Source organism: Netta rufina (assembly GCF_964035555.1).
Source record: "Netta rufina genome assembly, chromosome: 10".
Lineage (NCBI taxonomy): Eukaryota > Metazoa > Chordata > Aves > Anseriformes > Anatidae > Netta > Netta rufina.
Window position 1 is genome coordinate 10,519,850 of NC_140133.1, and position 69,267 is coordinate 10,589,116.

The 69,267-nt window shown below is 49.6% G+C and overlaps 3 protein-coding genes across 4 annotated transcripts in view; 1 reads left to right on the top strand and 2 right to left on the bottom strand.

Annotated features, from left to right (window-relative positions):
• The first annotated feature begins 1,369 nt into the window (after positions 1-1,369).
• TWF2 (twinfilin actin binding protein 2) lies at positions 1,370-28,412 on the top strand. 2 transcript variants are annotated; one of them, XM_084292821.1, is made up of 9 exons: positions 1,370-1,436; positions 11,451-11,528; positions 16,044-16,222; positions 18,089-18,184; positions 19,062-19,166; positions 24,927-25,052; positions 25,137-25,287; positions 25,421-25,542; positions 26,242-28,412. In XM_084292821.1, the coding sequence occupies exons 1-9, from the start codon at positions 1,412-1,414 to the stop codon at positions 26,407-26,409; spliced, it is 1,050 nt and encodes a 349-aa protein (XP_084148947.1). In that variant the 5' UTR covers positions 1,370-1,411; the 3' UTR covers positions 26,410-28,412. The 2 variants fall into 2 exon arrangements, with proteins under 2 accessions (XP_084148947.1, XP_084148946.1); XM_084292820.1 differs by lacking the exon at positions 1,370-1,436 and adding an exon at positions 7,710-7,803.
• Positions 28,413-33,452: 5,040 nt separating this feature from the next.
• ALAS1 (5'-aminolevulinate synthase 1) lies at positions 33,453-40,532 on the bottom strand. Its single transcript, XM_084292980.1, has 10 exons — positions 40,268-40,532; positions 39,463-39,669; positions 38,370-38,525; positions 38,067-38,289; positions 37,420-37,604; positions 36,617-36,796; positions 36,281-36,445; positions 34,927-35,195; positions 34,284-34,446; positions 33,453-33,738 (listed from the first exon to the last, which is right to left on the bottom strand). The coding sequence occupies exons 1-10, from the start codon at positions 40,464-40,466 to the stop codon at positions 33,578-33,580; spliced, it is 1,908 nt and encodes a 635-aa protein (XP_084149106.1). The 5' UTR covers positions 40,467-40,532; the 3' UTR covers positions 33,453-33,577.
• Positions 40,533-65,896: 25,364 nt separating this feature from the next.
• LOC311213122 (dynein axonemal heavy chain 12-like) overlaps positions 65,897-69,267 on the bottom strand; it is a gene marked incomplete at both ends in the record, with an annotated part of 7,572 nt that continues 4,201 nt past the window's right edge. Inside the window, 4 exons of the mRNA XM_084292948.1 lie at positions 65,897-66,090; positions 66,850-67,003; positions 68,202-68,745; positions 69,195-69,267. The exon at positions 69,195-69,267 is cut by the window's right edge and continues 99 nt beyond it. Of these exons, the coding sequence (XP_084149074.1) occupies positions 65,897-66,090; positions 66,850-67,003; positions 68,202-68,745; positions 69,195-69,267 (965 nt within the window). The remainder of the gene's footprint in view (positions 66,091-66,849; positions 67,004-68,201; positions 68,746-69,194) is intronic.

The window sequence follows — 69,267 nt, forward strand, 5'->3', positions numbered from 1 at the left end:
GGAAGCGCAGCCTGGCCCACGCCTGGGGGTTGCTCTGGCAAATACAGTCACCAGCGTGAGCTTGCCAAGCTGTGGCAGCAGCGCTTCGATCACGGATGTCACAGGCACGTGTAGGAGAAGGAAGCTGCTGGAAGCTGCAGCTGACTCAGTGCTGTTGGTGAAACCCACGCAGCCCGGCTGCGTGCTCCCTGGGCAGCTCTCGGCGAGCACAACACAAGCACCCGATCCTGCGTGCTCTGCGGGCAGGGAGGAGTTGGTGCCTGCAAGCACATCAAGAAGCCACCGTGGGCAAACCCCGTTTCTATTTCTGGCCTCGCTACAGGACCCGTGGTGGCAAACACCACCTGCGTGGCAGGGCACATGAGCAGCAATAGGGACGGCTTTGCAGGTTCTGCCACCGCTGGCTCGGGGCTCCTGCCGAGGGAGGCTGTGGCATTTCACAGAATCACAGAATCACTTCAGTTGGCATTTCACAGAATCATTTCGGTTGGAAAGGCCTCTTAAGATCATCTGGTCCAACATTTCGCTTAGCGCTGCCGAGCCCACCATTACACCATGTCACTGAGCTCCGCACCTGTGTGCTGCATTTCAGGGGCTGGGCACGCCGGCGTGTACTGAGCTGGGGCTCAGGAGGGGGGCTGCTGGGTTTGGGGGGGGCTACTGGTTTTGGGGGGTAGCTGCTGGCATGGGGAGAGAGCTGCTGGGTTTGGGAGGGAGCTGGCGGTTTTTGAGGGGAGCTGCTGATTTGGGGGGGCTACTGGTTTTGGGGGGAGCTGCTGGCTTGGGGAGGGAGCTGCTGGGTTTGGGGGGTAGCTGATGGGTTTGGGGTGGAGATGCTGGTTTTGGGGGGAGATGCTGGTTTGGGGGGATGAGCTGCTGGTTTGGGGGGCTTACTGTTTTTTGGGGGGGAGCTGCTGGCTTGGGGAGGGAGCTTCTGGGTCTAGGGGGGGCTGCTGGTTTTTGGGGGGAGCTGTTGTTTTTTGGGGGGGTGAGCTGCTGGTTTGGGAGGGACTACTGGGTTTGGGGGGGAGCTGCTGGCTTGGGGAGGGAGCTGCTGGGTTTGGAGGGGAGTTGCTGATTTGGGGGTGAGCTGCTGGTTTGTGGGGGAGAGATGCTGGTTTGGGGGGGCTACTGGTTGGGGGGGGGCTACTGGGTTTGGGGGGGGCTACTGGTTTTGCGGAGGAACCTGCTGGGTTGGGAGGCTCTCTCTTCCCACACCGACCCCCCTGCTGCCCCCAACCCCTCGCGGGGGCACCGCCCGGGTCCGTCCCCTCCCGTTGCGATGGGGGCGGTGCAGGCAGCGGCCCCGCCCGGCTCCGGCTCCGGCTCCGGCTCCGGAAGCGGGAGGCGCCGCCGCCGGAGCCGTTTCCTGCCCGGGACGCGGCGGAGCGGAGCGGGGCGGCTCGGAGCCATGGCTCACCAGACCGGCATCCACGGTAAGAGGGGCCGACGGCTCCCGGGGATCGGTCGCCGCTTCCCCGGCGGAGCCCTCTGCGAGCCCCCGACCCCCTCCGACCCCCCCAGACCCCTCGACCCCATCCCCCGGGGCCGCGCCGCATCGCATCGCACCCGCGGGGACCGCGCCCCAGAGCATCGCGGAGCCGTTTTGGGTGCCGGTGGCCGAGGCTCTGCTCCCCGCGGGATGCCGGTGCATCTTCGAGCATCTTTTGTCTGGCTGCCGCTTGGGGAAGGGGCTGCAACGCAGCAGGGCTCGGGCACGAAGCCGCCTTCCCGCTGGGGCGACGCCGTGGGCAGGGCGGGTTGGCTTCCCTGCAAAGCTGTGACCCCAAAAGGTGCTGCCCGTGGTTGGGGGGAGGGACTGGGATGGGACAGCCAAAAGCAGCCGGTGCAGGGAAGGGTGGTGGCACAGGGGGACAGCATCCCACCTCCCTGCCGTGCCCACCAGCACCCCCGTCCTCCCACCCCAGCGCGGGAGGAGCGGGTTCAAACAAAGGGAAAGAAAGCAGGGCAAAGGGGTGTCTCGGAAACTTTGACATCGGATGGAGAAGGGGCGATTTCTGGGAAAAAAAAAAAAAAAAACAAAACTGGGGAGGGGGCTCCAAGAGGCAGCACTGATGGTCCTTGGCTCTGGATGTGATGGTGCACGTCTTGGTGGCGTTTCCCCCCTGCTCTCCGCCCGCCGGCTCGCTTGGCAGCATTAATCAGGACCAGAGGTGCTGCATAATTGATGGGAGCGGATCAATATGCCAGCAGAGATGGGAGAGATGCCGGCCCGAGCTGTGCCAGGTCGGGTGTGAACTTAGCACCGCTGCTCCCGGCAGGAGGACGGGCGGAGGCGTGCGTGGGCATCACGGTGCCCTTCCTCGTGGCAAACGTCTGTCTGCAAGCGTGGTGAATTTACGGCTGCTGTCCCTTCGCAGCACCACCTCTGTCTCTCCTTGTGCACGTTCCCTTTGCCTGAGGACAGTCGAGAGCATCCTTCCCCTTGAGATGCTCTTGGAGCAGCCGCTGAGGAGCTCGGGATGGTGCTGAGGTGTTCCTCCTGCTTTGCCTGGGAGTGCTGGTGGCTGACAACGTTTGGGTTCGGACTCGTTGCCTCTAGTTTAAGGCCTGCCCATCACAGGGAGAACTGGCAGGGGGGAGGCAAGGTGGCCGCATCCCATTCCTGCAGCACGGTGCTTGGAAAACCCTGCCAGGATTATCGCTTTGGGTCACTGATGCTTGTAGTGCGTAAGGTGCACTGTCAGCAGCTTTCTGGTGGAAAGGGGAAGGGACTCGTGCTCCCTACCGGGAGCAGGTGGGTGCCCCCCGTACCGTGTTCCCTCCCTGGGGAGGAAATGGATGGACTTAAAACTTCCCTGCTCATTTGGGGTTTTGGAGAGGGCAGCTTGCATTGGGTGGTCTCACTCTTGCAGCATCTTTGATGTCTTCCTGGATGCGCAGGTCTCTGAGGCAATTTTGCTCATCCCTGATAACCGAACCGGCGTGCTGCTCTGGGATCAACATCAGCAGAAACGAGCAGCGGTGAGGCAGGCGGCCGTCCAGCGCTTTCTGCGGCGTTCCTCTTCGTTCTGCCTCTTTGTCCCTTTTCTTTGCCTTGGACAAAAGGGCCGATGGCTCTCCGAAGCCGCTCGCTGCCTGTGCTGTGCGCCCTGTCCTCCAGGCAGTTTCCTCTCTGCCTGAAGCTGCCGGGCGAGCACCTGCGACGCAGAGCTGGGTCAGAGGCAGTCGGCACATCGGGGAACCCCACAAATGGTCTGGGTGTCTTTTGGTCTTCCCTGCCCTGGCACAGCGGTCGAATTAACTCCTTCCCTTGGCAGCAAGCTGACTCACTCTCAGATGAGAACTAGCAATCCCACTGCTGCTTTCTTCTCCTCTGCTGAGCGTCTGAGCTCTGCTGTTTGCCAAGGAGGAGGGATTTTTCGGCTCTTCTCAGTTTCACAGGCCTCGTTATGAATTTTTTGGGGTATGCATCGCTGTTTTTTGTTTTCTTTTCCTCTCCCATTTACAGGAGGGCATCTGCCACCAAGGGGAACTAGGGTGGCACACCCCAGCCAGCCTGGGGGGCAGGTGGAGCTGTGGGGCACCCCCAGCAACAGGCAGAGGTGGTTGTTAGGTCTCCTTCTGTCCTCAGCTTGTGGCTGACGTCGGTGCCACCAGTCTGCCTCCAGTTGCTCTTGCTCTGTAGGAATAAAAGCTTTGTTTGCTGCATTCTGGGTGCCTCCAGCATCAGAGCATCCAGCGGGCACCTGAGGAAGACGTTGTGGATAATCTACCCAGCTCCATCTGTGAGCCCAGCTTTCAGTGGCAGCTCAAAAGCAAGAATTTGGTGTAAGTGGCACAGGGGAGGGCTGGGTCTGAATGCCTCAGAAACTCGAGTGACCTCCTTTTCCCTGCACAGCTGGCAACAAGAATCAGGCACGCCACGGGACGTGGGGCAGGAGGAGCATCACTGCTTTGCGTGTGCTGATTTTTTGGGAAAAAATACTTGGTCCTGGGGAGAGGGAGGCGATAGTGGCACTTGCTGGGATTGCTGGCACACAAGGGCGAAGAGCTGCAGGTTTGGGGGGCTCGCCAGGGCTCAGCCTCTTGCCTCTGCGTTAAAGGCTAAGTTTTGAGGTATCTGTGGCACCTCTCTCAAAGGTGCTGGTGAGAAAACTGGGCTGCCGTGGAGACTGCCCGGCTGGGGTGATGCCATAGAACAGAGCATCTCAGTTGGCAGGGACCTTCAGAGATTATCCCCTCCGACTGCCTGACCACTTCAGGGCTAACCAAAAGTTAAAGCATATAATTGAGGGTATTAGGAAGCTGGCAAGGATTGCTGTGGGTTTCTTGTGGCTGGAAACCCGCTTTTTAGCTACTATGAGGATTTACTGAGTAGTTTTGCTGTCTCTTCTGCCCAGAGTTGTGATAGATGGGGACAGCACTCCCTGTCCTGGCAGGACTGGCCGTTGTGCTGTAGTAAAGAGGTGCTGAACCAAGGCTTTGGCATGGATGGGAAGTTACCCACTGGTTTTTGGTTGCCTCTGGGTGCTCTTTCTTAACCTCCATCCAGAGAGAAAAAGTTACTTTGGGGTGATTTTTTTTTTTCATTTGAAAAGAGAAGAAATCAGTTTTGTAGTTTCTGTGCGAGACTGCAAATGCGTGTGTTCCGTCAAGCAAAAAACATTAAGTTTGGGTCCTGCTCTTCTTGGGGAGGGACAAGATGTGGGGCTGTAGGAGCATGGGGATGACCTGCCTATGCCTACATGTGGTGTCCACCACCTGCTTCTGTGTGTGTGTGTGTGGAGGGGGTTAATTGTGAAACTGGAGAGCAAATGGGGAGCATAGGCGTATCTCCTGTCCTGCTTTGCTTCCTCAATATGCTGAGCTCAGAGAGCTGGACCTTCCTTGGCTATGTCCCCTCCCGGCCTGCCTGAAGCTGTGAGCAGACCCTGCAACACTGCACCTGGCAGGGGATGGCGATGGCGTGGCTTCTGGGCTGTCCCCTGCCCATCCCCAGCAGGTCCCTCTGCCTGGCCATGTGGCCCTGGAGGGGGCTTGAAGGCTGCCCCATTGCTTGGGGGGACGGCAGGTGGCACGCGAGGCAGGTGACAATCAGCAATGCCCCAGCTCCTGGCCTTGCTGTGCTTTGCAGCAAAGGCCAGACAAATGCCCTAGGCATATGCTAAACGTGGAGCAAATGCCCCCATGGCTCAGAAGGCACAGAGGGAAGCTCTCACCCCTGCAAACGTTCCATCCAAGCTGTAATTTTGAGGATGTGTAAATAATTAAAGCCCCTGAAAGCTGTGGAGAAGAGGAAGTCCCTTGGAAAGTGTGTGTAAGGAGACTCTAAATGCAATGAGATCACTACCAGGCTCCTGATACCTGCTCCAGTGCTCCCAGTTGTGACTTTGCTCTTGGGAGAGGGGGAGAGAAGAGGAGCAGGGACCAGCAAGGTGATTCCGTGGGTGAGACAGCAGCGTCCTTTGCTCTTGGCAGCTGTGTCGCTGGCTGGTGGGTGTCTGCCAAATGGGTATTGCTGACCCCAGGGTGGGGAGGGGGAGGCCTGGCTCTGATCGGAAACTGGGAGATGCTGGAGTGGAGAGAAGATGGCTTCCCAGGGACACGCATGGAAAATAAGGTGCTGAGAGGCGAATGGCTTCACAGGACCGAGCAAGTGGCTGGAGGAAGTCCCCAGACAGGATTTGCAATATGGCCAGGACTCATCCGCACAAAATCCTTCTGTGGAGCAGAGCCCAGCATCACGGAAAATTGGAACAAGCTTTCGTTGTGTCCTCTCTTGCTCAGAATGGCTTGCCCTTTCATTCTATTTTCTTCTGATGTCTGTAGCTTTTTCTTTTCCCAGATAAAAGAGTACATGCAAGGATATATATATATATTTATGGCGAGAAATAAAATCCTCTTAGTGCTTCAGCCAGCCAGCCAAGCCTATCACTGTGAAAGCGCTCAGTAACAAGCAGGTTGAGCAAGCAGGTGGTGCACGATGGAGTTAGGCTGGAATGAACTGAACAGGAGCCCTTGTAGCAGCAGCAGCAGAGATCCTGTGCCTGTGGCAGTTGTGCACTTCCATGGGGTTGGCCTCCCCGCCACGTGGGGAACCACGGGTGCTGTGCCCCTGGCCGGAGGGGCTGCGGCGCTGAAAGGGAAGCGGCCGCTTGGAGTTGCTTCAACTTGAGGATTATGTCTGGAGGATGAAAGATTGATGGCCGGAGGCTCGGGTTTCCTGTCAGGAGGACTAAGGGGACTCAGCGTATTCAGAGAGGCATCTGTTTCAGGGAGCATGTATTATTGATCTGGGAGCACTGAGCCGTCGTGTAGACGGGGGGCGAGCGGGAGGGCTGAAGCACGCAGAGCTTTGGGGTGAGCACGGAGCTCTGTCACCTCCATCCCCAGTGGGTCAGGTCCCCCAGGGCTCCCCTGGGTGCTGTGCAGGCAGCAGCTCTTCTAACACCGTCACATCAACAGGGGGAGACCGGCTGGCATCACACAGCAGTGCCTGTCCCTCATGGTTCGGGCTGCTGGTGATCCCAAGGAGAGGGAGCAGAGCTGTGGCGTCATGCCTTGGGCCTTGTTACAGCCCAGCTCTTCTCAGACACACTATTTGGGACTGCAAACGTCGGAAAGGATCGACTTTGGGGTGTTGCCCAGCCTCTCAGCATTTTCAGCTGATGAAAGACGTCAGGCCCAGCACTAAAACCTCTGCGGGACAGCCCCGTACCAGAGACGAGCAGCCCCGTCAGGCTGTGGGAGGCGCGTTTGCTGAGCAGGCCCAACTGCGGGGCCGCCGTGCACGTCCAGCGTGTTGTGCTGACAGCTGAATGTCTCAGCACATCGTGAATGCAATGTGGGCAGCTCGTCTGCAGACAGATGGATGAGGGGAGGTGTTGCATTGCTTGGGCTGGCCAGAGGCAGTTTCTGGGCTCACCAAAACACGAGGTGCAGGGGGAGGCACGGGCACTTGCACCACGCTTAGCCTTCTGTGAGGCTCCTGGTCAAAGTGGGCTCTCCATGAGGAGCGTCCATGGCAGGGCTTTGTTGGAGAAACACCAGAAGGTTTCTTCAGATGCCGTTGAGCCTGCCCTGCCTCAAAGCAGCAGCATCCCCGGCCAGTTTCTGGAGGTGTTTCAGGCTGGGCAGGGATGGAGGCATCATGGCTTGGTCATCTTTGTTGTGAGACTTCCCAAGTGCTGAGGTGGGACCTCAGATCATGTGGCTGTTTGGGTTGAAAACCTGGTACAGTTTGCTTCTCACTATTTTTCTTCTCTCTGAGCTGACCGACCATGGTTCCTTCAGGCTTGCCCTGCACTCCGCGCTCCCACAGCTGCCATCTGTTGGGCGCTCACGGTGTGCCTGCGCCTTCCTCCTTGCACGATGCCGAGCCTGGATGCGTTGTTCCTGCTGAGCCCGAAGCCTTGTCAGCACCAACTAACACGGCTGTGCTTGAGAACCACGCTCTTGTCTGTGCCTTGGCGAATGACTTTGCCTGCAGTGACATGAAGCAATTAACCTGCATCTGGCTTGCAACCCAGCGTAACCCTCTCTTCTCCAGAGTGGCTGGACCCTCCGTCCATGCAGGCTGCTCTCCTACTGTGGTATTTTGCTTCCTATTGAGTTTCATCCTATTTCTTTTTTTCCAGCCTGTTTCTCCAATCTACTGCGAGTACGGGGAGTTCTCCTTGTCTTCCAGTGCACACTTGCACCTCCTCTAGCTTCCCAACTTTCATCTGCTGAAAACGCTATTACAGTTGCCAGAGCTGATCATGGAAGTGTGGACTGTAACCGGACCCACAGCAGATCCCCAGGAGTTCTTGCTTGATCCAGCCTCTAGTAACTTTCAGAGTGAGTTATTGGCACAGTTTTGTGCTGGTGCTCTAAGGGTTCACCAACACCACAGCTTTTGAAACTTCAAGACATGTAGCAAGCTGTGATCCTCGCCCCCTGCTTTTGCCTGGCCTGCAGGCTGGTGGCTCTGCTGGAAGAAGTTAGGTTGCTGTGATGCAAGTTGTCCTCAAGGGATCCCTGCTGGCTGCAGCCCAGCGTGTTGTTTGTTTCGGGACTGATGAGTTGTTCTGGGGTTTTCCAGGAACCCCTGCTAAGCGGGTGAGTTTGCTTGCCCCTTCCCCTCCCTCCCTTTCTAAGGCAGGAGGTGTGTGCAGCCTGTCCCCATCTCAGCTCCATTGCTCCTCCTTCCCTGAGGTAAAGCTCTGCAATCTGTGCAGCTCGCGAGCTCCAGCCAGCTGGAAAGCACCTGCCTCACCTGAGCGCTCTCTAAACCACCGTTCCCCATGGCCGTGCCCTCTTTGCCGTGGGTATCAGCCAGGCTCGCTGCCAGGCTCGCCCCAGCAGCCTCGTCACTGCGGGGATTGGTGCAGATCCTGGCTGATGTTGGGTGTGCTGGTGTGTGCCCAGCTTCTCCTTCCTCTCCTCCTCTCCCACCTTGTCTCGTTGTCAAATGCCAGTAGGGAAGCCTCAGGAGTAAAGCCAATTCTTGTGATTTACCCTGCCTGGCCTCTTCCCATCCTGAATGGGGAAGGTGTAGAGGTGTGAGCACAAACTGTGATTTCTCTGAGGAACTGCCCACAGTCAGGATCTTTTCTCGGCTTGCCTCCATACTCACCCACCTCCTGCCCCTCTGACCTCCTGTGGCTCCAGATGCCTTGCAGATGCTCTTGTTTGATTACATGCAGGGTTTTCAGCCCTTGAATTGCATCCTAGAGACTCACCTGCTGTCTGTGTCACCCCACACCTTGGGGCAAAGGTGCTGCTCACCACCATCTCCAGGGTAAGGCCTCTTCTGTTCACCCTGCTGTTCTTCCAAAGCAGGATGTGGACTTTCATATTCATATTTCGGGCACGCAAGCTGTCTCATCAAGTCTGCTATGCCAATTAAGTCATAATCATGCTGTAATGAAACAGTGGCCGAATTCATGCTGAAAGCCTTCACAGCTAGCTTGTTCCTCTCCCTCTTCCCTGGGTTTTGCTCTGTCTTGCAAGAGACAGAAGGGAATGTCAAAGGCACCCCAGTGATTTTTTTATTTAATGAAAACTACTTTTCTTTTCAGCAGAATTAAAGAACAGAAATCTTCTTTTTTTTTTTTTTTTGAAGGTTCTGATGCTGTCTTCTCTGGGAAGTGCTCCTCCTCTTGGCAGACCTTGCGGTGCTTCCCGTTGGGCCGCAGGGTCCTCTGGAAGCGTGCGTGCTTTTCTGTACCTGCTTAAATCCTCCTGTCTGTGCAGAAAGTGCCAGTGCCTGGCCTGTCAGTCCTATGGTTTTGGCCAGTCCCACCATTTCCAGGTGCAGGAGGGGTATACTTCCCTGTCTCCTGGCTTTCCTGAGCCCTGCACGCCCCTGGCCTCTAGAAAGGGTGGGTCTGTCTGCAGGGATTTGCAAGCCTGTTAGCACCGCAGGGCTTTTGTCTCTTCTCAGCAGCTGATGCTGTAGGAATATCAAAGGCCAACGTTGTTATTCCTTTTCTCCTCTTTTGGCAGTGCCAGAAGTGAAGCTTAATGCTTATTGGGACCTTTGGGCTCTTGTGCTAGGCTTCCTGGGTGTATAAACCTCTTTCTCCTCCTCTTCCGCCCTAGGAGAAACCTCTTGTATTTGCAACAACCACAGATGCTGCCGGAAGGAAACAGCCTGTCTCATCAGGGAAAGGGCTAAAAATAACCGAGCTGCCTTGGGTGGTACTGGTGGGAGCGGGCTGAGCAGCGAGCTGCTGCTGGGAGAAGAGAAAGGGCTGAGCAGGCGTGCTGCAAACCAGGGGAGCTGCTTCCCATGATGCTGACAGAGGGGGAAAGAAAGCGTGTTTTTTCTAAAATGGTCCTGCTCGGATGTAATCTCTGGGTTTCTGTGTGATCTCTGCTGTTTGCAGAACACCATTCTGGGAGCTGGTTCCATTCGTGCCTTTTTCTCTGTGCAGAAGGGAAGGGAGAACCTCAAGATTTGTCACGCAGGAGGGAGGGAAACCAGTCTGCACCAGCCACCCTGGTGGTGGCCCATACAAGCTGCGGGGCTCTGTGGGATATCCCCTTTTGGTGCTGCTGCTGGGTCCAAACATGGGTCCTGGTGCAGCCTAAGTGGGGTGTCTGCATGGGGAGAAGCATCTTGTACCTTTGCATTGCTGTTTTCTGCAGTATTTCTAGTAAGTGTTGGAGCTCTCTGCAGCTTTCAAGTCCCAGGATGGGATCTTCCAACCAGGTTGCCCTGAAATCAACACCCCGAGCGGGTTCCCGTTTCTTTAAAATGGGTGCACAGAGAGCAAGGCTGGGCAAAAAGATGTGCCCCAGCGTGAAAGGGTCTGGTATATGGGGTGCATGGGTGGGAGGAGCGAGCAGGGACCTGGCTGGAGAGAAATGCAGAGTCTGGGTTGCACGGGCGGGCCTGATGGGGGCTGAAATGAGTGAGTGGCTCCAGGGGTCCTCAGGACTGTTTGCACTTCCACTTGCTGCCCTTGTGAGCCTCCTGGTGCCCCTCCACATGACAGGCAGCCCCTGACTGCCTTAGCCTGGCTTCCAGGTGAGGTTCAAACCCTGTCAGTCCCAGCTCTCCAGGCAGGATCCCTGCAGACCTCCCACTCTCTGGGGCTGGGAGGTGCTCTGTTCCCTGGGGCTCTGCTCTCCGAGCTGCATCTCTTTGGCGCTGCCTTTGCCCGAGGGCCTGCAGGTAGAATATCCCTGGTGGGGTGGGGAGATGTGAACCCATGGTGCTTCCAGGTTGAGTAATGACACCTGCGGGCTGCCACTTAGATATCTGTCTGCTGCCAGAGCCTGATGGTCCCTTCTGATGGGACAACAAAGCTGTCTGTTCCCAGCAGTCAAGGGAGATAAGGAGGAATGTGGCTCCACACCGAGTTTTCCAGCATCCTCGTAACCAAAGCCCTGCAGGCTCTGGGGCAAAATTTGCAGGGTGCCATCGTCTGCCGCTGCAGGTTTGCAAGCGGGGAGCGCCCTGAGGTTCCTTACCTGCTGGAGGATTTCAAACTGGTGTCTCTGGTTTGGACCCATCCTGGTGCATGGCATCGGGGCTCAGCAGCATCCCCACTGTGCATCGTGAGCCCTGGCCATCAGAGCTCCGCCTGTTGTGACATCTTCCAGCCACCCTGTATGCAAACCTTGCAGCTCTGTAAAGTTAATAAACTTGTCACTTGAGCTCTGCCCGCCTGCACCAGCCAAGCCATCATCTAAATTTGGGTGATTATGTTCACCCAGGCCAAGTATCAAGTTATCTGGATCACATGTGCTCCCAGCTGCTATTTAACTCCGAAGCCTCTGGGCGACGCAGCACTTTACTTCCACTGATGAGGCCAGCTGTTTGGATTTTGTTGTATTACTTTTATTAAAACTCTTTTGGCACCAGTGATTTTTTTTTTCAATTTTTTTATTATTTTCAATTTCTCTCCTGCCAAGTTGCCTGTCCCCACAGCTCATCAACGAGCAGCGCCTGCTTTGTCTGTTAAATCTGACCACAATGTTTCTGGTTCTTTCAGCCACCACGGAGTTAAGGGACTTTTTTGCCAGAGCCCGAAATGGTTCAGTTCGGCTCATCAAGGTCGTCATTGAGGACGGTAAGCCCCATTTTTTAAGTGCTTTGATTCACACCGTATCAGCTCTGTAATTCGCCTCTCCTCCTTTCTTTCCTCTTTGTCACCGTGGTCAAACGTGCCAAAGAAGAGCTTGCATTTCTGGAAACACCGTACAAAATCCTGCCGGGGCTTCCTGGCACACAGCAGACCGCTGCGGGGTTGGGGTGAAATACAAGCATAAAATCCATGTGAGCTGGTGAGCGAGCTCTTGGCAGCGACAGCCTTAGAGCCTCTGCCAGAGCGGCTTTGCTGTGCTGCCGAAGCTTGGGAAAAACAGTGACTTTGCTTTCCGCTGACTTTGGACCAGCTCTTCTCAATGCTGGTGCCTTCCCTTGCTAAAGGGAGTCGCTGCTGGGTGCTGGGCAGCTTTTACTGAAGCGTGTGGTTTTGGGGAGCCCAGCGAGAGGCTGCTGTGCTGGCACAGACACAGGAGAAGGGGGTGGCAGCCTCCCAGTGGAGCAGCCCATGCCCCTTGCAGGGAGGGAGAGGGTCCAAGGACGTTCAGGAGCAATGCGCAGCCAGTCCCACGGCTGTCCCATCCTACTTGGATGTGGCATCCCATACCAGGCAGGCAGATGCCTTGCCCCAGGTGCAAGCAGAAGGGGGCAGGAGGCTGTGCTTGGCCCTGTTTGCAGGCTCCCTGCAGCTCTTTAGAACAGCTGTGGGGGCTCTTCAGTGCCCCCAGTTCCAGCATCTGCCCTGTTCTGCTGCCACTGTGCTGCCTGTAGCCCAGTTCGCAGGCTGTAGGCTGCCACCAGCCTGCTCGCCCGTGGCCCGTCAAAAGGTGACTTTGGCCTCAATATTGATCAAAATAAGCAAGTGGAACGATGCACTGATTTAGCGTCCCAGCAGGGAACCTCGGTGGTGTAGGTTTTCTGTAGCCTCCACCTGGTACAATTACATATGAATGACTTGTTTGGCAGGGAACCCACCGAGGTTAGTGAGCTGCTGTCACTGGTTACGGCTGGGCCATCAGGACCAAGGTGGCATCAGCCAGTCTGGAGTTCAGCAGCCGACTTCACGTCTACACCCTGCCTCCTTCTGGTGCCTCAGCACTGTGCTTGGGGGTGTCCCACCCCTGTGTCCAGCTCTTTGTGTCTGGCTGAATGGTAGGAGCTGGAGTAAAACAAGCAATACCCCCCAAACTGCAGGCGTGCGATCTGTGCTTCAGCCTGGAGCTGGATGGTACTCGGGGTGGCAGTTGTGAGGAGCCTGAGCAGCCCTCCGAGGGGCTGGGAGGTGCAGAGCCCCTCCTGGAAGAGTGATGTGGCCTGGGCTTGGAGCACGGGGGACACGGCAGCAGTGCCACCACAGAGTTCACCGGTGTTGGCTTCATCCTCAACAAGACCACTCCTTCCCTGTGTGCTGGGATGCTACATCTGCTTCACTGATGGGAGCCAGGAGCATCTTCAACAATTTTGCTCTCTTGCCACCATTTGCTTTTAAAAAACATCAACCAGGGTTCTGTTAAGATAAACGACAGAAGCCCAGCCTGCAGTTAGAGCGCGAGGCCTCGTGCTGTTGGCTTTGGGTTGTGGCTGACGACAGCAGCGAGGAAGACTTTTTACCATCAATGGAAACCACGTCCCACCAGCCCTGCTCTGGCTGAATGGGCTATATTTATCCGTGTGATGTGTCATTGTCAGCAGCTGCCTCGTACGCCAGCCTTGCCTGGCGGTGAGCAGGAGAGCTGCGAGTACCTCTGTGCCCGAGGGGCTCCGTCTGCTGCGGGAAGGTCAGCGGTGGTCCCACCAGCCTGGTTTGGGGAACCTGGGGACAAGTCACTTAGCCCCTCCATGCCACCGCCCTGCTGTGTGATGTCGGTGCAAGAGGAGCCTCTTGCTCTGCTCGTGGGCGCAGAGGAGCCTCTGCCCTGCAGGGCAGGGCTGTGGGGGATTTGGGGTGCTTTGGTGCATCAGGAGTGGGTGCGGAGAGACCTGAGTGAGGACCCGAAGGCCATGCAAGCTGGACGTGCCAAACACCCGCAGAGCAGTGACACTTCCTTAGCATCATCTCGGGCTGTCGCTGTGAGCTCAGCTCCTTGCCGAGGCTCAGCAATGTTTTCCTGGCCCGAGAGTGACTTGTGGTCCAAAACATCCTTAAATGGTGGGGGAAGTCTGCTCTAGTCACTCCCGGTTGTCCGTGGGTTTCGTGACATGCTTTGCTGGGTCCTGCCCCAGCAGGTTTCTGGTTCTTGGCACAAAAGTGGCGCTGTGCAGTAGTCTTGCGGACTCCTGTCTCCTGTGATGTCCCCGTGGGGACCAATACTTTGCACAGACATTTCAGAGCAAAGCTGCCTGCGTACAGCTGAGTGCTGGGCACCTCTTGAAGGTCAGCAACGCTCCCGGGATGCTGCAGAAAGAGGTGGCAACAGTCTCCATCACTGCCAGTGCTGGTTTGGTGAAGCGCTGCAGCTTTTAATTTCCCTTTTCTGACGCTTCCCAAGCTAATGGGAATGCCAGACGTGGGAGGCTGCTGCAGCGTTTGCCTTTGCTGCAGGGGCTTGGGAGGGAAATTTGCCCTGAAGGGATCAAGCTGAGCTGCAGAGGCTCAGTGGGAGGAAGCAGAATAAGGCACAGAGCAAATGAAGGAGGCTGAAAAGGGTGATGCTGCGGATGGCCCTGTGGGGAGGGTGCTGCCTGGGGATGGTGGGCACTTGGGATTTGATCCACAACTCTCCCCTTCTTCAGCAGTAGCAGAGGTGCTCTCTGCTCTCCATCACTCGCTGCTCGTGGCTGCTCAGAGCTCCTGCCCGCACCGGCTTTGAGGAGAGGTGATGCAATTCAGGAAGTCCTGCGGGCTCTGCAGAGAGAAGTCAGAAGTGCAAACACACTTCTCTTCTTTTTTTTTTTTTTCTTTTATTTTCTAAATAAGTTCCGTGTTTCCCAGAATCTGCCAGCTAAGACAATCCTTGCAGCTATCCAGCTCCAGTTTGCAGGACTGGATGTGGGTGCTGCTGCTGGCACTGCTATGGCATTTTTGGCATTTTCTGCCTGGGGAACACCTGGATGCTGCTGGCTCTTGAGGACCCTGCTGGATCTGGCTCAAACACAGCCCAATTCACCTGCAGTGAATTTATTGGGCCTGATTGCCTTGTGTATAGGATACTGGGACACCTAGCAGATGGGAATAGTTAGGAGCTGCCAGTAGGTTTGGCCAGGTGAAGTTTATTGTGGCCTCTGGGCACCTACGTCTTGGGGCTTTGCAAAAAGCCTCATCTTTTTGCATGTCTGCTTTGTGGTTTTGAAGGGTACATTGAGGTTGTTATGTTTTTTTGTCCTTGCTTTTTCCAAACAGGTGGTTTTGTTGAAGGTAATGTATTTTCAATACCCTTTTCTGTGCTGAAAAGTGCAGGCTGGCAGAGCTGCTAACTGTCTTGTGGCTTGAGGCCTCTTTTCTTTCCTGCAAATCGGGTGGGGGAACACTTGCTAAAAACAGCTCTTGGGTTTAGGGTGCCCTGCAACCCAGGAGCAGACCCCCAATGAGTGCAAAACCTCACTGCTGCACTTCAGGCACGCAGAAACTTGCTGTTCCTGCCTTATAGGAGTTCTTGTGAGTAGGCTTTGGAGACAGCAGACAGAAGCTAGCTCCCTGCAGGGAAAGCAGTCTTGGTGGAGGAGTTGGCTCCGAGGTGGTGGGGCCACATCTGCTGCGAGTGTGTTTTGAGTTGCACTTGTTGTTGTTGTTCCTGTCATTATACCCATGAGGGCCCTTGCCAGTAGCACCTGGCCCTCCTGCACAAATCATCGCAGCCGTACAGGGTGGTGTTTTGGAGGGAAGGGGGGAAACTGCTGCCTGGAGGGAAACACCCCTGGCTGATAGTGCTGCAGGGTGGGAGTAAGTTACCCCAGGCCTGGAGTGGCAAACCCTTTCTTTATTCTCTTATTTGATCCTCTCTGATGTTTTTTTTTGTTGTTGTTGTTTGTTTGTTTCTATGATGCCCCAGCACCGCACTGTCCAGCTTGCTGTCCTCTTGTTTGCTGCTTCCAGCCCCATCGATGCTTGCGTAGCAGGGAAAAAATACTCTCCGGACACTTGAGATGCTATCACGTGTGTGAAATATGTAGGTCACTTCCAGAGACTTGGGCTCTCCTGGCAGCACAGCCTGCTGCAGGGGGGCACAGTGGGGACCCCAAGCTCCTTTTCCCCCAGAGTAGGGGTTTTGACATATCTTAGGTTACAGGGCATCTGGTAAGAGCAACTTTGGCTCAGCTTTGGCTCATCTTCCCAGCTTGCTTGGCTTTTGCTATGGGCATTTTTATTTTTCTCAGCACTCAGAATCCCCCCTGACGTGGTTCCTTGTGAGGTCCTCACCAAGCCCAGCTGAAGACAGAGGAGGAATGTGCGTGCTTCAACTCCTTCATCTGGTTCTCCGCAGAACGGGGTCGTTCTCAGCGCTGGAGTCGCAGCCAGCCCTGGCCGAGCTATTCAGCATCCCTGGAGGTGAGCTAAGCCTGGCCTTTGCATAACGCTGTCTTTTCTTCCTTCTCCTTCCAGAGCAACTCGTTCTGGGAGCACACAAAGAGCTGTCCCGGCGCTGGGACATGGACTACGATGCCTTCGTGCTGCCCTTGCTGGATGAGCAGCAGCCGTGCTATGTGCTGTATCGCCTGGACAGCCAGAACGCCCAGGGCTATGAGTGGCTCTTCATCTCCTGGTCCCCTGACAACTCCCCGGTAAGCTTCGTTCTCTGCTCACCTGTGCACGAGGATTTGTGGCTCTCACTCCTCTGGGAGCAGAGGGCAGCGAAGACACGGCTGGAGGTGAGGAGTGGAGGAGGTGTGAGCCAAGGCAGCCGCCTTTGCGCTGAGCCTGAGGAGGAACATTCGCGCCCTCCATCGCTGCACCTCAGCTGAAGAGAAGCAGAGACCACGCAATTTGGGGACGGGAGCGTTTCTTAAGACAGCAACATGTGCAAGTTCGCCTCCTTGTCCTTGTGGTGCTGTGTGATGATGCAGCTGGGCCCGGGGGGTTGTAGGTGCCCTGCCGGGAAGGGGACACCTCTGCCCTGGCCCAAAACACCACTAGGAAGGGTTGGCTCGTGGGGCAGGCTCTGGTACCAAGTCCTCAACACGAGACCTGATGTGCTGGAGCTCATGGCCCACCTCCAGGCCCTCGCCTCCCCAGCCCAAGCTCTTGGCTGTGCCTTGGAACTGGGCTGTCCCCAAAACCACCCTTAAACAGGCCGTGAGTGGCCGCTTCCCTTCGAGGTGCCTAACTGCAGGGCAGCAACGACACCTGCTGGCTCTTGGGCTGTTGGTGGTGTTCCTGCAGCGTGGTGGCGGTGTCCCTAGGGCCTCTCACAGTCTGGAAGACTTGAGAGAGAGTTTGCTTGTTTGCTCTTGTCAGGAGGGTGACACCTTAAGAAAGCATTGGAAAGATGGTGCAAAAGGACAGAGTTGCATTGGATGCTAGCATAGGGCACTTCAGAAGTATGGTTTATGGTTTGGAAAGCGCTGTTTTGCTGAGTGCATCTCCCCGATGGGCTTCCAGCAAGCACAAAATTGCCCTGCTGTGTTGACAGCCATGGTCATTGGGTGGGTATTTGACAAAATGTGGAGGGGCTCATTGCAGAGGAACTGGGGAGTGCTTGCAAATGTTCTTCCCTGAGCAGGGTTTTGCAGGAGAAGTGCTGGTGGATGGAATCAGCGTTTTGCTTTGTCAGCAGGAAGTTTTCATTTGAAATGTGTTCGCTTACATCAACCCAACAACAACAAAACCAAACCCCTCGGTACCATTCTCTGTACGTTCATCACTGGTTGTTGGTTCACAGGTGGGATTTTCCAGCTGTTCCAGTGACAACGTGTCCAATGTATCCTCAGGAGCTTTGTTCCTCATAGAAGCACTGGCTGAACCACACGACACCTTTTGACAGGGTGTCTGTCTGCTTTTAAGGGACTCCAGCACTATTTGCACCTTCTCTCACTCAGGTGCCACGAAGAACGTTGTGACTGATGTTCCAGAGCTCTGTGATAAGAAAGCGAAGTACAGAATAAACCAGCGGGCTGTGGATTGAGGCCAGAGCTTATCAGGGCTGTGGCATGTGTGTGCATACCTGCGCAGTCGCAGAAACAGAGCTGATAGTTTTCCTGGTGGCCCTGTGCCCACTCTGTACTTAGAGCAAGCCCTGGAGCTGGAGATGCTGCAGTTAGAAATGAGGCTTAGGTAGAAGCCATGGGATTGTTTCCAGGTGGTTTGTAGTACAGTTTTCTGTGGTGCAAGTAACTACTGAGAGGTTTCTGCTCCAAGGGAGAAACTGGATTCTCTGCATCGGTTCTGGTTTTGTGTGTGGGTGTGTAACCAGAACAGCCCACAGTTAACGAACGTGAAACAACAAGCATGGAGGTGAGGTTGTGCCTTGTGCCACAGAGTTCCTGGAGCTGAGATTGTAACCAGGCAGGCTAAACCTTGGGAAGGCAGTGCTGCAGCCATCGCTGGGCAGGGGGGAGGCTGAGCACATCGGGTGCCTCTTGGACGAAGGTGATGCTCTCCAGTCCCACCACCTCCCTCTGACCGTGTTTGCTCTCTCCCTCCTTCCACAGGTCAGGCTGAAGATGCTGTATGCCGCCACCAGAGCAACGGTGAAGAAGGAGTTTGGAGGGGGGCACATAAAGGACGAGATGTTTGGAACAGTTAAGGTACAGACGTGGTTCCTGCAAAGTCACACTCCTCTCTCAAGCCTGTTGGGTTAAAAACTGAGCTTCAGGAGCCTACCCAAGACTCAGTGCTGAAGTCAGCTGGGGCATGGGGTGCTGGCATTTGGGGAGGGCAGCGCTGAGGTTTTGCCCCTGCTGCTTTGGTCTCCTGGAAGTTTGCTGCCACTTTGTGTGACAAGGGGTTGCCTGTTCAGGCATGGAGAGGCTGCAGAGGTGGCAAGGTTGGCTGTGATTGTGAAAGAGGTGGGAGGAAGGCTCTAGAGAGGTCCAGACCTTTATATTTAAAGAGAAAAGAAGTACCATGCAGCAGCAGTGTCACTCCAGCAGAAGGCTGTGACTGCACTTCTCTGTCTGGCAGCAGTTGGTGGGAGGTTCTCCTCCCATTTTCATAGGCTTTGTTCAGAAGGAACTACATTTTAAGGGCTTCTGAGACGTCAGACCTTTTCTAGGTCTTAGGGTACCTGCACTGGTACTGATGGGAACCATTGAGCATCTCCAGCTGCTGCTATCCTGCTCCCCTGCCCCGCTCTGCACTCAGGCTGTGATCTCTGTCTTCCCTTCTTGCTTTTTTGCTGATGAGCTTTGCTTATCGTTCAGAGAGGCCACACTGCTGCAGCCGAGGTTGTCGGTGTACTGCAGGCATCCAGAGCGGGGTGGGGTGGCCCGAACAGGCAGAGCTTAAATCAAACGTGGGATTTGCAGGGAGGTGTCTGCGAGCATAACTCGGACCGACCTTACAATGCCAGAGACAGGCTCAGGAGCTCTGACACGCCATCGGGGCTGGGGTCACATCCAGCCCTGCCCTGCCCGCTGCGTGGCAGCGACCACCCCTGATCCTTCCCTTCCTATCTGCCTGCAGGAGGACGTGTCCCTGAGCGGCTACCAGAAGCACGTCTCCTCCTGCTCCGCGCCTGCCCCGCTGACTGCAGCCGAACAGGAGCTCCAGCAGATCCGCATCAACGAGGTGCGCGTCCTCCCGGCCCCGCTCCGCGGTGTTGGGCTTCCCGGGGGCCCAGGGGTGAGCGTGTCTGGAAGGAGCTTGGGGCTACGGAGGTGGCTCGTTCTTACAAAGCTTTCTCACACCCGTGCTCTTTAGCCTGTTCCTGAACTTGCCGAAGTGGACCCTCAAGTGTCTGTGTGGTCTCGTGCTCAATTTGATGGTGTAAAGAGGAATTTCCAGACTTTTTCCTCACTAGGACACAAGCTCAGATATCTGCTTTGCTTGCTGCAGTTGGCAATTAGAAGACGGTTTGAAGGCTGAAAGCAGGCAGTGTTATCTAGTCTTTAGGTATTGGGGCAAAACCCAGAGTTGAACGTGAATTTGGGGGGAAATCAGGAAGAATTCTGGCTCATCTTTTGGCTGCAGAGGTGTACGTGCCCATATTCTTCCTCTGGGGCTACAAATATGAGGGATGCAGCCCAAAGGGCAGAGGTCTTAACCTACATTTTTGTGTGTTTTTTGTACTGGAAGGAGGTTTGGAAGCGGCACAGGGCAGGATGGGGGCCAGGCACACCTGTAACACCGTGTTGGTTTCCCAGCCAGCGCCGTGGGGCACCCGTGCCAACCTCTTCGTGGTGCCGTGGAAGCGCTGGGACTGTTCGTGGGGTGGGAAGGCCACCTAGAAGCTGTGTTTTGGGGGAGCAGAATTTCATTGGGGTGTCATGGAAGAAGTATGCCTCTCTTCCTCCTGTGCTGGGTCTTTGGAGCTTGCAGGTGGATCAGGACAAGCCTGGGAGACACGGAGCCCAGCAGTCTGATGGGGGTGGCAAGGACAAGGTGGGAGAATCACCTGTGGCCAGTGCCTCCCCCAGTTCAGTGCAGTTGTTGGTCCTCCCCTCCCCACTCATGCTTTCCCTTACAAACTGGGAAGGGTCTAACCAGGTTCTGGCCCTCCTTTTGCACAAAAGGGCAAGAATTGCATCCTTCTTTCTTGTATGATATCTAAAACCTCCTTTCCCTGTGAGCCTGGGGAACAGTGGGGTTTGTTGTCCTGTGGCGTGACAGCCACAGCTGCTGGTGTGGTGCTGTGGCAGACGAGATGAGTGGTTTTTGGGAGACCCCACCAGCTGTGGGTTGGTGGAGTTGTCCCAGCTCCCATCCTGCAGGGGATGGGCAGGATTTGTGCCGGAGGATCCGAGGTGCTTCCCATGTTTGAAGGAAAGAGAGATGCCGGTGCCTTGAGATAGCAGCTCTGGACTCTATCATTTGTTTCGTGTCTCCTTTGGGCTTCTACAGTCTCACTTGTGCCAGCTTCTCAGCTTGCCAATATTGTAGGATTAAGCGCTTTTTTTTGGCTGTGTCTTGCAGGGTAAAGTGGCCCAGGTAAGTGTTGCTCATGGTGCTTTTTTTTTTTTTTTTTTGTGCTTGATCTGCTCTGCTGTGCTTCACACCCTCATGATTGCAAGAAGTGGCTCCTGAGTGAATGAGCTGCTGAAGTTTTGTTTGGTTGGGTTTCATTTTAAAGGTACGCTGTCCCCTGTGTAAGCCTGCACCGCAGGGAGCGGGCATCTGCGTCTAGAAAGAGAGGGAAAATCAATATTTTGCCTGAGAATTTAAGGGTGCAAAGCACCTGGATGCTCAGGTTGCTGAAGTCTGTGTGTTGGTGCTGCCCTGCTTGTCCCTTCGCCCCTAGCAGGAGTTCCTGGGAGCTACTGCTCCGTGGCCCAGTGCCATGCTCGCTTCCCCAGGGTGGCAGAGAACTCCTGACTCCGCAATAATTTCAATTTACAGCCAGTTTCTGGAGCAGGGCGATGCAGAGGAGGGGCTATGTCAGCAGCTTGCAGCCTGCAGCATCCCGTTCTGTGGTGCCTTGCGTGGACGTGTGCGGTGCTCCCGAAGCAGGGTGTCAGCAGGCTGTCCCTGTGCAAAACCCCAATCGTGCTGCTACACGAGGGCCCCTGGATAGGGGCTGCAGTGACCACATGTGCAGCTCAAGTGCCGTGCTGCTGGTTTGCATTTACTTTGCAGCACAGCAGCGCTCGGGAACCCGCTTTCCTCCCTTCCCTTGCTGAACCCCACACCCTGCACATACCCCTGAGTCTGACAAATCAATCAATCAATCAGGATTTTGGCGGTGACACAAGGGACACTGTTTCTTTAAAAGCCACCTGCTTGCAAGTGCTTTGCTGTGCATGTCGTTCCTCCTTGCCTGGAGTCCTGCTGTCAGTGCATTTTTCATTGCTGGTCTCTAACCCTCCTGACGCGCACCTGCCTGAGGTGCCGGCCACTTTTGCAGTTTTCACCCCAAAGGCGCCCGTATTTCTGGGCTCACTGCAGCTCTCTGGGATCCCACAAACGGCAGTGGGAGGCAAAAGGCAGCAGCAAAGCAGGAGGGTGGAGGTGGCGGCTGCATGACAGCGGCTTCAGTGCCAGCTCAGCAGCCTTGTACACTGAGAGAGGAAGGAATCAAACTGCAGTGCACCTCTGCAAGCAGAGCTTGGCCCTCGCAGGAAGCTGCACAGCCTGCTGTAAAGCAAGATGCCCTGTGAACTTTCACCTGTGATGTGGGCTGCTCCTGTGGTTTGAAAACTGCAGAGAAAGAGGTGCTGTTGTGAAGCTCTCCTCCTCCTCGGTCACTGGGTGAAGTGTGGTGGGGGGGTCTCAGGAGTGTGCCGTTTGCTTTGGGTTTGTTTATTTATTTTTAAACAGTCACAAAATGCATCATTCCTGAGCTGGAAGCTGTCAGCAGCCTGTGGCTTTTGAATTGAGGTTGAGAAATCTTAATACCTACAGGTAGAAGTATTTTTCTAGAGGCACTCAGAGGCTTCCAGGAGCCAGGTTTATCGAGTGCTGATGAGCATGCAGACAGCAGCCCTTGTTGGAAGGAGATCAAGAAAGAAAGAAACAAACAAAAGGGGGGGTGGGAGGAGAAAAAAACCTTCAGAAAAGGAGGTGAAATGACCCCCAGCCAACCCCACAGCCTGAGGGTGCCACTGATGGCTGGGCTGGAGCTGGGACTGCGGGTGCAGCGTGCCCTCGGCCATCCCTGTGCACACCCTGGGCTGTGGCAGTGAGGAGGGCTTACGTGAACCTGGCCCTGATGCTTGTGGCTTTAAAAAGGGGCAGGAGCAGAGAATGCTGTGGCGAAGGCATGTGGCAGAGTTAACGTTTCTAGGACAACCCTCAGCCCCTTGGGGTTTTCTGACTTGAGCGTGCTTAGTGTTGAAGCGTTCACCCTTCAGTCCTGCTCGACCTCCCAGCCTCGTTTAACTTCCAAGGTGTTTATCAGAGAGAAGCAGGGAGAACCTGTTCGCTTGCCCTGCTTTTGGTCCCTTGCTGATGCCCATGGTGTCCTCAGGGCTGGAGAAAGCAGAGCTCGGGGGCCAACCAGACCTCCTGCTTGCCCTCACCGCTCAACCCTTGAGTAATTATCCCCCAAGAACTGTGTGCTTACAGCCAGGCACCTCCCTGCTTATCCTCCGAGGCGCTTAGCTTGGAAAGGAGCTTGGGCATTTTGTTCTCCCACACCTTTGGTGTTCTCCTGTTCACTCTCACCCAGCACGCTGTGTGGAGAGGGACAGCCCCAGCCCTGTTCCTGCAACTCCTTCATCTCCACGTCCTGAGCTGGGACCACCTGGGGCCACCCTGGCTGCTCAGGAGGTAGGGCAGGGGTGGAGATGTCCCTGCAGGTGCTGGCTACGAGTGGGCCTAGCAGCGAGGGCTGGGGACACCACGCTAGGGGATTCTCCCTTCCATCCCTCCCCGCTGCTGACGTCTGCTGTGTCATTTTTGTCGCTCTTCACGCCTGCACCCAGGACCTGCCTTCCCTGGCTGCCAGCAGAGACATGGTAGGCCTCCACCCTCCCAGCATGTTCCTTTCCCCCTCCTCGTTTTGAACGAGCTCCCCCGGCCTGTCCCTGCCTGGGGTGCTGTTGACGGTGTCTCCTCTCCCCACGCTCGCAGGGCTCCTGCTCCCAGGACTCGAGCACGGAGGTGGTAGGCTGCTCTGCCTGCTCGCTGCTCTGTTCTCCTGCATGCCCCGCTCCCTTTACCCTCTCCTCCCTCCGTCCCGGTGAGCCGAGCCCCTCGCTCGCTCCCCTGGGATTGCCACCAGGCTCCGAAAACCACCCCCAAGGGACTTGGTGACAAAGGTCTGTGTTGAACTGAGATAAAAGCCGGGGATAGAAGTGGGGATTGTATCCCTCTTGTGTTGTTTTTTTTGATACTTCAAGATGGTGATGGGTGCCCACCTGGGTTGGGTGGGCTGAGCATGCACCCAGGCGCCTGGCACCACCTTCCCAGAGCTCTGGTCCTGCCGGGGCTGCTGTGACAGCTTGGTGAGCAGCAACCCTGCAACACTGGGGGAAGGAGCCAGCGTGGGGAGCTCTGCACCAACAATTGCAGCTCTTGCACGTGCCCCGAGCACCATCTGGTGCTAGCCAGACCTCATGTGCCAAACTTCCCTGGCTGTCTCCGAGCTGTATTTGAGACTCTTGCTTTCTTCTGAATTTGTCTTGGCATGTTTTGATATTTTTTTTCTTCCTTATCTCCATCAAAAAAAAAACACAAAGCCTTTTTCCATCTTTGCACAAAATCCCCTGAACTGCTCCCAAAATGAAACCAACCCCCACTCACTGCCGAGCCTCCAGGTCAGCGCTTGCCCGGCCGCTTGCCCCTGGGGCAAATTGCTTGCCTGGGGCTGGGTGGGAAGAGCTCCCCTGCCCTCGGTGTGACTCCGTCTCCCTGTATTCTGTGGCAGATGGTAGGGGGCTGTTGCTGCTGCCCATCGCTGGTAGAGTACCCCGGCCCCGAGGAGGTACGCCGTGCCTGCTGCGTCTTGCTCCCCGCTCCCTCGCATCGCCCGGCCGTGGCAGCCCTGCTCAGGGTGGAGGTGCCTGGGGTGATGCAGCCGCTCCGGGTCTCTTCCTCTCTGCGGAGGGTTTGGTTTTCTGGAAAGGGGGTCTGCAAAGCAGGGCTGCAGCCTCTGCTTGCCAGGGTTTGGCATGAAAAAGGGGACCTGTCTGAGCTGCGGGGTTCTAAATCCCCGCTCCGCTGGGAGCAGGGGACACCTGCCTGCAGCCATTAATCCCAGCACAGGTAGCTCAGGACGCACAAAGCCGAATGCTGTGATTTCAGGGCTCCCTGCCCTTCTTGCACACACGTTGCAGCTGGAAAGGATGAGAGGAACATGCGGTGGGGTTGGTTACAGCACCCCTCCCCGTCCCCTGCTGGGAATTTGCTGCACACAGCCTGGTGCTGGGAAGCCCTGGTGATGCTGGGGGCTGGTCAAGGTGCTCTGTGCTAGGAGTAATTGTGCAGGGGGAGAGAAAGGGCAGAGCTGGGGGGCTCCGGAGTGCCTGGGGGCAGGCTCCAGGTGATTTCCACACTCTGAGAAGCACCGCAGCCCTGAGGCTGCCCAACCTCCTAAATCTTAGTGCTGCATTCCCAAGTGTCACCTCTGCTTGGGAGCTTTGCGTGGTCTCATCTGCTCCCAGCCAAGCCTGTGTATTTGCAGGCAGCTCTGGGTCAGGCACCACAGGTTGGCAGGGCGGTCCTGCCCCCAGGATCCCTTCCGTGGGAGGGTAGGGATGCTCCCAGCCCCAGCGCGGGCAGGTTTTTGTTGTACTCTGTGCCTCCACCTCCGTGGCCCCAGCAGAGGCAAGCACAGGGCCGCTGCTGCACCGTGGGGCAGATGCAGGTGTCTGGGCTCACCCGGCACGCACCAGTGGCCTGTGCCACCCTGCCCACCCCTGCCCTGACACGCGGGGTTGTTTCTGTCCCCAGGTGAAGACAGAGATTAGCGTGGAGAGCAAGCACCAGACCCTGCAGGGCCTGGCCTTCCCCTTGCAGCCGGATGCGCAGCAGGCTATCCAGGCACTAAAGCAGAAGAAAATCAACTACATCCAGCTGGTAAGTCCCTGCTGCCTCTCTTCCTACCCACTCTGAGCACTCCTTGCCGCAGCATCTTGCTCCCCATCCCCTTTTATCAACCAGAAGCTGGATCTGGAGCGGGAGACCATTGACCTGGTGCACACGAGCCCCACAGAGATAGCTGACCTGCCCAAGAGGATCCCCCAGGACTCAGCTCGCTACCATTTCTTCCTCTATAAGCACTCGCATGAGGGAGACTACCTGGAGTCTGTTGGTGAGTCACGGCTCCTCTGCTCCTCCTTCAGGCTGCACTGGTCACTGCCCTGCCTGCATCTCTAACGGGGATCTGGCTGCTCCTTGGCTGTGAGCCTGGGCAGCGCCGTGAGCCCCCCTCCTCTCTCTTTCAGTGTTTATCTACTCCATGCCTGGGTACAAGTGCAGCATCAAGGAGCGCATGCTCTACTCCAGCTGCAAAAGCCGGTTGCTTGACACTGTGGAGCAAGATTTTTGTCTGGAGATAGCAAAGAAGGTAAGTCCGAGCCACCTGGAGGTGGCTGAGGAACCTGTGCAGGGGAACGTGCTGCGGCCAAATCAAAGGCGTGTCCAGGTGGCAGCAGTACCCGTGGCTTTGACTGGGGCCTCTTCCTGAGAAGTCTGAGAAGCCTCGAGTGTCACTAGAGTTGTTTCAAAGTGGCTTGGACAAAGGGCTGGAGAAAAAGAGGAACAGTCTTGTGCTGAGCTGTGCAACCCAGCCCTGATAGGTGTCCCAGTGTCTGTGGTCTGAGGCCCTTACCCAGTGGGAGAGGATGGATTTCCCTGGCCCAAGAGGTTTGGGAGAGTGAGATGACCCAAACCCTTTCTCTCGCAGGGCCGTGGCACTTCTCAGTGCAGAGGGAGGCCCCCTTCACTTCTGCCCTTTGTGCCCAGACCATCAATGAACTCAGAGAGGATTTTGCGGGCCCTGAGGGGAGCAGCCTTTTGGTGCCCTCAAGGCAGGGGAGGGGAGGAGAGGGTGATGGAGCACTGGAAGGGGCTGCCCAGGGTGGAGGTGGAGTCCCCATCCCAGGAGATATTCAAGAGACACATGGGCATGGCATGAAAGGACTTTAAGGGACTTTGTAGGTCAGCCAGTGGCTGGACTTGGTGACCTTCAAGGCCTCCTCCGGCCTAGGTAACTGAGGTGGTGGGGCGGGCTTGGGGGCCACTAACACTCTGTTGCTGTGTGCAGATTGAGATCGATGATGGAGCTGAGCTGACGGCCGAGTTCCTCTATGACGAGGTGCACCCCAAGCAGCACGCCTTCAAGCAGGCCTTCGCCAAGCCCAAGGGGCCCGTGGGGAAACGGGGACAGAAGCGGCTGATCAAAGGCCCGGGAGAGAACGGCGAAGACAGTTAGATGTGGACGGGGCAGGACCGGGCAGTGAACGGACAGCATCCCTATGGCATTTCCCGGCTTCCACCTCTCCGCTTCCAGGCCTTTCTGCTGACCTGGGGATCTTTCCCCCCATCTCAGCCTTCCCCCTCGCCCCCTTTTTCCTTTCTCATTCCTTTTTGAGCATCAGGACGGGCTGTTTCACTGGAGGGTAGAGCAGTGGGGAGGGGGCAGGTTCTAGGTGTTTGTGTTGCTTTCCCCCTGTCCTTGTGCAAGCCCTGGGGCAGCTGGAGGAGGATAGGAGCAGCAGGGCCCATGTCCCCAGCCTGCTCTGGTCCCACCTGGGATCACAGCTGCTGCTCTTGCTTTCCCCCTGGTTTACCTGCGCCAAGTGAAGGACTCACCTGTGAGCTGCTCTATGCAAAGGAAGGAGGTGACATCTGGCATTGACTTGGTAGCTGAAAACGTGAAATGCTTCTTTCCCTGCTCCCCCTTCCTACAGACTTTGCTCACCATGGCTGTGTGTGCAGTCCTGCTATGCAAGTCCTGTGGTCATCCAGGCCCTGCCAGGCTGCAGCCAAGCCCCCGTGCCTCCAGGGTGGGCTTCGCTGCTGTGGCCTCAGCGTTTGGCAGGAGAGTTTGTCTCTTATGAGAGCCAGCCTGTGTTGTATCAGAATTTGAATTTCAGGCAATGCAGATGTCTCTTCCCTTCCTCTCTCCTTCTCCGATGTCATACGGAGCAGCCCTTGTGGCCAGAGCGCTGGAAACCAAGCACCAGCTTTTGTTTTCCAGCTGCCCTGCTCTCGATGCTGCTTGTGGCTGCCTTGGTGGCTCCCCCAGAGGAAGCTGCCCCCCCCAGCCACCCTGTGCTGCTCTTCAGCCCTGCTCCAGCTCCCCAGTGCCTCCCATGCCGGGGTGGCTGTGAAGCCCCTCAGGTCTGAGCTTGGTCCTTGGTGCTGGCAGGACAGAGAGAGGTGGGTTTTAAAGCCTGTTTTTCACAGCCATGCATGCAGATGGTGGGCAGGGGAGGAGGAAGGGCAGCACCTGGCTCTGCTTCCCCTTCTGATCATTCTCTTTAGGTGGAAAAGGATAAGGTGGAAGGCCTTCCATGAGTTTTAGGTCAACTTGACCCTGGAGCAGGGTTACTCTGCCTTTTGGCAGTGTTTGGATCCCTTTATGACCCAACCCAGATCAATTCTTTTCCCTTGGAGGGAGCTGTTACAGCCTGGCCTCAGTCCTGACCCTACTGCCCAGGCTGGGTTAAGGGTGGGGGCCGGCTCTGATTCCATGGCATCCCTGTAACCTGCACCATCTCCTTGTCCTTCAGCCTCCCCCATTTGCTTCATCCGCCTCCCTGTGTTTTACTGGCATGGGGGGGTGGTCTTGGTGTTTGTGGTGTGATCCCGAGCCAGCAGCAGGGGCTGGGGCTGGCCTGACTCTGCCCTGATCCTCAGTTTTGTCATTCCTGGGAGAAACTTCTGGTCCTGGCACCTGTGGGATGGAGGGGATGGACGGACAACTGCAAGGAAACAGGGGGGGAGGTGGGATAAAGCCCTGAGCCTATCTTCAAAATTCTGTGGGCTACCCCAAATCCTGGCGGGGGGAAGGCTGGCAGCCCTGGCACGTCCCTCAGCAGCTCTGCCCAGCCTGGGGGCTGTCCCCTCTCCCGTTCCTTGCTGGGTTAGGGCACACTGCGCATCCCTGGCCACCAAGGGCTGAGGTCAGTGCTGCAGCTTTGGCTTTGTGAGGGGATTTTGCGGGGGGAATGTGCCTTGCTGCTGGGTACTAGTGAGGTCTCAAGAGCTGCCTGCCTTCCCCCCTGCGCTCTCCAGGCGCTGGAAACACCGGGGCTGTGCCCCCTGCCCTTCCCTGCTCGCCGGTGAATGTGCCGACGTTGCCTTGACCACGTTGGGGTGCTGGCTGCAGAAGCCGGGGTGCCCTGGCAAGGTGGGGTGTGAAGCCTGGGGGGAGCAGAGCATACTGTACTGAACGCTGTATTTTCTAAAGAATAAAGTATTTTTAAAACAGCCTGCTGCCCTGCCACTCTTTGGGGGCTGCTGGAGTCCCCACATTTGCCCTTGTATCAGGAAGTGAAGCTCCTCTCATGGCTCCAGCTCGGTGGTCTCATCCCCTTGGTCCTCCCCTGTCCCTCTGCAGAGGGAATTGCTCAGGTGCTGCCAGCCCTGAACGAGCAGCCATCACCCCCTGCAGCCTCCTGTGGTGCTCAGCTCTGCTTTCCCTTGCCCTGTTTCATGGGTGCACCCATCCCAAGCAGCTTTTGTGCTGTAAGTTGGGGCTGGGGCAGTCCTTTTGTACCCAACAAACATTTTAATGCTGAATCAGGCCAGAGGATGCTGAGCTGAGATCAGTTGGGAAGACGGTCTGCCTGCATCCTAGGCCAGGTCATCCTCCCCAGCCCCGGTCAGAGCTGTGCACTTCTTCCTTTTCATAGTCTCCAGTTCTTATTTCCAGAAGTAGTAAGCTGTCCTCTTGACTCCCCTGTGCATTTTTGGGTAATTCAAATAATGATGGTGTGTCTCCAGTCAGTTGGCTCTGCTCTGGGTGCTTGCTGCATGCTGTGCCCTGGTCATGAACCCTGCACCCAGAGCAGGTTTGCCACCCTGTGTTGATCAGCTCCTGGTGTATGGTGGGGAGGAGGGCTGGCCTCACCCCACCCCAGCTCTTACAGGAACACAGAACGGCTCAGGTTGGAATAGACCTTAAAGATCACCCAGTTCCAACCCCCCTGCCATGGGCAGGGACACCTCCCGCCAGCCCAGGCTGCCCAAAGCCCCATCCAGCCTGGCCTTGAACACCTCCAGGGATGGGGCAGCCACAGCTTCTCTGGGCAGCCTGGGCCAGGGCCTCACCACCCTCTGAGTGAATACCCAGGTCCCTTTGGATGGCATCCCTTCCTTCTGGCATATCAACCCTACCTCTCAGCTTGGTGTCATCTGCAAACATGCTGGGGGGTGCACTCAATCCCACTGTCTATGTCATTGATAAAGACATTAAACAGCACTGGACCCAGGACTGACCCCCTACTGACGTGTAGCTGAGAGCTGCCCCTGTAAATACAGAAGTGGGCAGGTCAGGCCCTCAGGAGCACCCACTCAGCTCTTTGTGGGCCTGTCTGTGCTGGGAGAAAAGCCTTCTTCATCACCTTGTTCACCACAGCAAAAGACGTGCCCCCAAAATACGTCTGCAGGGCAGCAGGGATATGAGAGAGGTGTGGATCTGGCGGCATTAATAATGCTATTATTACTATTATTATTCCTGCCTCGATGCCCAGTCAAGGGCTGCTCCTGCTCAGGTGGCCCAGCAGCATCCAGCAGCACAAATGACCACCAGCAGTGACACAAGGACAATGGCATGGCTGGAAAGCCCTGTGGGGACTCTGCCCCGTGGTGCTTGTGCCTCGTAGCAGCAGCTCAGGACCAGCAGCGCTGGCCAGGCAGGCACCTGCTGGTGGCTTGCCTTGGAGGGGGCTGCAGCATTAGGGCTGCACCGAGCATCTCCTCCCCACCAGAGGGACTACCTCCAGGCCTAGAAAATGCGTTGGGTTTTCATCACGTGGGATTCAAGGGGCTGGTTTTAGCCCAGTTCCCTGAAGGCGTGACGTTGGTGAGGCTGGTTCCCTCCTTCAGCGCTGAACCTGCTGGTTATCGTTGCCCACAGCACGCAGCTGGAGGCTGGGCAGGCAGCCAAGGCCCCCAGAGCTTTATGAGCAACCAGAGCTCCGTGCTGCACACTCAGCGAGGGGCTTTGGGGCCAGCCAGAGCATGGCACAGCAGGGGCTGGGGGGTGGTGGGAGCACTGGGACTGTGCAGCAGCCCTGGTGGAGGTGGCCGAGGATGTCAGGGCCTGCTGGCCCAACCACTGCCTCAGTGGTGGGTGCTTTTGTTTGCATTCAGGATGTTTTACTGCATGGCACTGCCTGGAGTTTCTCTCTTATGTAAATAGGTTGAGAAATAAAGGATATGAGATTAAGGCTGTGCAACACACAACTGGATGAATTATTTGCCCCTGTGGGTCCCCAGACAAATCTGAACAGTCTTTACAGCTGCGTTCTTGCTTGCTTACTCTGTCAGGGCTATGGACTATTTGTCCCCAACTTTATGAACATCTTTGACCAGTTATTTTCCAGAAGCCAAACCAGTGCTTACGTAACCATCACTAGTTATGCAACCCACCATTCAAGCTTTGTTTGCTGGGAAACAATATGTGTTTGTTTATTCATTCTTTGTCCTTTTCAATGGAGAAAATATGTCCTGTGTGCCGTTGGCTCTGTCACTCTTTGCAGTTGTGATGACCATCTCTGCCAGGCTCTTACTGCACTCCACTTCTACCCTCACACCCTTGCTTAGCAGCACTAGACGATGTTACCACATGGGATGTGAATGGGTACAGAGGGACTGACTACCATGTGCTGATGCTCATCGTGCTCCTACCACTGCAACCAATGCTAGTTCTGAACCTTGGGATTCCATTCCCAGCTGCAACTAATTTGGAATTGTGTTTGAGATTTCTGATAGCTGGAGCCCTCTCTGTCTTATTTCTTCTCCCCTGCACCATGAAGGAGTGTGGAAAGCCTGCTATGAGAACTAGAAGGAAAAAATCAGCTCTATTAGCTGGTATACAAAATGTGTTGCTCCAAGTTTGAATGCTATCAGTGAAGAAACTAAAAATGCAAGTAACCTTTTACTTTTGGCTCGTGGCTATAGATTAGTCAACACCTCCCCATCCAGATTGCTTACACTACCAGCTCCAAACATCAAAGGTGCATTATGACACCAGGACACTCGTCGAGGAAAGGATGATAAAGGATCTTGAAGGACCTGCAGCTCTATAGCTATGTCTCAAGTTACTAATACAACTTAGTATCTAATGAGAGGAGATGTGCAATGGAGCTGCACATTCATGAAGTCTTAGCCGAAAGCTGCTTGTTGCAATGCAAGGAAACCAGGGTGGGGCACTACGTTTTCCTTCAAGTAGCTCTGCAGCATGCCTCAGTAAGATCAGGTTAATGTCACAGCAAGCGAAAGCTAATCCCTTCAGCGCAGCAAAGAAACTGCTTGCGTACACCATAATCAGGGGTGGGCTTTAGCAAGCTACTTTATCAACTGCCTTGTTTAGCCGTAGACCTAACTTGCCATATTAATCCTAGTGCCTGAGGTCAGGTAGTTCCTGCCCTTCCGCAGGACACTGCACCAGGCAGAGGCAGTAGGCACTTGCCTGGCTTGTAAATGACTTTTTAAATGGACCCCATTGACTTAGGAATCTAAGTCTTTTGAAAGGAATTCTTTCAGGAAATGCAGTGTCCTTCAGTATATACTTAAAGCAGTGGTGATTGCCAATGGGTGGAGGTGATGTCTTCAGATTGACTACAGTCTAACTCCCAAAAGTGGCTTTGTAATATTACAGTAATATTGCTGCAATATTAACAGCAATAACAGCAATAGCCAGTGCCGGGGGCTTGTTACCTCCTGAAAAGCAAGAGTTGTGCAGTAACTTGAGAAAACTTGCCTGTAGCAGTTAAAGGACATACCACCGCATGAAGTAAGCAGTGCTGTGCTCTGCTGTAGACTTCATGACAGCAGTGTCCTCTCAATACGTGCATTCACCCATACTGCTACATACATACCTGGAACTACTCCCTGATTGAAGTATGCATTTGCTATTCATGAAAGCATTACATAGGCCTGTTACGTAATTGACATGCAAATTGTCAGAGGTTGCAAAAGCCGCATTGATATTCAACAAGCTGCTTGATATTCAACAAGCTGCTTCTCTCAAAGACCTAAATTATTAGGAATTGTTTGCTGATAAGCAGCTTTTCCACTGAAGGTTATCTTGGTGCACATATGAAAGTAGAACATGCAGCTGGAGTGAACTTGGGCAAGAACTTGGGCAACCACAAACAACCTTGCACCTCCCAGCCATACTATGGTATACAGGTCCTCCCTTCCAAGGATATTAGTCTTTTTTTTAAAAAAAAAAGGAAAAAAACAGCGGTGTCAAGCAGTCACAAAACGCCACTTATTAAATCCCACTGGCAATTTTCCTCTTGAAACAACAGAATGCTTCTCAGGTACAAAAAAGCACCCTGCTGAGCACTCAAGTGGGAGCACCTGTGTGAGACTACCACACACACAGCCAACCAAGAGTAAAGCAGCAGAGGGAGACAGCAGCTAGCACAGCCCCTTCTAAATGCTCTCCTGCTCATACTGCAGTGTATCTTCAGTGAGAACATACTAAGTTAGATATATGCATAATACTGCATCAACGCCTCTGTTAGCTTTAAAGTTCTGTCTAGAGCTCTGGGGCAACCTCTAGAGGCTTGGCTGACCACAAAACCTAAGCACCTAAAACCTAAAATGTATTAATTCTTGGGCTATTGACAGCTGATTTCTGCTTGCTGCCTGTAGCTGCCTTGGCGAACACTAGACCTGCTTCCCCACCCACCTTGCACAGGCTGTTCTGCTCCCTCTGGCCCCTGGGGAGGCAAGGCCAGTAGCACTCACGTGGTGCCAAAACTGTTGTGAGTGTTGCACCCTTCTATAGCTCATAGGAGTGGTTAAGAACATCCTGTCTCACTTTCAGTGTAGCACTATGTGACCTTTGTTTGTACTGATACAGGTTAAACACCTCCCAACATGTAAGATGCCCTGGGACTGACTAAAACAACAGCCCAGGGATAAGGCATAGTGCTTTACACCACTCCCAGATAGAATTAGGATGTACTTGGAGTGTACCACAGGGCTAGATGCCCACAAAACCCATGGGAAAGAATGGAGAAGGAGAGGGGAGCTTAGACATAGGCTTAACAAATTTAAGGTAGAAGTTCCTGAGGAGCTTTAAGTACCTATAAGCCTTCTTTTAATAGAACTCATCCCTCACACTACACAAGGAAATGCTACTGAAAGGTTTGGTTTGCACTCGTTGAGAAGGCAGTACTTCAGATGAAGGTCAGTGTAGATCACTTTTTATTCCAGGGGATGACCCTCTAACCAATGACAATTTATCTTATGGAAGCTGAATATGAAAAATAAAAATACAACCAAACAGTGGCTCTAGAAATTTATTTTCAGAGCTTAGTGCTTTAACTATGATTAAAATGCTTATAAGCAATTTAAAAATGCTACTGACTGGGTACTAGAACTAGATGAGAGTAAGATTAACACCATTACTTTCATGCACTGACAGATACTAGTTTGCTCATTCCACTGAAGTAAGATCTTTCCCGTTCACTCATCACTTCAAAATGCAGAGGTCTTCTACAGAAGTTACATTCAGCTGATGAGTGTGGTTTCAGCTCCAGACCAACATCCTTCCATGTAGCCAGCAGTTTTTCTGTTATAAACAGAAAAGTCATATAACATCAAAGCACTTCAGAGAAGCAGCACAACAGAAGTGTCAGCATACCTATTCTCCTAGCAAAGAAAACTGTAGGAATTGTCTGACACAATGTGACTGGACCACAGTAAGCCTTAACCTTAAAAACCTATGCTCATACTACCTCTTCTGACAGGATACAAGAGTAACTGCTTCCCCATAAAGATCAGTGTTTAAGACATGTTAAAAGCTCAGCTGAGCACAACAGATTTCTCTGGACACCCCTCCCCCTCCTAACAAGTAAAGATCAGTTTGGACAATGCAACCAGATCCCCAGAAATGGCTGGGATAGAACCAGCTGTATGTAGGACTGCACTGTTCTAGGTCACAGCATGCTGGCTTTCACAGGTCATGCTCAAAGCCAGTTAAGGACAGAAGTGTGCTATGTATGCTGCAGCAGTGGAAAGACATTGCCCAGCTGATACAATTTAAATTTGAACTCTTTCCTAGTCTTTAGGATTGAGAGTGCATAGACAGCCCGGAGTTTCCACTGCACCACTCACCAAGAAAGTAACTCATCATCTGAGGGGTATGGTGAGGTGTAGGGGCAATACGTAGCAGCTCTTCTCCACGGGGGACTGTGGGGTAGTTGATTGCTTGGACATAGATGCTGTGTTGGCTCATTAGCCTGTCACAGATCTCTGTATTTTTAGCAGCATCTGCAACCTGAAATTCAAAATCAAAAAATTAGGATTAATGAAAACATGTAAGGTAGCAGAGTTGTCAGTCCAACTTTACCAGCCACATGAGTCAAGCACAAATAGGCTTCCTTGTGCCCGCTAAACAGAACATGCATCAAAGACTAAAAGCTTTTATTCTAGTGTCCTCCAGGCCTAAGCAGGTTAACTGTTAATACCTGAACTCTTCTTTTTACTGGCTTATTACCAGTATCTTTGACTTCTCTACACTGTTAGATGGTGGGTTTTGTACACTACCATTGTGCTTTACAACATTTTTATCAGGCAGAAGTCCACTTAATCCCAGCTTTATTTAGACAAGGAAGGTAAGCCAGACTCCTAGCACATCACTGCGGAACACTATGGCAGGTTTGAACTGTGTGAATGTTTATTAACACCTGGAAACAATGTGATCATAGCCATGAAAACAGGCACCATGGTCTTGTGTCAGAGATATCCTAGTACTCACCCTTACTGGAATGATGTGACTTGGGCAGTGCACCACAGGAAGCCCTGCATCCATCAGCATTTGCCTCATAAGCTTCACATTGCGCTGGTGCTGGCGCCTCAGCACTTGCCCCTCTGCACTTTTCAGAGTTCGGACAGATTCAAGGGCACCAGCTAAGAGCATGGGTGGCAGGGATGTTGTGAAGATAAAGCCAGCAGCATATGAACGAACAGTGTCTATCAGGGAGCTTGTACTGGAGATGTATCCTCCTACACAACCAAATGCTTTGCCTAAAAAAAAAAAAAATAAAGTAAATCATCCCAACTTACTCCTTCCACCCATTAGAACAACTCGAAGTATTACAGCCTTACTTCATTTTCACTTATGAGTTATTTTGACAACATTAAGTACACAGCAGGCAACAGTTCCAGCCCCCCCCAGTCTTGTATTTACTCAGCACATGTTGCAGCTTTGTTTTTAAAACCAATCCCAGTAACAATTGGGCTAGTTATTACATAGCAAGCACAGCTCAAAATCATCTCAAACATTCAAATTCTGATCTTGAGGAAGAACTTAAGTACAATCATCAAGCACAGACTTCTGTGGTGACCCTAGAAGATCAACACTAAGTCTCTCAGCAGATTTAAAGTAATCTGTTCCAGAGAGGCTAGAAATAGCCTACGCTCCTAAGGAGCACACGTTGTTACTGTGGTGAATACAGGTCCCCCTTTTCCAGATAAGGGGGGAATGCTCAGGTACCAGAACCAAGCAACAAATGAAAACATGGTATCTGGTGAGGAATTTTGTTTTTATTAGGCTGTAACAAGTCAGTAAGAGTTTGAGATATTAGCTTTCCTGGTAAGTTATACGTTCAGGAAGCTATTTAGAAAAACCTAATTTGCAGCAGTAAACTTACACCCAAGCCTGCATTCTACTTTGATAATAGCAGTTGCTTCAGTTCTTGCCAAGTCTTTTTATGTAACTCCCCATCTCAGGTTTCTGGATTAGGAGCACTCCATTTCATATAAAAGAACCAAGTACTACTAAGTATAGAGTACTACCTTACTATCTTTCTCACCTGAATTTTCTCAGGACTTGTCCAATATGCTACAAAAGGATTTTTTTTGCTAGCTTGTTAAAGTAAAAATGCTGCCTTTGCTGATTAGTAAGGCAAGGTAAGTAGCTTAAATACTTTCCAAAATGCAGGACATACTTAAATCCTTTGGGCTTTCTGAAAAACACTAACCCCCCCATAAATCCTTAGCAAGTTCATTTCAATAGACTGATTTTGAGTTAACCCACTTAATTCAGCTGCTCAGAAGCTTTACTGCCTTAGAACACATAAGCTGCTGTGAAACCACCAGGCCATGCATACCAAGCGTTCCAGAGATGATGTCCATCTTGTGCATGATTCCATCCCGGTCTCCGATACCGCCACCTCGAGCTCCATACAGCCCCACAGCATGCACTTCGTCCACAAAAGTGATTGCTCCATGTTCGTGGGCCACATCACACAGCTCTTCCAGAGGGCAGACAGCACCTACAGACCAAAGCACCAACAGGCAGTTTAGGATTCCCTGTATTCAACTTGGATAAACATTGGGCTAAAATGCTGTAAGGGTTTAACTAAAAGAAACACTTTTAGACCCAAAACACAGATGATTTGAGTACTGACTGCACTGGAAGGAGAGAGGAGTCTATGCCACCTTACCATCCATTGAGTGCACAGTTTCAAATGCAACAATTTTAGGGGTAGATGGATCAGACTTCTTCAATAGCTCTCGAAGATGGCTGACATCATTATGGCGAAATATGTGCTTCGGTACCCTGCTGTTTCGAATCCCCTGGATCATGGAGGCATGGTTTCCAGAATCAGAGTAGATCTCACAGCCTGAGGGAACAATCCAGTTACAAGTCAAGTACAGAAAGCACCGGCTAATTCCCAGCATCATTTCACATACAGTAAGTGCTCAAGCAGCACAAGAAAGTTCTAGAAAGTTCTCTTGACCAGAGGAAAAATTTAAAAATCATAAGGCAAAAATATTATTTAAGGCTTGTTTTGTGTCTAAACCAATAGAAATTTGAGCCTAAAGAAATGCAGAGGGTTCTTCCAAGTCCTTAACACTTTATGGAACAACTTCTGAAGTTAAAGCAAACCTGCCCTGAACTACATCAGAGGGAGAGAAATTCACACCCTCAGGTAAGGATACTACATCCCTGCTGCCTCATTTTCAGGTAGAATTCAAGTGAAAGTAGAAGACCCAGTGCTTTTTGCTCTATTCCCTCTGCAGTTCACAGCAACCTATTCAGCCTCAGTAGGCTACAACTATGACTTGCAATAGCTGCACAGAATTTATAGCATTTAAACAAAACTCTTAAACAAAACAAGACTCTTCTGGTTGAGTAGGATGAATCACCCCACACACACACTTTGGGTGGCCATTTGCAAAATGTACTCCCAATTGCTCAGCGTGGGTTTTTGTGGTAAATACAAGATGCACTTTGAGATCTCACCTGGCAGCATTTTAGCTAGAGTGAAGAGGGTGGAATCATTGGCTACAAAACAGGAGGAGAACAACAGTGCTGCATCTTTTCCATGAAGATCAGCTAGTTCTTTCTCCAAATCAACATGAAATTTGCTTGTTCCCGAAATATTTCTTGTGCCTCCTGCTCCAGCACCATGTTGTTTCAGTGTATCCCTACAAAGGGCCCAAATAAAGACAGTGTTACTGAACACCACAGATGGATAGCAGGATCATAGCTCAAGACAGTCTAGTACCTAATTAGTATTGTCTTAGAATGGAACTGGCTGTCAAAAACTGCTGTTAGTTTTAAGGTCTTAAGCAACCAGCACAACTCAGGGGTTCAATAAGCTAAGGAAACAGTACAGCTACAATATACCATCCAGTTTATACAGTAGTATTCAGAAGTTTGAGGAAAAAAATCAAGTGAGGTCACAGAATAGCAAGTAAATAGTATTTGGTTCTACAGCAGTAGTAATTTATCTACTCTAGCTCAAGAGGAGCTTGATTATAACAAGAACAACACTAGAAGCAGGTTATGTAGCTTAGTGCACAGGTCAGTTCTTCAGATATCTTCCTACAAAAGCTTCTGCAGAACACCCTAGGCTTGTAAATGACCCTTAACATGGCACTACTCACATCACTGCTCCACACACACGGGGATGACGACTCATGCCCAGGTAGTCATTGCTGCACCAGACGGACACCTCCTTCTTGGTGATCAGAGAATCCGAGTAGTCATCTGCCATGGGAAAGATCTGTGCCTTTCGGTTCACTGTTTTGAACACTCGATAGGTATGATCTTTCTTCTTTTCATCTATCTTTCTCTCAAAGAACTGATCATACTGGAAGGTTGATACAGCTGAAATGAGATAGACTTCAGCACACAGGAAAAAAGTCACAAGGGATCAGGTCTGTGAGGGTTTTGCTGTGTTATCTTACATTTTGGCAAGTTATCCTGAAGCAGATGAGACACGCTCTCAGGTCTTTGCTTCAGCATAATATCCTTAAACCTCTTGAGCAATCCATTCTGCTCTTCTCCCTCTTTCTCAGTGTTCCTCGCTGGGGAAGTAGTTGTTACATTGGCAAATTCTTTACCTACAGACATCAATGAATTACAGTGAGCTAATCGGTTTAAAATAGAGGTTTTTCAGTTGAGTTCAGCACTGCAGCATTTTAAGTAGCTTAACTCTTCATTCTTTAGAAAGCACATACCTGAATCTAAAGGCTCCTGCTGGGATCAGCTACAGCATCTGCTTCTAACTTTGCATTGTATGAGACAAAAGGAAAATCTTTCTAATCAATGACAACATTCAATGTAATTATCTTATAACACAATTGATTCATCATGACTCAGAAACCCACCCTATAGAGCTACAGCACTCATCTGAAAGTCAGTAGATAGGTAACTGAAGGCAGAATTAAGGTTGGCAGCTTCCTTTCCATTCTAGTACTTTGTTCTGCTAAAAAATCAAAAAAGAAAACAGGCTTCCTTTCTGAGACAGACAGCAAGGATTTACAAATACGGGTGAAAAGTTCCTTCATTTGAAGGACAGCCCTTTTACATCAGATTGCAAGCCAGCCTGTAACACTCTGTAGTTCCATAAACCAAAAGCCAGTTAGTTGCTTGCTTGCTTTCCAGCTTGGATTCGTTCTGCTATTTGTGCAACACCCTGACAGTGTTTCTTCTGTCTCTGGATATACCACCCTCATTTACACCAGCACCCTAGTAAGGCTCTCTTCAATCCCAAGCCCCTGCTTTGGGAGCACAAATAGCTTGATTCACACATTTAGAAACAGGGCATCAAAATATGGTCTAAAGAATTCCTGCCTCAAGATTACTGAGGGCAATCACTGCACAACACTGCAGGTACACCATTAACACATGCATTCCTCAACGAGTTTTTACTGCAATTTATCATAACCCTACCCACACAGGGTAAGCAGCGACTGTCAGGCTTGGCACGCAACAGAGGAAAGTCAAGCACCAAAGGTTCGATGAAGGAACCAGCACTTTGGCACACACAACACATACCTTTCCTGTCCGCCTGCATTTCCTTCACATCCTCTTGAAGTTCAATGCTGGCCTTGCAGAAGACATTGCTGTTCTTGTGGCTCATCTGAGCTGCCAGGAATGGGCATTTCATAGCAGAGCTATGGCCAGCAGCAGCAGGCGGGTGGCCAGCAGGTGGCTGGGATCCATCTGTATTCTGTTGGGCCGCATCTTTGGCATTTTTACCCTCTGAGGAAGGCACAGAAAGGGAAGCACTTCAGTTTCAATTTTTTAATAGTGACTTGAGCTTTCCTAACCACTATTCCAGCAAATCATTTAGCACAAGCCACTAAGAATTATTTAGCCAAGTGTTCACATCTTATTTATACAAGAATGAACACTCAATGGGCACCTGATTTAAGATCCCTCATGCAGCAATGCACCCTTCTCAGGATAAAAATTTCTCCTTCATCTCAAAAGGGCAGATTTTGATTTTGAAGGCTTGTTTCCTGCCACCCCTTTGCTGCCTTAGCTCTTTGTCCTTAGTGCCAGAGACAGAGTGCCCCGAGGCACGGTACCAAGTCCAATGAAAAGCCGCTCGAGCGTGAGCAAGGCCCGTGGCCTCGCCGTCACCACGCCGGAGCTTGCCCGTCCCTGATCTCGCAGACAAGCCCACAGCACCCTCGTTTAATCACCGCGGGCATTAAGCAACCCTTATCGAGAAAGCTGCCCCTTCCAGAAGCTTCTCCCGCTGCCGTTCAAGGGCAGCTCGGCCTCTCCGCGCCCACAGGGCCCAGATCGCGGCCCCAAGAGGCTCCGCCTGCCCCGGGCGCGGGCCGCTACTCACCCGGCTGGGCCGCGGGGGTCTCCCCCGCCTGCTGCCCGCGGGCGGCGGAGCACGCTAGGCCTCGGGCGGCGGCCGGGGGCACCGCCTCCATCATCTTGGGGCAGTGCTGGGCGTAGAGCAGCAGCGAGGGCCCGGCCTTCTGCAGGAAGGCCTGCGAGACGCGGGCCAGGAACGGGCAGCGCCGCACCACCGCCTCCATCCTCGTCGCCTCAGCTTCTCCCCGTCGCCTCAGCTGGCAGCCCGGAAGTGACGCCGCCTCCCGCCCGGCACAACGCCCGCTCGGCGGCCCCGCCGCTCCCCCTTATATAGCCCCGCCCGGCGCCGCGCAGGCGCGTTGCGGCCAACCCGCTGCCTACGCCCTCAGAGCGCAAGCGCGGGAACGCGTGGGGCGGGGCGTCCTGAGGGGGTGGGGGCGGGGCCCGGGGGAGCTGTGAGGGGGCCGTGAGGGGGAAGCGCCTTCGCTTCACAGAACCACAGAATCCCAGAATCACAGAACCACAGAATCCCAAAATCCCAGAATCCCAGAACCACAGAATCCCAAAATCACACAGCCACAGAATCCCAGAATCCCAGAATCACAGATCCACAGAATCACAGAATCACAGAATCACAGAACCACAGAACCCCAGAATCACAGAATCACCTAGGTTGGAAGAGACCTCCACGATCCCCTAGTCCAACCTCTGACCTAACTAACCAGTCCTACACTAAACCATATCACTGAGCTCTACATCTAAACATCTTTAAAGACCTCCAGGGATGGTGACTTCCCTGGGCAGCCCATCCCAATACCTAACAATCCTTTCCATAAAGAAAAAAGCCCAGTTTCTGGCCCTGTGGCTGGCTCTCGGGTGCCATTAGTGGAAACCCAGCACCTCCGGTGTCCCCTGATGCCTGTGTCCCCCCTGCTCCGCGGAGCCCTCAAGCAGCCGGGGGGCTCGCTGGTGGTGGCAGGACCCTGGCCCTTACCATTCCCCTGGCAGAGATGCTCAGGCTGCCTCATTTTTGAGGCACAGTGCCAACGGTCAGGGTTTGGGGGTTAATAATGCCCTTGTGGAAATGGCAGCAGCAAATCTTGCATTCTCTGGTTTGCAGTGAACGTTGAAGTTTATCTTTTTTTTTTTTTTTTTTTTTTTTTTTTAGAATATCTACAAGTGGGTAGTGATAAAAGGACCTCCCTTGATAAATCTGGCTATCCAAGCTGCCATAGTGCTAATTCCCGTAAGGGATATGCTAACTTTGAAGAACAGAGAAGGAAGATGATGCATTTCCCTCCCCCCCATCTTGCGAAATAATAATTTTACAGAAGACAGGATTCGGGCAGAGTGCTGCCAGGCCCAGCCTCACATACCTCTTACCCAGGCAGGAGCCGGATCTAGGGCCCTTTCAGACAATGTACTTTTTGTAACAGGTACAGAGGTTTGAAGAGGAAAAGCTCACTTTTACTTGACAAGTATCTCAGAAGTAACATAGCTGTTAGAAGGCACTCATAGTACAGTGATGGGGGAAACACAAAACTGACATAGAACTCGCTGCTCAACTGAAGTTTGGGTACAAAAGACACACAGAAAGCACTGGTCAGTATTTGCATGCTGCAGATTAATCTTTAGACAGCTCCTGTGTAGGAAGGCAGGGGGAAGACTAGCAGGATATTTGCCTGGCCCTCCTCTCTTTGTTACTGACTTGCTTGGAGGGTGCTGGTCACAATATGTAAACATAGTCTAAGTAAATAGATCCAGAGGAAGGCAAGCTTCACAAATGCTGTTCAATAACAGGCTTGCTGTCAACTTCAGCTCATTGCTAAACTCTGGATTAAGAAAGGGAACGGAATTCTCCCCTTTTCATGCAGCCCTGAGGAAGTAGGAGACCTTACAAGGCAGAGGCATGGGACTGGGCTGAATGATTTTTTTAACCACAGTTTGCTCGTTGCTTATTAGGAATCTGTGGCATTGTTTAATAAGTCTTGATGAAGACTTAAGAAGTCAAGAAGTCTTGATCTTAAACAACTCGTTATTCCAACAACATAATGCAGAAGTTACATTAAGCAATAAGCTTTCTTTCATCAGTGAGCATCATTAAACTAAAAAATAAATAAATAAAACAACATAAAACAGTTTTATTTTGCTCTGTAAATAAGTGATTGAACTACAGCTATGGCATTTGACCTCAGTCTGTATAGTGGTTGTGTTAACAGGAGTCTTGGTCACCTGGTAACACAAGGACGAGGCTTCAATTTATTAGTGTAGCTTGCTCATGGAGAGTGCTCTCCTTTTGTAACTGGCTTTCAGTTAGTGTTACATGCCTTAGCTATTTGCATTTTGCAAAATACAATAGTCAAGCACTTCAAATTTAAAAATACCTAATCTGTGTTTCAGATTACCACTCTTCCATGGTCAGCCATCAACATCTGTCTCCCTACCCTGAATCTTTGAATCACATCGCTTATTTTTCAAAATGAGGAAACATCACAGAGTTCTACTGTGCAGATATCTGGTGAGTGTTCCTAGAGCAGAGTTGATGTCTCTGAACCTAAGATTTAGGATCTAGGATTAATTTGTGTTTTAACAACAGAAATCAAGTCATATAAGCTTAATTTACAGTATGTTGACGGTATTTTTCTTTCTCCTCCCACTCCTCCCATATTCAGTAATCGTGATGCTTGACTTAGGAGGGGCAGAGGGAATACTTGTTTCATTGTAAGATGCACCGGAGAGGTGTTGTGCAAGTACGCTGGCAGAGGACTGCAGCAGAGCACAGAGCTCATCGCTTGTGGACACCTGCCAAAGCAGGTTCAATCCCACAAAAATCTGATAATGCTTCTTTATCCTGATTATCTTAATAGCAGCACCTTAGCATGTTGCAAGGCTGAGAGATGAAGTAAATTAGTCTGTTCTGTTGCTGGAATTCAGAAATTTCTGGTTTTGCATTCAGAAGTGTACACATCAAGTAGAAAGCCTGAAGAACATCTGCTTTTTACTCAAACTTAATTCAAGGTTGGAAGCTGAAACAGTGACCTTGGCTACAATACAGAGATCTCCAAGTGAAGCAGAGCTCTCGGCTTTCCTGTCAGACTTCCCTGCAATCTGCACTATTAATCAGATGCCATAATGACACTTCTTTAGAGCTTGGTTTGGTGAATTTATTTAACCTTGTATGTGACAGGAGTTGCACTGAGCTAAACAGCAGTGGAATGCCATTAACTTGACCCTGATCTTGGAGAGTTGCTGAAGGACCATGTCGTTGTCAGCGCACAGAGATGATTGTGAGCTCTGGGACCAATAAAACAGGGGAAAATCAGGGGAAAAGGGTGTCTTCTCAACAATCCCAGAGTATTGCCAGAGTTTTTATGTTGGAAGTAAAGTAAATACTAATAGAGCTGCCATTAACTACAATTTCTTAGGGTTTCAGTGGGTTAAATGGTATTTTATTGCTGCAACATATTACTGTCATCCCACAGGGCTAAGGAGAAACTAGCTTGGACTGCCACACAAACACCCTTTGCCGTACTCCAATAAGGAGGAGCCACAAAACAGGCAACACCATTTTGACTGACTGGCGAATAGGGAGCCCATCCTGGGAGAGAGAGGAGCTGGTCAGGGGGAGCTGACAGGTATGCCAGGCAGGGGAGATGGAACAGCTGCCTCTGAAAGGATGGAGCAGCATGTCATAGAGCAGGAAAATTATTTAAGCTGCAGGGATAGCACTGGTGTGAGAACAAACTTACTCAACTGACCTTCGAAAAGTTTGGGTTGGAAACTGGGTAGTTCCTGGCTGTAAGCATGTTTCAGAGCAGCCTTCTGGGAAGAGCCCCTGAGGTTCTGTGCACCAGCTGGCTTCAGAGGAAGATGGATCTGTGGGGTAGGTCAGGGGAAGGGCTCAGCCCCCCCGAGAGTCTCTGCTGATTTTATCTTTTTTAAGCCCATTCCATTCTGATGATTTGTCCATTTCTTTGCTAAATAAGTTGCAAGAGGGGGAAAAAAGGTTAAATTCCAGCAATTCGGGAGATGGATGAGAAGCCATAGAAAGTGTTTCCCATATTGAAATTTAAATGGAAAAAGAAAAAATCCCCTACCACAGGGGTTTTCTGCAGTTGTCCATGAATAATTGCTGTGGAAGATGGTCTCTTTTCATGCTACTGGTTTATCAGGGAGGCTCGAGTAGAAGGTACCTTCAGTACTTCCCTCCCATTCTTCATATCTTGGGTAAGTTTTCCAAGTATTCCTGGAAGCAAAATGTGATGCACAGGTGTGTAACCTTCACCCAGTCTCACATCTGTCAGCAGCTAGCTCCTTTCTTGGAATTTTAAGGGATTTTCTGCTTTTAAGGGAGCATTTAGGTACTTCATGAGAAATGCAAGAGTCAAAGCCCCTCTATACCCAGCTTGTCCAAATGAAAGCACGTAACATTAGCAACATTTTGCCCACTTCTCAACTCAGATGCACACATTCCTTATTTTTTCCCACCCAGTCAGTGTCACGAGAGGGCAAGACAGAAAAACAATCTTCCTCCCCACGCACAAGCCACTGTCTATATTGAGAGCTGAATCTTCTAAGGGAGTGGATATGAACTTGACATCTGGATTTAATCCAGACTCAAATTCCAGGCTTAGATCTGAGAATTTTCATCTCCAGTGCTGAGACCAGCATTTCTTAGAATTTACTTTACCTTTTAAGGCAAAACTTTAGAGTTGCAAGAGTAGCATAGCAGCAATTCCTCCCATGCTGAATTTCTTTAGCAGATTTTCCTCATTTGAATCCGGTGCCCTCCATGTCTTTCTCACGTGACGGAAATCTCATTTCTCTCTAGGACCCTGTGACCACCAGAGAATTCAATCTGCCTGGAGGAGCTATTGAATGCTGAGGCAACCATGATCTGTCGAGTGACTGAGCTGCACCCCTGCTTTATAGGCACAGGTGAGGCAAGCTTCTTACCCCATCTCATGCAAACAAGCACCAAGCTGTTTTTCTCACCAGTGTGCTGAATGTCTTTTAAAATTAATGATCGGCCTGTGAGCCCTCACAGGGCGTCGGGTCAGGGCATTTTTGCCCGTTTGCCAAGCCCCATGGAATTCCCGTGAATGTGGAGGGGTTCAGTCACTTGGTAAAGTCCCATTACAGGGGCATGACTCACGCTCCGCTGGGACAGCAGAAGCTGATACCTTCCTCTTACAGGTACCCTGCCCTTCTGCTGCAGGGCACCACTCCCTCGTGGGGGCTGCTGCAAGTTAGAGCCCAGCTGATTTATCTTGATTCCAGAATATCTCCTTGACTTCACTCAAGTTGCTTCAGATTTGGAAATCTGAAAGAGTCTCGTTTTTATCCTGCATCCTCAAGTTTGTCTAGCTTTGTGTAGTACGCAGCAGGAACTTATATACAGCTCTTTCCATCTGCTGTGAGCTTTGCCTCACATTTGCCCTCATTCTCTTGTTTGCTCCTCTCTCACCTACCAGCAAGGCTAGTTATTGAGATTTGTTTCAGCACTTTTGTTATGCACCTGGTATTTTAATTTCTTCTGCAAGAATCAACATTTCAGTGAAGTAAAGAGTAGAAGCATATCAGAACAGGACACCTGCTGATGACATGAGAAAGTGAGGGAAAACCCCTCCTGACTAGCCCCAAACCATGAGTTCCTGAGTGTGGGTCATCCCATGAATGAGCACACACTGAGGCAACAGGACTCTTCTGTTACCTGCTTGGCTTTTCCTCTTGTCCAGTGTCGGATATTGCTTGTCTTGAAATTGTCTGAAGAACTGCCTTGGAGAAAGCAAGCAATAACCAAAGGGAAGTGTAAAGCAGTTTCGATCTTTTATTGTTTCCATCAATGGCCAGGAAATCTTTATAATTACGAAATTAGTTGTTACATTCAATTGTTAGTAATATAAGTTGTTATAGCTGTATAATTAATTTGAATTAGCTTCTTGAAAGAAAGAATCCAAAGGGTGATAGAAAGTGGAGAGCTGAAGGATGCCTCACTAAGTGGAGATGTTCCAGAGATCAAAAAATAGCACAAATGTGTATGGGAGCACAAAAGTCACAGGGCCAAACCCACTCCTATGAGTGGGAGAAAAGTCTGTGCAATGCCCTAGCCTGCAGAAATGTGGAAGGATGAGCTTGGTGTCCAGCCCCTTTCTCTGCAAATCTTTTCATCTCCCAGTGTGTTGGTGCCTGCTGCCCATGAGACTTCTCTGCTGTGTTGCAATAGCTCTTGTTGCTTAACCTTTGAGGTGCAAGACTTATTTTCCCCCCCCACGTTCTAAAGATTACAGATAAGGATAGAGGACATCAGTAAGTTATTAAAATGATAAGAGTGTCAGCAATAGATGAGAATGAGCCAGTGCTGAATATCAAGAAAGGAAATTAGTATCTTATAACTCCAAATTGTGAGCAGCAGACCAGAAAACCTTTACAATGTATTCGGGTTACTGGAGTACAGCAGGCTTCCATTCCTCATTTGACTTTGTCCTGAACTCTTCAAAAAGCTGGCAAATGCTCTGTTTGCACTGTCTCACAAATAACCTAAGTCACGCAAAGCTCTGGGCTCTGCTTTCAAGGCTCCTGGGCCAATCTGCCTGCCAAACAGCAGAGGCAGTACCAGGAGGAATATGAGTGAAGAGCAGCCAGGAGAGCTGGGGATGGGAGTTTCCTGGGGTACTGTGACCTAGCTGGCAGCCTCTTCTGCATGTGGGTTATTTGACTTGATGTATTTGCAGCAGATTTGAATGCCATTTCAGCTTAGATCTATGACATTAGGTGGCTTAGAGGAACAAACTTTTGACGTCTCTGACTTGGTGTGCTGAGTCTTGTCAGGTATTGGCCTGGGGTGGTGGTAATGGTTGGAAAAGATTTAACGTGTTGTTCTTGTATCTCCAGGGGACATGGTAGATAAATGGAGCCTCCAATGTCTTTCAGGAATTTCTTCACCTAATGGGGTGAGGTTCACCTGTTTTTTCATATAACTGTGCATTCCCCCAGCCCTTGTCAAGGAAAATAAAAGCTGATTCTAGGAAATGTCCTAGAAAGAGATGGAAATGCAAAGACTGTAAAACAAAGAAGTTAAAAGGGATCAGATATGCAATTAAGACTGAAATGTTGAAAGTCAAAACACAGGGTTAAGTAATTTTCTTTACTTCCATGCCCAGTTTCTCATGTTGAATTGAATGCAGGATCAAACCAAGGGAGGGTGGAGAGTCGCTGTGTGTTGCTGGCTTAGCATTAGTGACGGATCATTTGATCGACCTTTGTGCTGTGGTTTTATATAGAGCTCTGTTTACCCTAGGGAACTTTAATATACATTAGAAAATCTATTCTCTTCAGAGAGAAGAGTCTCTCGCAGGTTACAGCACTTTGCCCAAAGATTCCTGCAGCCATCCCATGAGCTTCTAGCTCTTGGTCTAGTGACCCAATGTGACAGTGACCTCGTTTTCATGGATTGACCCCTTAGCAGTGTGGTCCCCCAACCAAGCTGCACTTGGATCAGAGCACGTACAGGGATGGTACATATGGCTGGAGCTCAGTTGCTTTGCTCTTCAAAGTTTCTTTGGGTAGAAATACTGTTTTATGTTTACCTGGCAACTTTTCTACCTGCTACGTGTTCTGGTTTAATCATATGCAGTTACATCTGATCCCTGGTGTGCTGTCAGATGTGCACGTTGCTGCACGCAGTGCCTTTGAGGGTGATAGTGAGCACAAGTGACACCTTAATAAGGGTCTCTGGAGACACGGCTTCAGTACTAAGCTGCCCCCATCTAACACCTTTTGCTAGTTTATGCCTTATTAGTCACCCATTGCGTCTTTGAAAACATTGTTTTTAATACTCCTGCTCTGGGCTGAGTTCTCAGAAGCCCTGTTATGTTTTGTTGATGGTGGCTGCCTTTTCATTGCCCAGGTGGGAGAAGTGGGACTTGAAAACCCAATCAGCATTATCTGAGCTTATCTGCTTGTGATGGGGGGACTTAAGCAGATCAAGACATTAATATTAATCATGTGTAGATGCAAAACACAGGCTCTGGAGGCAGAACAGATCACAGGCACCTGGGCAGTTCTCCCAGGTATCAACCACTCATACCTATGTGCACAGCCACCTCGCAGGAGATGGGCTCCAGGGGGTGCACAGCACCCAGAGGCGTGGGCAGAAGAGTGGGGTGACGGAGTAAGTGCAGCACAGTGAGTTGGGGCTCGGGACTTGGTAAGACTCCTTTGTTGGAGCCAATCTCTGCCTGCCCCTGGGCTGGTTTTGATCCGAGCATTCTCCTGTTTCATGGCTTATATCAGTGTGGTTTGTGTGGTGGCTGGTGAAGAGGCTGCCTTCCTTTCCTCGGGGGCAATAGGGAGAGCCCAGTGCGTCTGCTGGCTGAGCGCAGGCTGGGCAAAGCAGTCACTGCTGCCAAACAGGATTTTGTCCCCATGCCTCCGGGGGTTAGGCTAGGGTATGACGTTCCCCCTGGCCTGTTCGTGTGCTTAATGAGCTGACTTATCTGCCATCTTCCCCATGGCAGATGGGGGCTCTTCAGGATTAATTAAGGATCATAAGTGTGACCTAGTTACCAAGCTGCTGCCACTGTTACCGAAGCTCCGGGAACCGTCAGGCTGCGAGAGCTTCTCTCCCTTCTCTGCTCTGGTTACCTGCTTGCTCTGTCCTTCTGGGACCGTTGCTGAGCCCCAGGTGGGATCGTGTTGCATCCGTTTCAGTAACAGATAATCTCCCCTGACTGTTGGGTAGGGAGCTGCAAGCTTCCTGCAAGCTGCACACCAGCCCGGAGGGGAGACTAGGGATGCTGGCCTACATCTTGCAGTGTTTTCTCCTGTTTGGGGGGGCTGAAAGTGGGGAGAGATCAGCTGCAAGATTAGGGAGAGCAGTGCTGAAGACAATGGCTTGGGATGGTCTGGTTCTGTGCCTGAAACTATGCTGAAGGGATATCCCAAGGTCTTCCTTCCTCAAGACTACTCAATTCCTTCTCATTTCCAGCTTACACTTCACTGCAGCAACCCTGTAGGAATGCTTTCTGCAAAGGAGCAGAAATGACTAGAGAATGAGAAGCAAATTAAGTTCAGGCTCTTCTAATGCTGTTTGTTGCCTGCCTGAATTTCAGCCAAGGCACTGTTCCATCTGGGAATGACTCAGTCCTGTATCCCTGTGGTTCACTGCTAGGAGACCCTTCCTCCAGCTGGGGATGGGTTGCACTATGATGACCACTACAGCAACCTGTCCCCTCCAAATCTTCCTGCTCTCTCCTTCCCTCCCTTTGCTGCTTGTTCAATGAGTTTGCCTTGCACAGCGGGTTGAATCTCGAGCAGTAAGGCCACTGCATGGGCTCGCAGCCATGTGCACAGGAGCTGCACGTGGCGCATTTGCTACCCATGTGAGGATGGCTGATGTTCCCAAGACTCTCCTTGTCCCCCCCCATGGAGATGGTCCTTCACTAGCCTGTTGTTTTGACCAGGGTCTGGTGGTCTCCCCAGTGGGATCCCAGCAGCTCCCACTGATTTCGGATGGGAAGAGCTGGCTCTGGAGCTGAATGGGACCCCTGGGAAGCAGCATTTTGCTTTGTCCTTGGAAGCACGCACAGAGGGGGAATTGTGTTTGGCTTTTCTCCTCTGCCTCAGAAAAAATCTCTGATGTTCCAGTGACCTGCTTATTATGTAGGTCATCATCAGCTGAAAGGAAAAAACAATTTCAGAAGTAGGAGAAATCCAGCAGGGCTCCTCCACTGAGCAGATCTTTCTGCAAAAACACGGAGAGTTGTGGTGGCAGGCAGCCTGGCCTCTCCCCTCTCCACCTGCTCTGCTCAGGATGATGGGGGAGCAAAACTGCAGCTGGAGGGATGTGTGATACCCTGAAAGCAGGCAGACTCCCCAGGATCCAGTGTCTGCTGGGAGACAGGACAGCCCCACTGTAAAAAGGAGACATGGAATAAGCAGATGCCTCTGGTAAAACTGGGACCTGGACCAAAAATCCTCTCTGTGTTGTGCCAGTGCTTTTAGTCTGGGGCTGCTCCGCTTTGCCTGCAGCAGAGCTGACACTTTGTGATGCTCACTGAGAAGAGAGAAAGCCCTTAGAGGGAACTGGAACCTAGGCAAGGGACAAATTGCTGTGTGGCTGGGAGGAGGTTTGGTGAAGTCCAGCTTCACTCGTGCTTACCTGTGATGCAGTAACTCTTACTACCCCTCACTATCCTCTTTTCCTTCACAAATCCCCCAAATATCAGCTGGAGACCCCTGCGCCCTGGCTACTTCTTCCTTAGGGACGTGTGTTTGTGTGTTTGCTGGTCAGGCAGGGAGGAAGGCAGCTGCAGCCCTTTCCTGTGCAGGAACACCAATGTGCCTCCCCATCCTACTTGCTCACCGAGGGATTTCTCCTTTCCTTCAAGATGTGTAGGAACGTGATGTGTTTGAGACAGACAGACTTGATAGGAGAGGCTGAAACCACTGAAAGGCCTCGCTAGTTATCAGAAAGGTGAAGAGGAGCATGGGGAGGTGGGTGTGCAGTGAGCAGAAGGCTCTGCCCCCTCTGCCTTGGTGTTGGCCAGGTCCCATCACTGGGTCTTCATCACAGCCATATCTCACTGCGTCCACCCCTGCAAAGCCTGAGTGTTTGAAGCCTCTCCAGCTGCAGGAGGCTCCTGGCACAGACCTTGAAGGTGCAGCTGGTCTTTTCCCAGAACATGGTTTCTTGTGAAGCTGCTTTCTTTCACATGTGCCAGCTCCTGCAGCCGTTATACCTCATTTTGTACTGGCATCTGCTGTGGTGTCTAGATAAAATGCACACATTTGTCTGACTGGACTGCCCTTCCTCTTCAGCATCTCGATTTTTGTGGTCTCTAGCTCATGCAGATCTCTCCCCAGACCTCAGTTCCTCTGCCTGGTTGATCCTTACCCAGACCATGGAGGGTTGTCTCTGACTCCTAAGACACCAACCTGGCAATGCGAAGCAGTGAAGAAACCTCCTCCTCCTATTTTCAGCTCCTCTAAGGACAGCACTAACGTACTTGCTCGTCTGCCAGGTGAATCACACTTTCACCAACTATCTGAGCAGACTCAACTAACATGCAGCATGCTTCCCCCTGGCTCAGGCAGGCTGCTGTGGCTCTAGGAGAAAGTCTTGAGGATTGCTCCTCTTGCTTGTAGCTGTCTCACCCAAGGGTAGGCAGCCCTTGTCTCATCGCACCACGGTAGCGTAGAGAAGTCAATGTAGGAAGCAGTAGAGCAATGGCAGCTCCATCAGAATGATATTCTTTCACCCACAGTAAGAAGACATTTCTTGTACTTTGCATGCCCTCATGGAGCAGCTCAGGGCACTGACGTGATCTTCTGGTGGACCAAAGACATCTGGGACATCTTACTTGAGAAGCAGAATTCGGGTATGTTCCTAGCACAAGATCTTCGCAGTTAGGCAGTGATCGGTGCCCTGGAGCTGGGATTGTCACGTCAGCCTGGTGGATCCTTGCGCAATGCGGTGGCTGTGCACAATGCAGACAGCTGGAGCTGTCATGTGCTCATGGTGAAAACACGGAGGATAGCTCTTATCTTTGCTTGGAGGAAGGATTTGATTAGAAACTGTCTCATAAATGTGTGGTTATTGAATGTGTTGCTCATTTACTATAAATGAGCCATCTCCATAAACGTGCCAAGAGCATCTGTCCTCAGCAGCCAGGCAGCTGCTCTGAAGGAAGGCAGATGAGTCTCCCTCGTCACAAGCTTTTCCTCATTGAGCTTTTTCTGAATCACTCCCTGCATGGAGCAATTCTCCAACAACATTAAATGCCGCAGCCAGGGTGAGTCAAGCAGATCTTGTCAAGACTGCCTTATTTTTTTCCTCCTTCTGTTTTTATTTTAAATCAAGCTTCAAATCCTCTGTGTCACAGGGTTTGGTGATGCTTCTAGCACAATTGATGGCAACAAGTAGCTACCCAGGAATGGTATGTGTTGTATGGCAGCTGGGGAGAACCTCCTGTTCCCAACATCTTCAGCCTGTTTGGGGCTTGTTTCCACAAAATTGGAGAACTTAACAGAAGGATGGTTGGGCTGTGAAATAAATCATTTTAGCCATTGTTTAAGTGAGCTTACTTATGTCTCTCCCATTGTGTCCACAAGTTGGTGAGGCCATAGATGCAATGAGAAGGAGTGTCTTAACTCAGGTTCTTGAGTGCAAAGTGAGGCAACCTCATGTTGTAATGAATGGTGATGCTTTCCCAAGGGGTTAACGGGTTCTATGTCCAGACATAAACCAGCCTCAAAGTGTTGGAGGGCAGGTTGAGATCTGTGCAAGCAAGCTAGGGTTTTTGCACATCTTTGGGAAGCATCTGGTGCTGCTCAGGATAAGGGACAAGGCTAGGTGGCCCTTGGACTCAGCTTCTTGTGATGGAGGAGCTGGCAATGCTCTGCGTAGCCTGGGGCTCTGTGCAGCTCTCTGTCGCAAGAGCATATCACTTACTTGCTCATCTTCAGTTAGTTTATCTCAAGATAAGTTGTGCCATTTTTCAATGCAGGTTTTCACCCAAACCACAGGATAACAGTTTAACGGTTGCTGTAGCCCCACGTGTTGCCAAACTGTAGTGACCATGCACCGCCCGCTTGTTCACAAGATATTTTCAGATACCTTCAAACAAAGCAAGCAGGCCACCTTCCCCACCAAGCCTACCTCAAGAAGGGTGACATGGCTTAATTAAAACCAGACAATGCCATAACGACGGCAGCCTCTCGTTGGCCACTGACTTCTCTGTGAGCTCAGCCCAGTGCAGCCACAGCAGCTTGGAGTGGGACCATGCAGGGAAAGTGAAATTTGTTTGTGCCTGTGCAGGAGACCCACTTGCAGGCTGCTATCAGAGGCTTTGGTACTTGGTGCTGCTGCTTTCTTTAGGGATATAAATAAATGCTTGCTAGTCTGCTTAGTCCAGAACTGGCTGTGCTGGGGGGAATAATTAACTAAAATAACTGGGAGTAGGTAAGGATGAAATCTGAGGACAAATCTGTGCAAGTTTTTTTGTTTGTTTGTTTTTGTTTTTGGAACACTGCATCTTAAAGCAGGGAGCGGCTCATACACCGCTTGCAGCTACACCTCCTTTGTCACCACCTAAAAATCACCACTTTTACTTTGATCTGTGCTAGAGGAAAACAATTCAGCAGGGACCAAAAACCTTGATTTATATCAGCCCGTTACCCAAATGTGCCTCAGGTGGCTGTAGGTGAATCCCGGGCTCAAATTCTTCACTGTCCTTTGTGACATGGCTTGTGTGGGCCTGGTTCTCTTGGTACCCAGTGCTGCTGCTTCTCTGGAGTTAGCCTGCTGCAGTCAGTCCCATTACACATGACGGTGTTGTCAGACAAACGAGGTGATGACTTCACCTGTGTTATAACCTCTGCCCTGGGTTTCTCCTAGTCCTATCTGTTGTGAGTCACCTTTTATAGACAAATGCATGCAAACAAATAGCAAAGGCATACAGGGTAATGCCAGTACTTATACTGGTGTTTGGATAGCAGGCTGTGTTTGCAGAGCAGAGAGAGCAGTTGCACAGTCAGTGTGACTGGTTTTTCACTTCTAAGAAAACCAGTCCAGTATCTGTTTATCCGCCTGCTGTACAGCTGTAGTCCAATGACCTGACTCTCCATAGTTGCTTTTGCTATGTAAATCTTTTGATTTTCTTCCTGTATTTGAACACACATCTTTCCACCTCCTCTGCTGCATAAAAAGATTAAATCAAAAGCTGTAAGAGCATCACAGCTGTACAGCTGTGTTTTCTAGGGAATGGGAGGGATGAATAAAAGATATGTTTAACTTGAAAGAATTTAATGAGGTTACCAGTGAATTTTGTTTAAGACTCTTCTCCATGCTCTAAACCCAGAGCAAGCAATGAGTGGTAATATTACTGGCATAGCAGCAACCATGACCCTGCTCGAGGTCCATGTTGGTGCCGCACCACCCTGAACAAAGATGTTCACCCATGTAAGATCTTACAGTGTGGTTGGCACCAGGAATTCTGCCATATAATTCTGTCATCTGAAGGTGAGATGAGGGTATATCTTTAAGATAGCAAAGAATTGTACCTATAACTGTTGAATAAACATATATAAAGCAGTAAAATCATGCTTTTGCTGTTTGGTTGCAATCGTGATAGCAAGGCAGCCCACTCCAGAGGTGGGGCAGAGATTCTGCCCCAGTGCAGTCCTGAGCTAAGATGGCAGGCAAAAGGTAGGTACAGCTGCTTGTTGGGCTAGCAGAGGACAGTTGGACATCTTTGTTTATAATTCAAGTAATCAGTGATGGAAGTTTTTCAAACTCCCCTTCGTTGCGTCGTTTTTACCCATGATATCAATGATTGCGACATCAGCATGACTAATCCCATGCATGGGATTAATATAAGATGTCTGTTTTGTCCGTGGTTGGACTGTTTGTTTGCACAGTGTGTTGTAATACTTCACAAACAAGAAGCAGAGCAGGCCCAGTGCAGAAGTGTCTGCTCTTGTCGGAGACAGTGGCTTGTCTTCTGCTCAGGCTCACCAGAGATGGAAGGAAGAACTAAATGCATGGGACACCTTGAGAAACAAGTGTGTAAAATCCCACTGCTCCAGGTAAGGACGCTTTACTTTGTGCAAACAAAATTGAGCTTCAAACACTTGGTAAGAAGCGCAGTGTTACGTCTTGATTCTCAGCTCACTGACTGCAACAAACGAGTCAGACCAAAAGTTCATCCATCAGACGCTAAAAGATGTCTTGCTGTTGTGCACTATACTCGTGGAAATCCCCTGATACAGCCCAGGACATGAGACTGCTGGTGAGCCAGTTCCCCATTGATCTGCCTAACCCTTTTATGAACTTGCTTGGGTTGGCTCTAGAACTCGGCAAGAAGTTAGTTCTGTATCACCTGAAAAAGTACTTCCTTCAATAGATTAGTGTTGTGTGCTAAATGTCGGCTGCATTTTCCTGCCCTCTAAACTCTAGGACAGTGTATCACACTGTGATAAAGCTTGCTGGTCTTTACAGCTCACAGTTTGAAAGGTATAAGGTTTCCTTTTGGCTAAGTACCCAGTCAATAGCTTGCATTTCAATCATCTTTTGTCATAGTGTAAGTATTTATGGCAACTATGCTTTGCTGGAGAGTTTTTTTCCCTGAAGGTCAGGACAGTTGACGATAAAATTGTGTAACCCTCCTTGTGCTTACTGTACATCTGCATTTTCTACTAAATGTTTGCTTACTAAAAAAATACCCTTGGAGTAATTTGACAGAACTAAATGCTGCCAAGCCTAATTGTTCAAGAAGTTGACTTAATCTCTCTGATTATTTGAAGGGTGGTTCAAGTTGGGCCCTTTCCCTCTGCCTTCTGGTTGTGATCCTTTGTGGTGTGCTCGGGTTCGTGACAAGGACGATTCTGCATAACTATGAAAGCAAAAGGCTGGATGTTCTTAGCACGAAGTTCTCCTACACCCTGAAATCAGATGCTGGTGATCTTCAGGAGAGTACAAAATACAGAAGGGATTGTAATAAAAACAGCAGGAATTGGAAACAATTCCCTGGCACCTTATCTATGATTATTTATAATAGTGTTCAGACACTGTCCACACTTGGCATAGGTACAGACCTCTGTGAATGAAGCATCCAGTTTGAACCAGTACCCAGGGCAGGCAGCACCATTCCTGTGTTGGTTCTCCATGGAAATACCTCATATGGGACAAGTTTCTGTGGGTCACTGCCTCATTTTGCTCTTCTGCTTGTACTTGCGCAGGTTCAAAGTTGCTTTGAGCTTGAAAAACAGGCAGCAGCCACATAGCTCTTGAACTGGTGTAAACAGGAATGCAGTTGTGTTGGAGGCTGTGAAGCCTGCTCACGTTAGCTGAGGTCTGGTCCTTCTGTGCTGGGGTGCTCATTAAAGAAACCAAGCAAACCTGAGGAGCAGTTGAGTTGAACTCCCTGTGTTCTCCGGGCTGCTTGGAGCATCCCAAAGCCCAGCACATATTTTCCATTTGGAAAAAATCCACAGGCTGTGGTAGCAGGCTGTGTAGATAAATATCTACTTATTTAGCAGGCAAAGCAGGAGTGTTTGTGCTTGTCTGCCTTTTAGGCTGGCCTGGATTTTGTCATTGTGATCTGCCCTTCCTTCCCAGCTACTTCCTTCTGCACTTCAGTAAAGCTGGATGTGGCGTCACACTGGTGTTTGTCTTTGGAGGAGTAAACAAAACAAAAGGCCAAGAGGCAACTACTTAAAACACATTCCTCTGCTGTGACTGGAAAAAAAATCTCTCTTCTTTAGATATAGGCATCCACTGTTTGCATTGCTCACCCTACTGGCAGGGGTTATGGGCTTTGTCTGCCTCACTTAGTTTGAGTCTAGCCTGTCTAATCTTTCTGCTCTCTCTATTTTTGAGATGCTTGATGTGCTGCCCTTTCCTCCCACAGACCATGAGTTCCAGCTGCTTCCCACAGCTCCAGGAGCTGATTAAAAAAAAAAAAAAAAAAAAGATCTGGTACAATGGATCAAGGTACAGTGATAGAGAAGAACGCACTTGGTCTTGATAGGGCTTGCTTTATCTACCAGGCGCATTGCAGACCTGACATTGAGCTGAGAGGCAGTGGCAAAGGAATGTGTCTGCTCTCCAAGAGGGAGGGAACCTGACCAAGAGATGCAGGGCTGCTTGGCTTGTAGTGGAAAGGAAATTGCTCCGAGGTGCTGCAGGGGACGGTGACTTCTCCTGCACCTTAGCAGGAGCACGTCTCAAAACAAAGACAGTGACAGCACTGCTCTTTGACTTTTCCATCTTCCTGTGACAACCAGCTCCTGTTTTCCCATCTCTGCTTTCCCAGTAGAAAAAGGAATGAGTCAGTTCCTGAAGGCAGAGTTAGGAGAGGTGGCTGCAATCTCTGGGTCCCGGTGCTCCACCCCGAAGGCTTTGTCCTGCTGGCAGCTACTGCGCATTGCTTGCTGTTCCTTGGCTTGTGTAAACACTCGGGGAACTTCAGCCTTGCAGCAAACTTAAATTGCTGAGGAGTTTCTGGATGTGCAGTGAAAGCCAAAAGTTCAATATAGACCCCTTTCAAGGGTTTGAACATGTAAGGAATGGGCTTGTTGGTTGAATCACTGTTGTGCATTGGAGATTGAAATTAATTGAAACTCTCTGCTCCTCTCATTTCCCAGTACTCATACTATTAAAGCTCTATTGCAGTGCAGTCCAGTGGGTTTTGAAGGACCCAGGTGTAGAAATAAAGTGTTCTGTATGGGAAATGTTTGTGCTGCTGCCGGTGAATCTCCCTCTGTTGCCAAGCTCTTAATTTTCTGGCATGATAGTGGCAAGTCTGTTTTTAGCACTGTTTCCGAGCTCAGCTGGTGCTTAGGACAGGCTGCTTCTCTGCATCACTCCTGCTGACATGAAGAGGGTTCATGATACATAAATGCTTGCTGTGATGTGTTTCAACATGGGAACCTTCTCTCCTTGCTCGTTAGAAGGGTTTGCATCCCTTCTGCAAGGTTAGTTTGTTACTGGGGAGCTTTTTCAGCTGCAGATCTTGGGGCATACGGGGAGTCCTTGTTCGCAGGTCTTTAGGTTCTGGCCTGAAAGAATTTTATCAGCATTGTGCCAGTGCCCAGAGCATTGGGTCAATATAGCCTGTGTCAAAGACATACAGCTGGCTCAGCAAGAGCTGCTGCCAGCTCTTCAAACCCAGGGAGGGTATTTTGGGGCAAGCTTCCTCATGCACCCCCTTCCCCTTCTTGTCCAATATAAGGCCAAATATATTCCTCCTGGTTAAACTCCTCTGAGGCTGGCGAAGTCAAAGCAGGAACATCAAAACACAGCCAGTCCCCAGGAGAAAGTGCTCTGAAAGGTGGGAGCGCTCCAAAAGGTCGGAGCTTCATCCTGGTGCTGCGTGCCCGCAGCATGCGGGGAACTGCCCGGGCTGGACAGGGCCTGGTGGCTGTGAGATTGGCTGCTACACGCCATGGCCTCGCAGCTTGCCCACCCCGGGATGCTGGGCCATGCTGAGCTGTGTGCTGGGCTCCTCTAAAGGACAATCTGCAGCTCAGAGCAGGGGGAGATGTTGATCTTCCACTAGCTCTTAGGCTTCTTCAGCAGCACAAATATAATCAGTGATGGTGAGACTAGAAATTACTGTGCAGTCCTGCAGTGTTTAGAGGTGGGAAAGTTTTGCTTGTTTAAAAAAAAAAAATGCAGCCAAGGCTTTTGAGATGTTTCTCCAGTGGATCACAAGCTGGCCAACAACTAGATGAAAATAATTCTTTCTGTTGCTTGTGCCAGCTTTCTTATTGCTGTAGCTTGGTTGTCAGGGAAGGGGGTCCACTGTACAAATACAACACGAACATCAAAGGAAGGGGAAACACTGTTCTTACAGTGCTGTGACTTCAATGTTCCTGCTTTCCCTTTAGTGGTGATAGCAACACATCCCAGCACAAGCACGTGTTGTTACGGTAGTGCTAAGAGAGGGGAAAGAAGCTGCAGGGGAGATGGTTAGGAGGTTGCTACGGAGTTAATGCTCATTTGAGACAGGGTTGCCATGACCTCCTGCTAATAGATGTTCTGTTGAATCTTTCATTTCAGTATGTAAAGGCAGCAAACGCAACAGATACTTGGTTTTGTTCTGTGGTCTCCCCTGGTTGTGTTGAACTGTTGTTTCCCTCTATGGTGCGCAGAAAGGAGAGCAAACAGCATCCCTGGGTCCTCTGGAGGTGCAAGACCACTGGTGCATAAAGGTTTACAGCAAGGAGCAGGCTTGTGCTCATCTGTGCTCACCTGATCAAACTCAGTGCTCCCAACAGTCACTTCTGTGGAAAGCTCGACATCCTCCTACCCTCTGTTAATCTGCATGCTGAGGACTCAGGTGGTGCTGGATGGTGCAGCATTACCCACTCTGGCCAGTCCTGTTGCACCGTCAGGGTCTCTTCAGTGATGGCCCTGTGAGCAGGGAACTCTTTGCCCCAGAGGTCTCTACTACATTCCTGTGCACTCAGCACACCTTTGCCTGGTGCTGAACTCCATGCTGTCTGGGTTCATGCATTCGGGAGTTCAGCCAAGTCTGAACTCTGTTCACCCCTGTAGGAAACAACAAAGTTCAGCGACTGAAAGCAGCTGCATGTACTTGGTCAGTGACATCAGCAGAGAGACTCCATTTGCTTAGCAAGCACCTAAATTTAAATAAAACAAATGCCTCTGGAGCCAAAGTGTTTGGGGCTAGCCTGTAATGTGAAGAAGAAGGGTCTTATTCATGCCACAGAAGGGGGAAACCCATGGACAAAAGAGGTGTATGTATCCAGAAGGAGCAGCTCCACATCTGGGGTCACCTATATTAGGAAATACTTTTAAGGTGGTTTTGATTTACATTCATGCTACAGATTTGAAGGTCTTACTTTGCCTTAAGATGCTAGAAACAGGGCAAGTGGTCAGGGACAACTTCACAGGTGACCGGAAAGATGCTGAAGAGATTCTGCTCAGATTCAGCTTGCCAGGATTGTCTGAACTCCCTTCCCTCTACATCTCTTGAATAACTGACCGAAAGCACTGAGACCTTCACACAAAAAGTGACAGTGTATCCCGCTGGCATTCCAGCGCAAGCTGTATCCCTGTGTCAGTAAGTCTCTGTCCCCTTGTCACCCTTTCCTCGTCATTTGAACTAGATGAATGAGCACGATAAGCTCCCCCAACTCAGTCAACCTTTTCTGGTTATTGCTACAGTCAGCTCATATGACCTTCCTCCCTGTTTTCAAGGTTCTGATAACGAGTTTCTAAGGACAGCCTAGTGACCTTTGGCTGAGCTTCCTCTTCAAACTCTGCTGGCTTTTGCTTCATTGTCTAGTTGTAACCCAGCAGCAAAGATCAGTTCTGATACAGACAGAGCCTTCTCCCCTCTCCTTCCCCCACTTCCCCCACTTCACAGGCCAAATCTCTCCCAGTTTGCTTGAGCAAATTTGCAAATGGGACAGTGAGAGATTTACTTGAGGTAAAGGTTTTGTCCCACTGTCATTTTTCTTAATTCCCTAAGGAAGGAAGGTAATCAGAAAGGCGGGTGGGAGGGAAACAAACAAACAACAAAACAACAACAACAACAACAACAACAAAAAGAAAACAACTGTGGGCTATGAACAAATGGGTTTGGCACAGATGTGAGGATGAATTCATTAGAAGGAAAGAAAATCACAAGCAATATCTACCCATGGAAGCAATGGGACCATCACTGTCATCAGCTGAGCTTCCCACCTTGGTAGGCCAAATCTCTTCTGGGGTGTCAAAGCTGTCTGTAGCTGCCTCCTTTCACAACAGCAATAAGGGAAGTATGCACAGCAAGTCTCAACTACATCAATCTTTACCTGTGATTTTTTGGTTCCTTGAAGCTGCCTGCTTAGGCTGCTTAAATCTCTGCTGTGGTCTCTGCATGGAAAGTGGCAATAACAGTGCGTCTGTCTCATCCCAGCTGGTTTGGTTGACACCCTCCAAAGTATTGCAGGGTTGGTTGCTTGAGCCCCTGTGTCCATCTTCAACGTGTATTGGGATGGGACACAAAACAGCCGTGGAAGACCCATACCGTGACCCATATAATCCTTGATGGATTATATGGTCAGCTGTTCCACCTCTGTCACACTACAGACACTATGGGACACGTCCTCGTTACAGCATTTGTGGGATTAACAGCCTCGTGGACAGCCAGCCCCCTTCAGACAGAAGCTCACTGAGGGAGGACAATGCAATCGGGTAATGTGAGATCTTTATGGTCTGAAACTCAAGACCTAGTCTCGGTCTGATGCCTTCCATGGTAAATACCCACGCCTGCTATCCCAGAAGGGGAGGAAATTACGAGAGGGAAGGCTGAGTTTGTGGGATGTGGTGGTAAGGCAGAGGATGAAGACGTGGACCGCAGTCGCCACCTTGTGACTGCTTAGGCCAGCTCCCAGTTGCTGGAGATAACGGAAACGACACTGAGCCTTATTTTTAGAGTTAAAAGCCTCATTTTAGGTTCCAAAGCCCCCAGTTGGAGGATCTCAATGAGGGACTCATGTTTAGGACCAAAAGCCTTAAACCCTCCTTTGTACTGATCTAAGCCTCATTCTACAGGCCAAAAACACTAGAAAATCAGGTTTAAAGGGAGCGATCTTAATAGGAGAAATGGGTTTTTGAAACATTTTTTGATTTGATAGGGTAAAATCTTAGGAAAATAAGAATATTTTATTTTAATAATGTGTTTGTTTAGAAATATTTATATGTGGTAGAGAAGTAACATTAAGGTTGGAGTTAAGTAAGTTCAGAAGTCCAATAAGTTTTGGTTGTTGTTTGGTTAGAGGAGCAAAGCCGACTGATAGCTGCTTCCAGAAGATCATACCCAAGTGGGGGAGAAGGACAGTTTGTAGTCTTTAGCAGTAGCCAGTCAAAAGACAGCGATTTAAGAGACAATGGAAAGAAGAAGAGAGAATCTGAAACCTAAGGTTGCCTAATTAATTAAAATTGGAATCATGGGTATAAGTTCTACAATAAGTGAAATGTAAGTGGAGGGCCTGTTGTATTGTATAAAAGACTTTGTGATGTGTAGACCCTTATATGCCTTGATTTTTCTTTCTCAATTAAGTGATTTCCACTTTCATGTCAGTATAATTTCTCTTTTGTATGCCAGATAAAGGCATGGTGATGCTACCATGTTTATTACAAAATTGTTTTTTGAAAAAATTTCTGCAGTCTGGAAAAAACTCTTATATTTTTTCCCTTTTACCTGCCTGTGTAACTGACTGCTTTTGAAACAAGACTTAAACTCTCACTAATCTTAAACAGTATGGTGAAATTTGTTCTTTACACAAGCATGCAGAACACATTGTTGGAAACAAAACTGGATGTCCAAATAAGCTAAGCTTTACATGACTTGTTGCACATAACTGTTCTTAGAAAGAAAAATCCCTATTAGCATCAGTGAGATGTGCAATGGTTCTAAACAGAAAGATCATATTTTTGTTTTGTTTTGCATGTCTTGATTTTTTTGTTGTTGCTGAATATAATGCTGGAAGGCTTCTTTGAACAGGAGAGAAAAAAATACTTTGTCAGACCTATATAAGAGCTGAAAAGATGCAGTTGCACTTTGCTGTGTGAGGAATGTATAAAACATTCCTTATCGAACAGTAAGAATAATGTATATATTCTTGTAGCACAAGTGCCACGTTCTTGGTTTTCCCCACTATATGTGATAAAAAGCTGTAAGCCTTTGAGTTCACTTTTTTTATAAAAAACAAAACAAAACAAAACACATGCTTAGAGTTACATGAACGTTTTGAATTTTATCATTTGAAAAATCTTCTGAATCTATAAATGCCTTGCTACCAGTACACTACGTTTACTGCAAATGAGTTAAGGCTTTTAAAGTCTTTTTATGGAACTGTATTTTGCAAACAGAAGTAAAAGACTATGCTAGTCTACATCCTGGATTCAAATCCCATAATGTGTTTTCCAAAGTAATGTCTGTTTACACCTTGTAAGCCTGAACTCCATGGTCCATACCCTGTGTAATATTGATTTTGTATAATACTAAATGTGCATTCATCTTTTGATCCAGAAGAGAAAAATTGTTTGAACTAAGAAGAAATATTTATTTTTGCATTAATTACTGAAAGTACTAAACTCCAGTGAAATGCTTGCCTCGTTAATAGGGGCCTGAAAGTAACAGGAAATGTAGAAAGAAAAGAAAATACTTATAGTCCAAGTTGTATTATAAGTTATGACTGTTTTACAGTTTATTGCAGGGTGTTTCTGGTGTTCAGGAATGGAAGCAATTTTCAGAATATTTCCCATCAGCTGGTGATGGCCCAGTCCTTCAGAGCTAGAGTCCGTTGACACTGATGAAGTAAGTAAGGGAGGAAGCTCAGGACCTCTTTGCTAGACATCTGTATGTGCACAGAGGGAACGCAATCCTTAACTCTCCTTACACACAGGAGTTGTCGCTAACAATGGCAATCTCCTCCTGCTCTTTGAGCTGGAGATGGAAAGTTCTATGCAGAAACTTAACTGCATCTGGCTCCTGTCACAGGAGAGAGAAGGGAGCAGTGCCTACTGCAGGAATAAGTCTGCTGTGCTGGGGCTGCTACTGCAACAGGAGCTAGAGCAGCTCCTGTGACACCACAGGCACCATAGCATACAGAAGGGACTGAGCAGCTGTGGAAGTGATCACAATATTCCTGCCTTAAAAGAGGAAGTGGTATGGGAGACTGAGTAACAAAGAGAGTTGGGGCTCTCTTCATGAGGTAGTTAGCAGCTCCAGTTCCAGCATGTTTCATCCCTGCAGTAGCCAGTTGCAGAAGTATCTGCTTTTGGTGTTGCCCAGTCAGGCCCAATGGCATCAGTACAGAAAGGCAACAAATGCATCTTTTCTTTTCTTTTTGTGCCTAAGTACAAGCTTACAGATAGTTGTATGGCAGCCAGTTTCTCTCTGGAAACTGATCTAGTTTGTGTTTCTTTCTCTTATGGTCTTTGGTTTTTGCACTATTTCTGCTTTCTGTCAATCAAATAACATGGCAACACAGCTCAAGGTTATTGTGTCTTCCTTCAGTACATGTTGAAGACGAATTAAGTGTGAAACAGCTCAGGAAGAATGTGATTAGTGGTATCCAGTTTCTAGAATCTAGTCACCAAGCTGTCGGAGTAAGATTAGTTGCAATAGCCACCGCTCCACGGGGAAGATGGATAATAGATTAGCAATCTCACTAGAAAGTACTGCTGACAGAGAATTTATGTATTTTTTCTTGACCCCTACCATTAATGTCTTAGACTTAAGCATGTAACTATGAGGAGGAAACTAGGAGAAAAAGATGGGACATAACTGTTAAGGAATTTTTCAGATTTTACTATTTATGATTGGAATTACTTCATTTTTAGCTCAGGCTATTATATCTAATAGATATAATATATCTAATAGATATATCTATTGCCATTAAATCTAGTTTTCTAAAACAGTGTGTGAGTGAATTGCATTTCACTTGCAGTGGATGAGTCTTCTCCCATAACCACTGAAAAGAAGAGAAATTAATGAGGAGAGTAGAGCTTAACAAAAACAATGAGATAACGTGAATGAAATCAGAATTTTTTTTGCTCGTTCAGGAGACTTTTGCTGGTATAAAATGAGTAAAAAGATAAAAATGCATCCAGGAGAGTGACGCAAGCTGCAGGAGCAAATGGCAAGTCAAGAAAGATCAGGACATTAAAGTAGAACAGAACTAATTCAATAAAAAATATTTTTGTTAATTAAAAAACAAAATGCTTAATATTGACTTTGAGAGTACAATTTTTAACATAAACACCTCAAGTTCTCCTTGAAGCTACAGGGGTAGAATTTCACCGCCTATTATTATAAGTAAATTACCAATTGGTTTCCATTCCCATAATTTATTTCTCCTGATTAATACTTTCTGTTACTTTTTAATTATGGACTGAACTTCCAGGCACTTTCAGCTGAAGCTGTAGTTTGCTTCATGTGAACCTGATATTATTTCAGAAACTATTTTTTCAAGTACACAATTTTAAAAGGATGTTGCATAGGTCAGCAGTGGTTTTTTTAGGACTAAGTTATGTTGCTAATTCCAGCCTAATGATTACTGATTTTTTTTTTTCCCTTGGGTAAGGGATATTAAGTTTATTACACTATGTAGACCATGCAAGTCTTCCTGTCAGTTGTTTCAAGCTACGTACGTTCTTCATGTAATGTCGTGAATATCAAAACACATAAGAAGCATGGGCAAACTATGGAAATGCATTTTATTGCATTACAGATAATACCTAGCACTCCCTCTATTGCCAGGAATATATTTCTTGAAGTTTAAACTAGAGGATAAATTAACGGTCATATGCAACTTAGCCACACAGAACTGGTAAGTGTGTTGTATTAGCTAAGGTGGGTTTGATAGTCTTTTATTTCCTTAATCTTTTTAGCTTTTAAACTATATCAAGACAACTTACTATCCACCAGTCAGTAATGTTTAGGAGTTCAGAAATATTTCCCTTCTATAATCCAGTCATGAGATGCAGAACTAACCTGTTTCAGAAGTACTGTTGCCTTGATGAAACACTGCTGTTTCACACTAGCTGCTGTAATAAGCAGGCATCTGTAGCTGTTAATCCCAGCTTAATGCTTAGGAAGTGGGATCTGGGTGAGAAAAAAGGAATCTACTTATGCTGCTTTCTAGAACTTTGCTGTAGGTCTTCATAAATAAAACCTCTACTTTGTGGCAAGAGAATGGAAGGTACAAGATTTAAAAACAATTATGTCCTTTCCTGGTTTTAGTTAGCTTCATGGCCTTCAACCAAACCCTGAGTTTAACCTTGCAGGTGGAGGTAGCATTACATGTTATGACAGCCTTTAACCTAGCAATAATGAAAGGTTTACAGCCATACCTGTGATTTTAACAGTTGTTTAAATTTTCACACTAAGCATTTAAAGCAGTATAGCCATAACTTTCAGATATTTTATATTTCACTGTATTCATATAGAATGGCATCACCAATACTTACAGTTTGAGGTTGTCCCCATTTTCTTCAGGGGTAAGGGAGGGAATGCTGAAACTTCATATTCCTTAATATACGTATGAGATAAAAATCCACAAAGAAAAAAGAGATGCATAAGGTAGTCTTACCCACTTCAACATTCCCTCCAAATTATAGAGCTAATAATTAAGCGCAGTTGAGGTTGGAGATTCCTAGGAAGTTTTTCTGTCCATAAAGATCATACTCCTTGTATAGTATGTAGTCTTTCAGGCAGTTTGGCAGTGGAAGGAAGGTCATGAAGACAGGACAACGGAGACGCAACCGACCCATGCATTCCCGTATCTTCAGACGACAAAGGTGCTTTAGAGAGCGAGGATTTGCTAGAAATAAGAAGGTGAGATTGGTAAATTATTTATTCATTTCTGTGCAGTTATTTGTCTACACCTTTCAAAAACTTTGCTCCAGATTTTGCCATATGTTCTTTCTGTGAATTGATGGATAAAATCAATGTGATGATGACTGGATCTGTCAGGATCTAGCCTTTTTACCTCAGCTCATGCCTCTCTCAGATATATTTACAAGCATTGTCAGCTAAAGCAACAGGCTGTGTTTCTGCCAAGATAGCTACATGTATGATAATGGAGTACACGTAGTCTAAGTCAGGTAAACGTACTTTAACCCTAAATAGCTGAATAGTTGCTCAATGTTCTCTGCCAACCTGAAGAAGCTACTAAAAGTAGAATTTTGACTTACTGCTTTTTAATCTGTGTACAAATGAAAAAGACAGAGTTAATCTAGACTGGAATTCCAATTGCTCAGTTAAAGACAGTAATTTATTAGTTATTCCATCACTTTGAGATGGGGGTAAGAGCTTTTCTCCCCTTGAAGAGGATTGTGTTGTCTACCTTGTCATTGAAGTTCCCCAGTACTCCACATGAACTGTGCAGTCTGTCAGACTTCTGAAAGAGACTTAATTTAAATGCTACACAGACTGAGTTTGTTGCAGAGATATCTTATTGTCAAAAACATAGTTTTTGGCCTAACAAGGGTCAAGAATAAATAAAAATAATGCCAGCAACAAAGGTCCCAATCCCAGAACAACTTGTGTGTCATTTCACATCTAAATATCAGATACTTACTTAAAATTGAATTGATGTCTGCCCAGAGTTCCTGTTCTTTGAGAACTGCTTCTAGCTTCCAGCAGATGTTAACGTGGTCAACATAATCTAACATTACTCTCACCACTTTCCCAGAAAGATGCTTCAGCCACGACAAGGTTATCACTTCACAGAACTGAGGGGAAAAAAACGTTTAATAAGAAAACGTTCAATAGTCCTGTAAATGACTTCCCCCTTTGCAGGACAAGAACAATTGTTTAACTTAAGCAGAATGCTAGGAAGAGCAAGTGTTCAGTCTGTTAGAGGAGCTTTAGAGGTTGTCACAGCTTGTGTTAAGCCTCACTAGTATAGTCTGAAAATCTGAGAGACTTATTCTGTACTAGATCCAAAAATTAATTTAAACAGCTGCATATTTCGTAACTAAGTGATTAAACAGAAGTGCTACCATTCTCTAAGAGAAATGCCAAACCCTCAGTTGGGAATTTAAACTTATGGACAGTGCTGGTGCTGGAGGAGACCTGTGTCCCTACATGCTGAAGAGGGAATCTGCCAGCCTGGTATATGATGCACCCCTTTATCTCGGGAGCAGAGGGGCAGGTGCTGATCTCTTCTCTCTGGTGACCAGAGATAGGACCTGAGGGAAGTCTAATCGCAACAGAGGATGGATTCAGGTTGAATAGCAGGAAAAGGGTGGTTGGGCACTGGAACAAGATCCACAGGGCATGGCCCCAAGCCTGCCAGAGTTCAAGAAGTGACAATGCTCTCAGACACATGGCCTGATTTTTTGGTGGTGCTTTAGGGACCCAGGAGCTGGATTCGATGGACCCTTGTGGGTCCCTTTCAGCTCAGGGTATTCTATGATTTTATGATCTTCAGGTTAAATAAAGATTTATTACATTCAAATTGACTTTACAAAAAAATACAGTAACTCTGATGGGTGTCTCTAAGAACCTGTTTAGGTCAATCCAGGTTTGTTAATTTTTGCTCAGTGTTTATCATGCCAGATTAAGGGGGTTCCTACAACAGGCTTCCATTATTAGTGACGTGATACAAGACAACCCAGCCAGCCAGCCTGCAAGTCCCTGCTTTCACAGCATGGACAATACCGCCCTGGAGAGCAAATTCTGTACTTATCAACAGCATATCATTAGCTGTATTTTCACAGTTCTATAACATTGTTTATGATAGATGTTGCCATGAGGCAACATCCATGACAGTAAACTATCTAATTTTAAAACCTTTGTGTGTAAACTGCCTTACTGTTCCAACATTTCCTTTTCAGACAGATCACATTCTTAAGTACGTTTTCACATAGTTGTATGAAGGATACTGGCAGTAAAACACCAACATATGAAGCCACGTTATACACTTACCATTGTGTCTTTGATAACAGTAGAAGTCCATCCATCAGTCACGTACTGCGAATGGGAAGCGTTTCCTCGAGGGCAGTCAAAGCAACGGTGCACATCATAGCCATAGTTCATCAGCATTCTCAACATGACTTCATCTTTCAGAGCATACTGTAAAGCTGATGGGAAATGTGTTGTATTCACTCTGCAGAAGTAATTGACATTAGCCCCATGCCGAAGCAGTAGATTCATCAACTCATAGTTGCCCATTCTCAAGGCTATTTGCAGACAGTTGATGGGATCTTGGTTTGGCAAGGCTCCAGCATTCAGCAGCAGCTGTGCTGAACAGATATCCCCATTTGAAACAGCAAAGTATAACGCTGATTTCCGGCGGTCATCGTAGCCTTTGCGAATTCTTTGATCCAACATAAAATTGGCATCAAACCCAGATTTGAGAAGAAACTCAAGGCACTGAGGATGAGCTCCTGCTGCTGCTGAGTGAATCGGACTTATTCCACTTTCTTTAATGGCATCAAAATTAGTAACTGGAACTAAATTCTTTAAGGCACTGAAGAAGATAAAAAAAGAGAGAGAATCTTGGAATCTGAAGCACACTGGTTCACCTACCTCAATCTTTGTGTTCCTGGGCTTCAAAATTTATCCCGACTGTATTCAATGTCTTAATTAAGAGATCAGTACCATGGCATGCTGTACCTCTGCATTAACTTTAGTTGCTAAGAATTTAACAGTTAGCCAGCAATGGATACTATGACTTTACACCAGCTTCTCACAAAATTGTATACTATTACTCATGGACAGCCCCAGTCCTTGCTAGAAGAATAGTTGTTCCATCTCAAATAAAAGCTTTCTGTGAATGTTGAGAGTAATATGGCTAGAATTTTTTTCTACAAAACTACAGATTCACCACCTGCTTAGAATATGGCAGAATTACCAAAACTTTTGAATTACCAAATTTTTGATGTCATTTTTAGTTGTTTTTTGAGTATATTAACTTACAGAAAGTGTCCTCTATATGCAGCTCTGTGGATTGGCAAATGACCTGAGTGTTTTGGTACATTGGCATCAGCCC

What these genes read in the sequence shown, in the direction of transcription:
- TWF2 (XM_084292820.1), top strand. Translation starts at nt 7,725, where the DNA reads ATGGAAGTGTGGACTGTAACCGGACCCACAGCAGATCCCCAGGAGTTC. An exon ending in AGCAGATCCGCATCAACGAG is followed by an intron (nt 19,167 to 24,926) that starts GTGCGCGTCCTC and finishes TTCTGTCCCCAG; the next exon opens with GTGAAGACAGAGATTAGCGT. An exon ending in AAATCAACTACATCCAGCTG is followed by an intron (nt 25,053 to 25,136) that starts GTAAGTCCCTGC and finishes TTTATCAACCAG; the next exon opens with AAGCTGGATCTGGAGCGGGA.
- ALAS1 (XM_084292980.1), bottom strand. Translation starts at nt 40,466, where the DNA reads ATGGAGGCGGTGGTGCGGCGCTGCCCGTTCCTGGCCCGCGTCTCGCAG. An exon ending in TCAGGATAACTTGCCAAAAT is followed by an intron (nt 38,290 to 38,369) that starts GTAAGATAACAC and finishes ATCTCATTTCAG; the next exon opens with CTGTATCAACCTTCCAGTAT. An exon ending in CATCATCTCTGGAACGCTTG is followed by an intron (nt 35,196 to 36,280) that starts GTATGCATGGCC and finishes TTTTTTTTTTAG; the next exon opens with GCAAAGCATTTGGTTGTGTA.